Source organism: Cryptomeria japonica, chromosome 8 (genome assembly GCF_030272615.1).
Source record: "Cryptomeria japonica chromosome 8, Sugi_1.0, whole genome shotgun sequence".
Lineage (NCBI taxonomy): Eukaryota > Viridiplantae > Streptophyta > Pinopsida > Cupressales > Cupressaceae > Cryptomeria > Cryptomeria japonica.
This window is the reverse complement of record NC_081412.1, coordinates 196,936,923-197,009,011: the sequence shown is the minus strand read 5'-3', so window position 1 is coordinate 197,009,011 and position 72,089 is coordinate 196,936,923.

The following is a 72,089-nucleotide window of genomic DNA, read 5'->3' as shown; positions in this document are numbered from 1 at the left end:
TAAGCTTTTTTGCCTGTCTTACAGTGGGTGGCATAAATTGGTAACATGTCTTTTACCATTGAGAATGATTTGAGTCTGGCGCATCCAGTCGACACGTTTTGAACCATCCGAGGCTTTCTGTGCCGCGTTTGTAGCTTTTGGCTTTGAATGCTTGCCCACCATTCCAAACAGCATCATCAGCCCCGGCCTTTTTTCTACTTTACAACAAGCACGTGCTTCTTCTTCTATTCCCACTTTGGAATCACCTTTCTTGCTTTTTAAGTCTACCCGGCACATTTTTTAGGGTTTGACTATTCAAAAATAAAAAGGAAAGTTCAAGGATAGTTTTTGCGGTTTGATATGGCAGTATGAGTCTAAATCGGTATCTTTTTATTTGAAAGTTAAAGATTGAAGGGTATTTTATCAGAAGATCATTTGGGATATGATCTTATATTCTTCTTCTATTTCCATTTTATAATCGTCTTTCTTGCTTTTTAAATCTAGCCGACACAATCTTTAGGGTTTGATTATTCAAAATAAAAAAAAGAAAGTTTATGGATAGTTTTTGTGGTTTGATATTGGAGTATGAGTCTAAATAGTCTCTTTTGAATTGAATGTTAAAGATTGACGGGCATTCATTTAATCAACAATCACTTGAGAGATGATCCTATGTTCTTCTTCTATTTCCATTTCACAATCATCTTTCTTGCGATCACTTGGGACATGATCCTGTATTCTTCTTCTATTTCCATTTTAGATTCATCTTTCTTGCTTTTTAAGTCTAGCCAACAAAATTATCTCTTTTCAAGATTTTTAGAGATATTAAATGGTTTGATTATTCAAAAATGAAATAGAAAGTTCAAGGTTCATGTGATTGTTTTATAGTTTGATATGTGAGGGAGTATGAGTCTAAATCAATAGCATTTAAGTTGAGAGTTAAAGATTGAAGGGTCAAGATCAATAATGATATGATCCTATATTCCTCTTTTATTCTCACTTTGGAATCATATTTCTTTCTTTTTAAGCCTAACCGACACGATTTTTCTCTTTTCTAGATTTCTATTAATATTAAATGGTTTGATTATTCAACAATAAAAAAAATGTTAAGTTTTGTTGTGATTGTTTTTATATTTTAATAGGGGAGAAATATGAGTCTAAATCAATATTTTTTCAGTTGAGAGTTAAATATCAAAGGGTATCCATTCTGCCAAATTGCTGGGACATTATCCCATATTCTTATTTTATTCTTACTTTGGAATCATCTTTCTTTCTTTTTAAGTTTGGTCAGCACAAGTTTTTATTTTCAAATTCTAGTAACATTACATGGTTTGATTATTCGAAAATGCAAAAGAAGTCTGATAGGAAATCTCATACTACTTCTTGGTTTGTTTACTTGATACTGTAATGACAGTTTGATGATGTATAGTTTTTTTCTCTCTATATTTTAAATTTTTCTTTTAAAAATGCAAAAGAAAGTTTAAGGTTTGTCATGATTGCTATTATAGTTTAATAGGGAAGGGAGTATGAGTCTAAATTGATATTTTTACATTTGAGGGTTAAAGGTTAAAAGGTATTCATTCTACCAAAATAGCTTAGGACATGATCTTATATTTTTCTTTTATTCTCACTTTGGAATCATCTTTCTTACATTCTATGTCTAACCGGCACAAATATCCCATTTTCAAATTTTTAGTAATATTAAATGGTTTGATTATTCAAAAATGAAAAAGAAAGTTTAAAGTTTGTCATGATTAGTTTTACAATTTAATAGGGGAGGGAATATGAGTCTAAATTGATATTTTTTTAGTTCACAGCTAAATGTTGAAGGGTATGTATTATGTCAAGATTGCTTAGGAAGTGATCTCATATTGTTCTTCTATTCACACTTTGGAATCATCTTTCTTGATTTTCAAGTTTAACCAACACAATTTTTATCTTTTGACATTTCTAGTAATATTAAATGGTTTGATTATTAAAAAATAATTCCTTTTTTTTAAGGTTTGTCATAATTGCTTTTATAGTTTTATATATGAGAGTATGATTCTAGAAACCGATATCTTTTCAATTCAGAGTTAAAGATTGAAGGGCATCCATTTTGTCAAAGTTCAAATGGGACAAAATCTTATGTTGATCCTAGATTTTTCTTTTTATGTTGGTTATATGTCTTAATATTGGAGTATGAGTCTAAATCGATAACTTTTCAATTGAGAGTTAAGATTGAAGGGTATTCATTTTTCCAAGGCCATTTAGGACATGGTCCCATATTCTTGTTTTATTCCCACTTTGGAATGATAATTATTTCCTTATATATCTAATCAACACAACTTTCTCTTTTCAAAATTATATTAATATTAAATTATTTGATTTTTCAAAAATGAAAAAGAAAGTTTAAGGACTGTCATGCCCGTCTTAGAATTTAATATGGGACTATGAGTCCATATCGATATATTTTCATTTGATAGTTAAAGATTAAAGGATATCCATTTTGTCAAGATCACTTTGGACATGGTCATGTATGTTTCCTATTATTTTGGTTTTATAGTTTAATATAAGATTACGAGTCTAAATGGATATCTTTTCAAGATTGAAGGGTGTTCATTTTGTCTAGATCATGTAGAACATGATCTAATATTTATTATTTTATGTTAGTTTTATAATTTAATATGGAAGTATGAGTTTTAACCAATATCTTTTCATTTGAGAGTTAAAGATTGAAGGGTATCAAGTCTACCAAAATAACATAGGATGTATTTTTCCTTTATGTTGAAGTATTTAATATCAATCCCATAGAATTGTTTAGCTACCCAATACAAGAGTACAAGCCTTGAGGTTTCCTATGAAATTCAAATGATCTCATATTTTACTTTTCTATTGGAGAATTTTATATCAATCCCATAGAATTGTTTAACTACCCAATACACGAGCATGAGTATTAGGATTTTATGTGAAATTTAGATTCTTTAACAATTTAATATCAGCTTGTGAATGTTTAAGTTCATACCTCTTCAATTAAGAGTTAAAAGATTGAAATGTATTCATTTTGGAGAAGATCATTTGAGACATGATTTCATATTTTAGTCTCATCTCTTATGGTGTTAAGGACTTGCACTCAAAAGGAATGACCCCTAACATGCTCAATAAAAAAAATCAACTTCACTAGTAGACTCAATAATAATTTTTAGGATGACCAAATATTATCATATTGAGGGCTCAATAATCTTTAGGATGACCAAATATTATAATTTATATGTATTTGTCTTTCATTTTTTTTGGTCATCCTAAAAATTATAATTACCAAATTTGTGCATCCTATAGTTTTCCATTTGTTTTGGGTTCACTTTGACTGGGTTATCCTTCATGTAATATTTATTATATAAGTACATTATTTTTTAATAACATTTGACAAATAATTTGAACCCGTATTATTCTATTTTTACATATTCTCAAAGATTTGTCTTGATTCCCAGTTTATTTATCTATTATATTAGACCAAATTTGTAGGAACATAATTGAACCAATTTAGTTCTATAAGTTTAGAGATGATTCCTGAACTTGTACATTCAAACTTATATTTTGGGCTCAAAGCCAACTCCCTCTTACTAACTATTTTGTATTGCCCTGAAGGCATATTTTTTTTAATTGTGTGTTAGTGTTGCATTTGAAAAGTAAATTTAATCTATTTAAATCTATTAATAATTAGAGTATCATAGTATCATCATATAGAATCAACACTACATCGTTATATTAGATTAGCATTCAATAAACATCACTACATGATTTGTTATTCTCTTCAATCTCTTTCACCAAATATTTAAATTATAATAGAGGCATTACCAAAGGAGAATAATATAATCTTAGGAACATCCTAAATAGTGTCTATCAACACAATAACTCTTTAGATGTTGGTCCTAGACATCACCACAAATGCTTTTCTAATGTCAAAACTAGTAGAGCCTAGATATGTGTGTTCAAATGCACAAACCTAAAGAAAAATTCTATAATCATGAAAGTAAATTAAAATTATGGATACAAATTGTTGAGAAAAATAATGTTAATTTATTTTTTTTTTTTTTTATTATTTATTTTATTATATTTTTTTAATTCTAATTCATTAATAATTAGAATTACTTATTTTCTACTATTGAATAATTATTTATCACTATACTTTATTGAGAAAATGATTTTTTATCACTCTACTTTATTGAGAAAATTTGAAGTATTTTACATAATTATATCATATTATTTATGCATTTTCAAATTATGTATTTAATTCTTAATCTAATAAAACTTAGAGATATGGTTATGAAATTAAAAAATTAATTGACTGAGTTAAAGTTATATTCTATTGAAATTCTAAGAAAATTTAAATTTCAAATTTGTTTTATTTATATTAATATTATTATTAATTTGAAAAAAAGTTAGTGTTATCAATTCTAGATTTATTTTAAAATTTAATTTTAAAAAATTATAAATTTAAATAAGTGTACTAAAATTAAATATCAATATGATATCTTTTTTGAAGTTATAATTTTTAATTTCATTTCATATTAATTTTTTTATAAGATATAATTTAAACATTTTAAATTTAACTACATTCAACAAGTTATGTTTAAAATATGTTTAATTTATATTAAATTAAAATATATTAAACTTTATAAACACTTTTAAAGTTAACTTTTTCTTAAAAAGTAGATTAAAGGTTTTCAATGGGCTCCAATTTTAACCACTTTGGAAGATAAAATATAAAACATATTGGTAGAATAAACATAAGATTTTATTATTAAAAGCAAAAACAATTTAAAATAATTTAATAAAGCTTTGACTAATTTTTATTTTTTGTTTTAAATTAAATTTTCAGACAATCTTTAAACCCTTTTAAATCATACAAAGATTTTCAAGAAAAAATTACTATAAAACTATCCAATGAATCAATGAATATACAAATTTTATTTAATTAAATTCAAAATTTTAATATTATTACAATAACTATTTATGTTAAAATAGCACTTTCAAATATATATTTAATTTAAATTAAATGCATATCTTATTAAATAATTATAAAATTCTTTTAATAATCCTAAACATTATTATATCTAATAAATTCTTAATTTTTTCTATATCTTATAATTCTCATATTACTTTAAATTGATACTATCAGTATGAAGCCTTAAGAACCTACAAAGAATAGCCATGAGAGAAACCAAAGGAAATGTGAGAATTAAAAGACATGGAATTCCTTATTACTAAATATAAGTAGTAGATATTTTGCAGGTACTTCATTTTTCATGAATACTCTTGGAAGAGAAGACACTGTACTGTAATACTTTGAATTTTATATTTTATTTCTAATAACTATAGTAAAAGAAAATTTCTTCAATATTATTCATAAATATTATATCCATACCAGCATCTGTGGTACAATCATTTATTAGAACAATATGGAGAAGCATATAGTTAGTTTGGTGCAGTTTAGGGTTAGTATTCAATTGACAGTCTTGCAGACACTTGACAGACAAATGGTCTGAGATGATTTATCCTTACAGCTGCAAGTCTATTTTATGGGTTGTCTAAACAGCTGCCTACCAACTGTGCAAAAGTTGTTAGGTTAGATTGAAGATGATATTATGCATGTGTTATTGATTTAAACCCATACAATTTTAAAGGCCTTGTTTTTCTATTTGGTTTCATATGTTTAAAGTTTTAGGTAGTGTTTTCTGGAGTCGCCTTCATCTTTAATTATTAGGTTAGGAATTAGATATATTCTTGTCATCAATCAAAATAAGACTGATACAAATCTTTATCATGAAAGTGACCATGATGTGTAATCAAAGATATCTATCTTTAAAATTATTCTACATAATTTAATTTAGAAACATTATCACAATAAATTTTTTGGTATCATATAATCGTGTCTATTCTGGTTTCAAAATGAGTCGTGCGTTTTACACCGTCAATTTTGAAATAAACGACTGCGATTGCCTAACACGTCACTATCACACTGTACAAAAGATCTGCTTTGGAACCAGAATAGCCGCAGCCTAATCCTTTAGATAAACTCATTATTTCATCTTCAAACAGTACCAGGGCAGTTCTTCACTATTATTAACAGTATAACTAAAATGAACAGACAAATTTTCTCTGTGAACTATCTGAACTTTGAAATTGGAATATCATAGCTGTGATGTTCTACTTTCTGCTTTACAACAGCATATATGTTACAGTTTGAGATTCCCATTATATTTACTGTACGTTCTTTTAATTCTTTGGTAGATATATAAAGAATATAAAGTCCCCCAAAACAAAAGAACTTTTAAAAAATCGATTATTCAATTTACAGCTGCCAAAACCCCTCAAAAAAAAAAAATTATGGTATAATATATAGAGGGTTAGATAGAATTGTGTGTCAGAGTTACGTTCTGTTTGTTTAATAGTATTGAGTCATTATTTTTTACTGTTGAAATGTATTATTGGTGGTTCGCTATACTTCAAGCTTTGTCTGTCTTATTCTATTTGAGTTTGGTATTGATGGTTATTTTTAAATAAGATTTTTAATAGGGAAAGATAAATTTTGTTTATTTTAAATTGGATAATTATTTATTTATTGTTTTTTTTATGCAGATGAGATGTAAAATTGTTATTGATTATTTGGTCATTCAAATGTATTTATTATTAAGTAAAGTGGATAGTATAGGCTTTTCAATGGAATTAATCAAATAAATTTAAATGTTCAAAATCTACAATACAAAATGTCTCTTGTCTTATCAATCAAAAAAATAATTTGTTATCTTAGAATAGATTTATATTATTGTTTTGAATATGTGATCTTTTCTTCTTTTTAAATTATGGAAATATTTGAGAAACATATTCTGTTGGCAGTTCTCTCATTTTCCAAGCTCTGTATCTTTTTTTTCCATTCTTTTGAATTTCATATAGATGGGCATTTTGAAATATGATTTTCAATAGTGAAAAAATAAATTGTCTAATTAAAATTGGACAATTATTTATTTACTATTTTTTGTATAGATGAGGTGTTAAATTGTTATTGATTATTATTATTATTTTCAGACTCGCCGGCGCGACATGTCCTTTGGTACCATGTGGGTTTGCCTATCGAGCTAAGCCCCCAACCCTTGTTATTGATTATTTGATTATAAAGTGGATTTAATTTTAACTAAAGTGGATAGTAGAGACTTTTCAAGAGACTAGCCAAACAAAATTTAAATGTTAAAAATCTACAATACAAAATGTCTCTTATCATAAAATAGATTTATATTATTAATGTTTGATCACATGACATTTTTTTTTTCTTTTTAAATTATGTGAATCTTTGAGAAACTTATTTTGTATCATATGTCATTATTATAGGTGTGTAGAAATAGTCAATAGATGTGATTTTATTTGTTGTAAACAATGATCTAGAACTAATTAAAATTATTGAAGATATAAATAAACATATAGATATGTATTAAAAAGCACAATTTCAACTAGAAAGTAATTAAGAGGCTTTTTGGTATTTGATGAAGTTTTGACTTGGCTCTTGTAGCTGATTCATTGGTATGCTATGACAAGAAATTAAAATCTAGAATATGGGTATACAATATACATTACTACAATGTAACAAAATTTTTATTATAATATTATTGTTCTTGATAGGAAAATATCGTGTAGCCTCCTTTGAAGCAAGATCACACCATGTGACCTAGTGACCCATAATCCATTTGATTTATATTCTTAGTTATTTATCAATTACATCTTTTTTTAATACCTCACCACTCAACTTTGAAGAAACTACTACAAAAATCAAATAGCAACAAGGAAATAATAAATAAAATTGAACATACGCAACATCAAACTTAAAGTATAATACTTTTCCTTTGGAGACAACCTAGGACTGGTGAAAAGCTCTAGGAACTTTCAAGGTATGACTTTAGCACCCCATCACTAATTTTTTTTAATATAATGATTATAATTCCACAATAGTGATCTTTCAAGAATTTTACTAAAGAGAAGAAAATGAAAGAATGTAAATAACATAAGGACAAAGCTAAAACGCAATATCTTTTTCTAGTGCATCTCCCTGATTCATCCTTAATGAGAGGATGTGATACATAATTTTGGATTTGTTCATGTCCTTGATGCCTCCCATTTCATTCTTAACATTTATATCCTCTTTGATAATAGTGGACTCATTATGATTACTATGTTGATTCAAAGCTCTAGTTTGAATATTGAAGTTAGGACTATTTTGAGCTTTGTGATTATTTCACTATCTAGGACATGTGGCTCATGATTATCTCTTATGATGATTTATCTTGTGCTAGATAATTTATATTGATAGATGAGACACTATGGCGTTATGTGGTTGACAATATATTTAGGAATATTATGATGAGGGATTTAGGATTGGTGATTTATATGCGTTCATTATCCATGTGAGGTTTATATTTGCTTATGATGATATGATGGTACCTTGTTAGTACTAACCCCACTTTAGGATCACGTTGGATGAGATGATGATATGACTGTTGTCATTGCTTACTATTGTATTTGTGATAGAGACAATGTCATATCACTCATTACGAGCATGATATGATGTTGTGATTCTCTTCACTTGTTTGATTATTTATTATATATGCTATTGTATATGTTGTCTTGAAGCTATTGGTGGATGCAAGATTGCATGTACTAGACATCGACTCCACCTGGTCTCATAGGTTTGACTGTGTCTTTATTCCAAAGGTAATTTGATCAGAGTTGACATGAGTTCCTTCTACACACTCTAGGCTTAAGTTGATACCCTTGTCAGTTAATGTCTTGGTGTGTAACATCATGTTAGTGTCATGTGGTGTGTCGTTCAACCCTATGTCGGGTTGCCTTGTGAAGTTGTGATTATTTATTAATTAATATCTAATTGATTCATATAGTTTATTAATATTAAAATAAATTTAATTTATGGTTTTGATATTTAGTTATTATTGTGTGTTTAATTGTTGAGGATTAATATTTGTTTGGGCATTGTATTATTGAGATTTTGATTTATTGGATAATTTATTATTTGTTTATTCATTTACTATTTATTTATTGTTGATTTAATATTATTGTGTTTTGTGGCTTTACGTTTATTTGGGAATTTATATTTAATTATGCTCATGGTTTATTTAATTGATGGTTATTCTTATTATTATTTCCTTTTACCCATTTAATTTATTATTTACTTTACCTACCCTCTTTATTATTGGCTATGCGGTTTAGAGATTGGAATAATATTATTTTATTACTATTTTACCTCAATTTTGGGCATGGTAGGTATGCTTTATTATATTTCTGATTATTTTTTATTGGCTAGGAGATTGTATAGTTTTTGGATTAAATTTTTATAAATTTGGTTTCCTGAGCATATTCGAGGTTGGCTTACTAGAAAATATTTCATTGTTTGAGCAATTTGGGTTTTCCATTCGAAGCTTATTTGGGATTTGGATTTGGAATTGGAGCTTGAATTTGGATTGTGTTTCATAAAATTTCTTAGGCCATTTCTTCTATTACCAAGTTGGAGGTTTTATCAAGTTCTCTGCATTTTCATTTTGAAAAGATTGCATGTGAAAAGATTGTTTGCAGGAAGGAATTTTGGGCTTTTTGTATAGTTAGATAAATATAAAAATATGTATATGAGACCTTAGGTTATTTATAGTTTATATAGTTTGATTTATTATGGGAAGCTGGATTTGATTTGTGCTTGTTATGAATGCCTTTTGTATTTACTCCTGTGATTGTTGTGAGTTCTATATACGGGTTATTGTTGCTTGAAATTTCCTGAGTTTTCTTTTTGGTAGTGATGCTCTGTGCGTTTTGGTTTATATTGTTATTTATTTGTTGGGAAGTCTTGTTGCTTTTGGTTTTTGTAATGGTTCTTTGCATCTATCTTCTTGTAAAGAGGAAAATTTGATTTGGCCATTTGCAACATAGAAGGAGAAATCACCAAAACAATTTTCTCTTTGGAAGGGAGGAATTCATTTACATTCAAAAGAGGGGAGGAATCCACTAGATTCAATCACAAATTAGATAAGGACGAAATACTAAGTGGATTGATTAATTATGATGTGTTTTTCCCTCTTTTGTAAGTTGAAATGTTGATTTAGGGTAAAGTGCTGAAATTGAAGACAAAAATGAGAAAATAAAGAGCTATAGGTTTGAAATTTTATCGTGCACCTTAATCTAAGTAATATGAGTTGTTTCAGATCTGCCTTGTGAAAATGCCTTGAAAACGAAGGGACCATGGTGCTACCTCTTGGTCCTCTGAATTTTTCGTGCGTCGAAAAGGGTTTTTCTAGCTCTACAAATAAATCTCAATCTGAGAAGAATAATTGTGCACCTATTTCCTGCACACATAAAGAAGGGGGAAAAGGTAGGGAATAAGGGTTTTCCTAAGTCAAACCTCGGTGGAGGAATCAACCTTGAATGAAATATTGCAAATGCTTGAAATAAGTAATGGAAAGGTATATCTTCAGATTTGTAATAAATGATGGTGATTCTCTGCTTCTTGAATGTAATCACATATATTGTATGAAATGGCATGAACATGAAAAAGCCCTAATACACACACATGCTTGTAAATGAATAATGTAAAGTTACTCCATAATGGATAGATGAAGAATATGCAGCCTTCAATACCTCTAGAGATATTTGATGATGAATGCTTCAATGCTTCAATGCTTGATTGATTGAATGTAGTCTCCTTGCCTTTTCACCTTATAATCATATTTTTTCTCTTATGCCAAATGCGAGGGGAAGACCTTCTTATATACTTGCCTATCATTAAATAATATTAACTTTCTGACATAGGCCGACATGGAGCAAGGTTTCTCACTCAAATTTGAGATGGGGCCAAGGGTCCAAATTAGGCCCCAATTAGGGAGGACCATGGCATAGCGCCATGGTCCTAGTGAGGACCAAGGCACCATGCCCTGGTCCTACCCCAAATTGGGCTAGGGTTAAGAGGTTAGAGCAAGGTAAAAGATGAAAATATGATGTTTATTGCATAGTGGAGGCACAAATAGGTCTCTATAAAACATGATGATGAGAATTCTAAAGAGAGGGCCTCAAATGCAGTCAAAATTAAAAAGGGTGCAATTTTAGGATGTTACATTTAGCCCCCACTTTAGCGGGAGTATGAGATTACACAAATACTCACAATAAAGTAGATAAAGAGAGATGAAGAAAATGAGGAATGTGGAGAAAAATTATAAGGAGTATAAGATATCACTAATCTCGAGGAACCAAGCCCCCAATCTTAGGATCTTAACTCACTCAAACATATGCAAGGGCACACAAAAAACAAGAAAAACAAAGACAAAAGGACAAACAAATGCAAAAGACACACAACAAAAGCTAAAAACTCAAACAAGACCTCAAGTCAACTAACCGAAGAGACCTTGATATCAAAATGTCTCAACAAATAATATTATTCTTGAAAAATGTCATCTCATGAAGACAAGCGATCACATAAAAGAGAAAAGAAATAATCATCCATGAACTATTAATAGAAAAGCTACAAGTTCATGAGAAGAAGAAGAGAGAGCATGAATACACACTGGATGTGTTTGTCTAGGTGATCCATAAGAAGAATGATGAGAAAGGGAATGGAATACTCACCCCTATGTGTTTTTATCTAGGTGATCCATGATGAGAAAGGACATGGACTACTTTCCCCTAGATGTTTTTATCTAGGTGGTCCATGATGAGAAAGGACATGGACTACTTGCCCCTAGATGTTTTTATCTAGGTGATACATGATGAGAAAGGACATGGACTACTCACCCCTAGATGTTTTTATCTAGGTGATCCATGTTGGGGAGGAGAGTAGGAATATTATAGCCCTATCCTGATAGTTCCACTCATTCTCATGTGTGTGTGCAAATGATGTCTGGTTTCAAGTTTATAGCACCCCCTTTAAGAGTTTGTTTCCTTTGGTTTCAAGTATTCCTCAACCTATTTAAGACATGTAATGTAGATGAAAATGCCAAGGAGTGATTGTGTGTGCAAATGCTAAGGGGCGAATGACATATACATGCTTGGTTTCGAGGAAATCCTGTGTAAGAGATTTTCTCTAGTTTCTGTTATGTGTAACTCTATCTAAGACATATATCAAATTATGTTGCATCTAGTTTTGAGTGTGAAGCATCTCACTCCAATATTTTTTTACTCTGGTTCCAAGAATGAACGCCCCGTTTAAGACATGCAAGAGTGATATGCAAAAATATATTACAATATGGTACAAAGCGAGTGATATGGGTGCCCCCCTTTAAGATGTTAACATAGCCCTTTGTTTATGTCTTGAGGAAGCTAGAAACAAGGATACCTTACCTTCAACACCAAGGAGATATCCTTTAGGCCAAAATATCACAAATCCAAGCTAGAGATGGAGTACTCTTCAAGAAAGGATAAGATAGTTGAAAAGATATTTTTCAACAAGTGTAAAGGAGATCCTTGGAGGAGAAGAGATATTTGCTCAAAAGACATCTACCTCCAAGAGGAGCTATCTTGAACAAACATAGCATCTTCTACCAAAAGAAGGAAAGGAGAAAAAAATGCATACCTTCCTCCAATTGCTAGGTGAAAGAGATTCTTGATGAAGGATGACACACTTTTGACCCAATGTAAGAGGTAAGTTTATGATAGATGTATATTTCCAAGTGAAGAACAGGTTGTAGCCAAGGACTTAAACCTCTCGTATAAGAGAGAATCCTTGAGCGAACAATAGCTTTACACAAGGAATGACAACAAAACATGAACAAACACCACTCAACAAAGGAAAAGTATATCCTTAGAAATGAGAGAGAGAGAGAGAGAGAGAAAGAAATCATTGCCCCCCAAGTGTAAGGGCAATGAAAAGAATAACACAAAATTCTAAGGAGAGATTAGGTATAAGAAAATGCACAATAAAGTCACATGAATAAATATCCAATGCAAGAAAAGACATTAGTATATGTAAAATTCAACTCAAAGGAAGAGGTTATCTTTAAAGAGAGAGAGAGAGAGAGAGAGAGAGAGAGAGAGAGAGAGAGAGAGAGAGAGAGAGAGAGAGAGAGAGAGAGAGAGAGAGAGAGAGAGAGAGATCACATATTCACCTAAAGAGGGATTAATCATAAGAGACATACCATTGCAAGAAAGGATATCAACACATGAAGAATGCAATCCCTAAAGGAAATAGTGATATATTAGATTGAAAGAGAGAGAGGGAAAAAGCTATCCTTGCCCCCCAAGAAAGAGAACAAGGAGAAGAAATACACATCTTCTAAATAGAGATTATTCATAAGAGATGTGATGTTTCAAACAAGGAATAGATCCTTAACCAAGGAACAATCATGTGCTCACATGAAGGATAACCCTATGCAAGAAAGGACATCACGTTGTGAATAATACAACATAAAAGAAGAGTTAATATCTTCAAAGAGAAAGGGTGAGATAGAAGAGGGATCAAAAAACCTCTGTAAGGAGAGATCATTTATAAAAGATGTACCGTTTCAAGAAAGGAATAGGTCCTAACTAAGGAAAAAACATGTGCTCACATGAAGGATATCTGCATGCAAGAAACAACATCAATTTATGAATAATGCAATCCATAAAAAAAAAAATGGTGAAAAGCTAAGAGATTGGATAGAGATAAAAGAGGAGCATGTTGCTACCCCAATATGTTTGAAGTTTAAAAAGAACCGCCTCTATTGACAAAGAGACTTCAGTTAATTAACTACTTATTTCATAGGGTGAGGAGCAACATGAGGGTGAAAGGAGTGCTAAGGCACTACCTTTTCACCTAGAAAGAGAGCAAGATCTGTTGAAAGACATATACGAGCATGATCTTATTGTTCTTGAACAAATTCCTTAAATGATTTACACTTTCCAAGAGAATGAGAACCACCATGATGAAAAAGACAATATTCATTTCCTTCTTTATGTTTATTGCTAAACTTAACAAAAGGAAAAATAAGATTCTTGTCATACTACAATTTCCAAAAGATTCTAGTAGCCAATTATTCTTGATCATTAATGAGTGTAGGCTTATTGTTTTGATATTGAGGACAAGAGTTGTTATTAGAAGAGGATTGTCTTAAATGATTTTAATAGTTCCATTATCAACTAATTTTTGTATGCCTTCTTGGAAATCCAGACAATCACTAGCATCATGATCACGAGTTTGATGAAATGAACAAAAAGGAATATTTGAAGAAGAAGCCCTTTTAGCTTCTTGATGCATCCTTTTTCTTTCTAAATGATATTTGAAGTCTTGAATCCTAGGAGGTCATCCATAGGAGATTTATTATTGTTTCCTAGGCATTGTGCGGTAATTTGTCTAGGAGGGTTAATAGGGACTCAAATTCCTTGTTCAAATTTTTGAAGTCCTTGTCCTCTAAAACCTTGTTTTGATATTATGTTGAAGCCACTCCTATATCTTGAATCGTTTAATTGAGAGGCTGAGGAAACATTATAATAAATTTATTTCAAGTTTGTAGTGTAAGGATGTTTAGAAGGAATGAAAGGATTAGTAGATGAAGAAGGAATATGTTGTACAAGAGGATTTTCCTTTCTTTCATCATGCATATCCTCTTTGGTAAATTGGGAAGGAAGATTCTTATCATCTAAAGCCTCATATTTAATTAATGTTATATGGGGAGAGAGATCATGAACGAAATGCATGACATCATCTTCTCTACAAATGTTTTGATGTTTAAGATAGGCTCTAGGAGAATAAGGAGGATCCAGAGAGATAGAAACACCAATATTTTGACGTTGCCCCCCTTGCGCAAGGGTATGTGTATGAAACGAAGATGGGGCCATGTTTCTCTTCAATGATTTCTCATTAGAGAGACCATTTATAGGAATATTAGCTCTTTCTTCATTCACATTAGATACCCTAGGAGAGGTACATGTATTAGGTTTCTTATTGTCATCTCTAGGATTAGGATATACAAAAACTTTTAGGTGATCTAAGTATAAAATGCATTTACCCAAAAAGATCACCATAATACAACATACATGATAAATGAAATCTCTGAGATCTAATTTATGAAAAGGAATCAACTAGGAAATCCAAAAAATACAATATGTCCAAGTGCTATGAATGAAAAGAAGTAACATGAAGTGGAATAAGCCATTATCCAACACATGATTATAATAAATGTACGTAAAAAGCAATGTAATCATATGTGAAATAGAAAATAGATCAAATCCATTAATTGCCATGATGAATATTGAAATTCAAGTCCAAGAAAATGAATCGAAATAAATTAGGATTTTATAAATAAAACCACTTAATTTATGTAAATTGATGAGATTCAAATTTGATTGATTTTTTTTTTGAGATTTAAATTTTGAAAAATGTGGTATGAAAATTTGAAAGTTGAGATTTGGAAATTGGAACTTGAATAATGCAAAATTTTAGAAAACTAATTATTCTATGTTTGAAAAATTATGCAACCTCCTAGAAAATATAAATTTATAATTAGGGCTTTGAAAATAACCTCTTAATTTAAATTTGAAATTACCCACTAGAAGATTTGAATTTACCCAATAAAAATTTAAATTTAAAATTAGGGCTTTGTTTTTTATTAAGGTAAAAACAAGTTTTGAAGGAGCCTTGAAACCCTTTACAAGTGGAACTTAGCAGATAAAGCAAAAAGAGACAAAAAGGGACAAACCAACGAAAAGCCAGCAAAAGACCATAGAGAACCGGCCAAAGCCCCACAAAGCAAGCAAAACCAGCATGACCCAAGAGAAGAAACTAATTGATTTTTTTTAGGGCATTAGCCAACGTGATGCTAATGCCATGCAGTTCTTTGATGTTTTCCCTAAGATTAGGGATATCCTTAGGAGAAGCAGCCATAGCTTTCTTGACACTTGCCCTGGTCCTCTTAGCAACACCAGCTGGAGTAGCTTCATCACTGCCAATCTGGATAGTATCTTCATCCATGTCAAGGTCCACCACCGGTTTAGGAGAACTAGAATTATCAAAGGCCTTATCAATATCCTCCAAGTTTTTAGTGACTGCTAACAGGATATTCGAGATAATGCCTAGTAAATTTTTCATCTCCACACTCCCTTCTTCTAGGGATTTAACCTTCTCCTCCATATCCTGCTTCCATTTTATCTGATACCTGTTGTCATCCTTCCTCTTCTCGTCCGCCTTTTTCCCATTTTTTCCCAAGTTCTTCCCAAGTTCATAGGTCCATCTGTCATAATCTAGTCTCGCCTCATTGAGTTTTCTAAGGTTATCCAGGAATAACCCTCTACTCACACTTTCCTTATCCTCACTTAAACTATCCTTAGTCATATCCTTCTCAGGATCCTTGTTCTCCTCCCTCTCATAATTCACATTTTTTCCTCATTATCTTTGTACTCCGCATCCTCCATAGGGTGGCTATTGTCCATGCTAGGGTAATCACTGTGGATAGGGCTTTCATTGTCAAACTCATTATCACCACCTTCTTCCTCAATACCCACCTCCTCATCTTTCGAGCTATCTTCACCATCAGAATCATCTATATCCATTCCACTACCTTCTTTTCCCATTTCCTCTGTTTCGATCTTTTCTTCATGGGTTTCTGTCCCAGAGGCACTCTTACTTTGTTTGCTAGAAGACACCTTCTCCTTGCTGGAATCGCCTCCCTCCATCTTTCTCTTCCCCAAAGAGGCAGATAAACTCTTATTTTCTAGAATGGCGAGGGTTTTACAGTGCTCATAAATGAGCAGCAAAAACCCGCAATGGAGAACCGGATTAGAGGGGTTCTTACTATGTTTATTGAGGGACCTTGAAAGGGACCTAAAAAGGTAGTAGGGCAGGGAGACCCTTTTGTCATGTCTGAAATGGTTTAAAAGAACAAAGTGGTAAGTGTGGGCCCTGGAAAATCGGCCCTCAATAGTGATATATTCCATTATGGCGTTCAAAACCCAGCCCCAGATTTTCTTGATATTAGATGCTTCATAGTAACCCCTTGTGGCTTTGCCAATTCTGGCCCTCTCTTTTTCCTTACGCGGGAACAAATTAATCACGTTATTGGAGACTTTGAGGTCTCTAAAAAAATTAAGCCTAGAATGGGGCATGCCAGTCACAGTAGAAATGAGTCTCGCATCCAATTTGAACTTAACCCCATAGATTTTAAAGGACCCATTACACCAATTTTCAGAAATTTTGGAAATGGCTAGATTCACCCTACCTTTGTCATCATCCACTAGCTTCTCCATAAAGCTTGTGAGGGACCCTTTTTCTAGCTTTGCCCACACTTTCGGCATTGCCTTCCATCTTGACTATTACTTGGTTCCTCACTTCTCAGCTATGTTCCTCTACAAACTCAACACTTCTTTCCTGTAGTTACTCGGGATTTTGAAAATGGTGACCCAGAAAGTATGCGACGTAATATTAAAAATGGTTGGGGTTCTGTCGCTTTGCCATGTAATCATTACCTTTCCATCAAATTGTAAATTATTCATATAACCTATCATGATTATGCGGTGCTTCCCTCCCCGTAAATCTATCCTTTCTAAGGAGCTCTTTAATGTTCATATTAATATCTTCCCCATGCCAAATAATTTGACAATCAGAATTAACTCCTAGGTTCACCAGACAGTCCGCCACCATATTTTTCTCTCTAAAGGCATGTTGAATAATTATTTCTTTAAAACTAGCAATGATTTCCCTAGCTTTCAGGATAATGTTTTCAATTGACCAAGATGGCTCCAACTCCCCCTTCAGACACTTAATAATATTAAGTGAATCTCCCTCGATCCATAATTTATCATGATTAAGATTCTTAGCTATAATTAGGGTATTCGGGGCAGCTGAGGCTTCGACAAAATGACTAGTTTGACTCCCCAAAGGACCAACCACTGCCACTAAGCAACTTCCAGCAAAATTCCCAACAATGCCCCCATATCCAGCTTTACCCGGATTCCCCTTAGAGGCCCCATCAAAGTTAGCCTTAATCTACCCCTGAGGAGGAAAACACCAAACAAGACCTTCTCTGCCCTTCTCCTTACTAGTAGTAGTAGTAGAGAGGTTCCACCTGTCATTGAAATCTTCTTTAGCAGCTAGTCCATTATCAGTGCCATAGATACATTCAAATATGCTCTTGTAAATTTTATCCACCACCATTTCAGGAGTATCACTTTTATCCCTAAAACTCCTATTGTTGTGCTCTTTCCATATATTCTAGATAACATTCGGGAAAGTAAGTTTCCAAGTCTCCACAATCTTTGGATTAGAACTAGGGCATTGCCATTGCTACCAAGAATCCCCTAGGGAATTTGGAAAAACCCAACTCAAATTCCACCCGCTTAAGATGACTTTCCAAATTTCTTGACTAAATGTACACTGATTAAGAATATGGCATGCAATCTCTTCTTCCCTGCAACAAAGAGAACACCTATTAGGAAAAACAAAGACTCTCTTTTGAAGGGTGTCCAGAGTTAAAACCTTGTTTTGGATGAAAATCCAAAAAAAGATATTAACCTTAGGAACTAACTTCTTGTTCCAGACTTTAGCCCAAATAGGAATTTCTTCAACAGATTCATTATAGATAGCCACAGCTGAGGACACAGAATATTTCCCATATGGGGTTTCCCTCCATATCAATATGTCATCTTTAATGTCTCTAGGAACTTTAGCAGAGAGAGAAATCTGAAGGAACTTAAGCCCCAGACAATGCTGGCTAAAATCAATCCATTTCCCATTTATCCAGTAGTTTCTGACTAGCTCCCCAAACCTTCTTTTGAACTAGTCTTTCCATTCATTAAGGATTGGAACTTCCTCCAAAGGTTTATCCAATATCCACCTATCTTCCCAAAATCTTATTTTCTTACCATCCCCAAGGTTCCAAATTCGACCAGCAGCAGCCCAACTTGTAGCTGATTGGACTGCATTCCATATAGCAGATCCTTCAACAATAAAAGAATCATCTAAAAATTCTTTCTCAGAAGGTTGCATATAAAGATATTTGTTTTTCCATATTAAATTCCATTCTCTTTCCTCCCCTTTCATTCTCCAAATTTGTTTAGCTAATAAAGCCTTATTCATAGAGCTGATATTCCTTAAACCCAACCCCCCTGAGGCCTTAGGGGAATAGATTTTATTCTAGGCAATAAGGAGAATTCCATTTTTGACTTCCACCCCCGACCAAAGAATTTTTTTTTGAATTCTTTCAATTGCTTCCACAAAGTTTCTGGGGATTTTGAACAAACTAAGAGCATAAATAGGCAAGTTTTGGAGAGTGGCTTTGAGTAGAGTAACTTTCCCCGCTTGACTAAGGACTGCCCCTTTCCACCCAGCCAGTTTTGAGTTAAATCTATCAACCAACTTTTTCCAGAAAAAATCCTCAGGCTTAATACATAGAGGAAGCCCCAGATAAGAAGAGGGAAGCTCAAATATTTTGCAGCCAAGAATTCTTTCAGTCCTTAATTGCCTTTGAACGGGGGTATTCGTGAAGAACAAAGAACTCTTATCCCAATTAATTTTTTGACCAGAGGCAGATTCATAAATATTCAACACATTCTTCATATTTTTAGCTTTCATAATGGTAGCTTCCCCCATAGTGATAGAATCATCAACAAACTGTTCATGAGTACAAGTGAAATTGGATGAAGAAGGTTTCAGACCTCTAAGATTGCCTTCTTCCACATTTTTAAATATAAATCTACCCAGACTTTCAGCTAAAATAGTAAACAAGATAGGGGATATGGGGTCCCCCTGTCTAAGACCTCTAGATCTTTTGAAGAAACTTGATGGGGATCCATTGACGATAATAGCAAAAGAGGAAGTTTCCATAAGTTGAGAGCAAAGCTGAATAACTTTTTCACCAAAACCAAATGCTCTCATAATCCTTAGGAGAAACTGCTAGTTCACTCTATCATAAGCTTTAGCCATATCTAACTTCAGAAAGAACCCTTGATTATTAGCAACTTTTAGGGAATGGATATTTTCATGAACAAATATTATGGAGCCCAGAATCTGTCTACCAGGGACAAAACCATTCTGCTGGACAGAGATAATTCTTGGAAGAATTTCTAGCAGCCTGGAAGTCATAACCTTGTATAAAATCTTGTAAACAGAGTTACAGAGTCTAATGGGTCTAAACTTATTGAGAGAATCAGCTCTTGGGATCTTCGGGATTAGGACAATGAAGGTAGCATTCAGTTCTTTAAGAAGCCTTCTAGAGCCAAAGAATTCTTTAACACCTTTGTAGATGTCAGTCTCCACAATATGCCAAAAACATTGGAAGAAAAACATTGGAAACCCGTGCAATGCAGGAGATTTATCTCCCTGAAATGAAAACACTACCTTTTTGATTTCCTGATTAGAGGGGATGCATGATAAGTAGTTATTGTCATCCACAGTCAGGGTAGAATGAATAGCTTGCAACAGGATGTTTTGATTACAGATATCCAAGTTATCCACTTCTCCCAACAGGGTGCCAAAATACTCCAGAGCTTCCTTTCTAATATCATTATCCTCCGTTAAAATCCCTTTATTACAGGATAATCTGGATATCTTGTTAGCTGCCCTATGCTTAAGAGCAGTTAGGTGAAAAAACTGGGTATTTTTATAACCTTCCTTCAAGAATAGGGCTCTAGATCTTTGTCTCCAGAATGTCTCTTCATTAGAAATAATGGTGTGGTATTTAGACAAAAGAAAATTTTCCACCTCCCTAAGTTCATTAGACAACCCAATCTCTTGGATTCTATCCTAGACTTCTTTTATATCAGTTTTAATTTGAATTTTACAATTAAAGATGTCCCCAAAAATCTCTTTATTCAAGATTTTAATTTTAGCCTTTATAATATTGAGCTTTTTAGCTATTCTAAAGAGAGTTGTACCCTCAACCTCATAATTCCACCAATCAGCAACACAAGCTTCCAAGGATGGATGGGATAACCACACTTTTTCAAACCTAAATTGAAGTTTCTCTTAGCCAAAAAAGAGTTGGGAGTAAAAGAGATAGGATAATGGTCTAACCCAATTTTGATAATAGAAGCAAGAGAGTAGCTATACTTGGCTAACCACTCAAGAGAAATTAAAGTTCTATCTAACTTCACTTGAATCGGATCTGCTCCAGTTCTTCTATTAGTCCAGGTATAGTTAATCCCTTGAAGATCCACATACATAAGAGCTTGATCATTAATGAACTCCATAAGGTCTTGTTTCCCATCAAGCTACAAGGGGAGACCTCCCATCTTCTCTTCCTCTTTTAGCGGAGTACTGAAATCTCCCATTATTATCCAGCTTTGATCAGCAAACTTAATTCTGTCATCAGCAAGGCTTCTCCAATATTTAGCTCTCCCAGTTTTGGTATTAGGCACATAGACATTGGTTAATACCCATACAAAGTTATCCTTGATAAGCTCAAGCTGCACAGAGTTCCTATTAAAAGAAGAGATGATTTCCTTACCTTTAAGGGTTTTTTGGTTCCAAAAAATTGCAGTTCCTCCAGAAGCTCCCTCCGACCTAGATCCTATGACACCATTATTTTTAAAAATTCTAATCTTTTCCACTTTATCCTTAGACATCTTGGTTTCCTGAACAAGGACCACATCCAATTTATGATCTCTTATGATGTTTCGTAACACATCCTACTTATGAGGGGCATTTAGCCCTTTGATGTTCCAGGATATTATCTTCATACTTTAACCAGAGATAGGGCTGACTTGATGGAACACTGTGTTCCATTAGCACGGTTCTTTCAGCTTTCCTGTTCCCTTTGATGTTTTAGAGATGGCCTCCCCTGCTTTTTGTTCTGGCTTCCAACATCTGCCTTTTTCTTATTCCTGCTTTGTTAATAACCTCTTAATTTTAAAATTTAAATTTAAAGGTATCCACAAGAAAATTAAATTTAAAATTAGGGCCTTGTAAAAATAACCTCTTAATTTTAAAATTTAAAATTAGATCTAGGATTGAAATTTGGAAATTGAAAAATTGGGAAATGCACAAAATTAATTTCAATTAAAAAATTAGGGCTCTTTTAATTAACCATTTAATATTAAAATTAAAATTTAAAATTTGGATCCAAGATTGTAATTTTCAATGAAATTTGAAGTGTGAAATTCAAAATTTAAACAACCCACAAGGTCAATTTTTAATTTTTTTTTAAATTAAGGTTTTTTAAATTAACCACTTAATAAAAAAAAATTTAATTGTGAAATTTGACTTGTAGATGAAAATTTGAATTTTGAAAATGAAGAAGTACTCAAATCTGAAATAATTAACCCAAATTAAGCAATTCACAAGCTCAATTTCAAATTTAAAAATTAGGGTTTTAGTTGAAATGAACTTCTAAATTTTTAAAATTTGCTAGAAAATCAAACTTGTAAATGAAAACTTGAATTTTAAATTGCATACACTCAAATCTGAAAACAAAAATCAGAATTAATGGTGTAAGGAGTTGGGTTCACCAAAATGTAAAGGGGAAAATTTGATTTAGGCATTTGCAACATAGAAGGACAAATCACCAAATCATTTTTTTCTTTGGAAGGGAGGAATTCCTAAGTTACATTCAAAAGAGGGGAGGAATCCACTAGATTCAATCACAAATTAGATAAGGACTGAATACTAAGTGGATTGATTAATTATAATGTATTTTTCCCTCTTTTGTAAGTTGAAATGCTGATTTAGGGTAAAGCACTGAAATTGAAGACAAAACTGAGAAAATAAAGTGTTGGCAATTGACACTTAATTGGTTGGTTTCACTATGTTGTCATTGATGGCAACATGGTATAGTGTTCTAGCTTCATGTTTTGGTTCTATGGTGTATCATCAGGCACTTCATGGATACTTCACCGACACCGGAAGGACAGAAGGATTTCTTTGGTCACCGGCAATGCAGGCCGACATGGTTTAGTAAAGGTTATCAGTATTGGAGGCCGACATATCTTAGATCCGGCATCGACAATTGATTTTAATGTTTATGTATTTTTGTTATCTAGCCGACATGTAATTTGATATTGTAAATATCTTTGTAAGCCGACATAACGCATGTAAAGTTGTATAGGGTATATATGATAGTTTAATAGATCATTTTTGATACAGAGATAGAAGAGACATATGATAGGAGATTATGGATATGTGAATATAATATGATGTGAAATATATCAAAGAGATCATGTATGTGAGGAAATTCATGTAAGGGTTACAGATCAGAACAAACAAAGCTTAAACTGGAACTGTATACTGGCATAGAAGATGCTATCTATTGCAGTTCAATAGTTATCCAGATTGTAGTTTGGAATTTTATGTAGTCAGTGAGGCTCCTTTTGTGATTGAGCAGTGTGCTCTAGGCTATAAGCCTTCGTGCAAGTGCAGACCCCTCATATTTTGGAATATCTCTTCGTATGGCCAGTGGATTGATATTGTGGGTCACAAATCTCACCATGGTTCTTCCTCTTTGAGGTTTTCTACGTATAAATTTGTGTGTTATGGTTCTCATTTATGTGATTGGCTTATTGGTTGCTTTACTTCTTTCAATTTTGTGTACCAGTATACCGATTGGTGTATGCATGTTTTAATAAGGCTAAAACTTATCATTATGGTATAACAATGATTCACCCACCCCTCTTAGTGTTATTGGTTTCCAACAATTTGTATTAGAACCTTGTGCCTTAGAGGAAGTTTAATAGCTTGAGGAAGATCCTGAAACCGGAATCCATGGATATGGCTTTAGAGAAGCAACTTGAGATGGCACTTGAAGATTATGATGCTGAAAGGTTGAAGAACTTAAAGCTACAAGATGATAAAGAGAAAGATGCACTTAAGGAACAATGTCAGAAATTGAGTCAGGTGAACATGGTTATGAAAAATGAAATGCAAGTTATAAATATGAGGATGTCTAAGGAGATTGAGGACCGAAAGAAGAAGGAATAAAATCTTGTTGTATCCCTGAAGAACAAATTTGAAGAATGTGGTAGGTTGGTTCATGAAAATGATATGTTGAGAACTGATTTGGTAGAATCCTAGAGTAACGAACAAGAGCTTGAGAGAGAAATGATAATTCCAAGAGAAGATTTAACTACTGCAAGTGAGTACAAAGAAAAATTCAAGATCAGCTCAACACAACTTGATGAGTTATTGAAGAGACAAAGGCAGATTGGAGATTCTAGTGGACTTGGATTTGAGCAAGGACGGTGTTTCGGTACAGATAATGAAGATCAAAACCATAAGGCAATTTAATGCTTATAAATTCAATGGTAGATGTTTTGTTTGCAATAGATTTAGTCACATGGCTAGGCAATGTAGAAACAGAGCAAATTAGAACCTTGATTCTACTCCTGGTAAATGTTCTAAATGCAATAAGTTTGGTCATAAGATAGAAGATTGCAGAATGAATGTTAAAAGCTATGCATGTAGAAAATTTGGACATATGGCTAATCAGTGCAGGTCAAGCAATTTCACCAGTTTAAACAAAGCAATTCAAAAGAACAATGTTACATGTTATGCATGTAATGAGGTTGGACATATTGCTAAGTTATGTAGAAGCAGAAATCCACCGATTAGTAATAGGGGATCAAATGAGAAAGGAAAAGAGAAGGTTAGTGAAATCCAACAAGATCATACTCAGAGATAGGTTAGGAAGATTGAAGAACAATCATTAGATTGGAATGTCTCAGTTACTTATCTGGTGGAAGAGGCTGCTCCTGCACCAGTAGGTAGCTCATCCGGTAACTGATGCAGATGCCTTTAGGGTAGGCAAAATTCATGAAGATGTTCCAAATATTAGAGATGATTATCCGGCATGGATATGTTCTGAGTGAGATCTGATATCTTTCACCGGTAGTCATTTATGTCAATGGAAGGTTAGGGTTTTTCTTGAAGGTTAAAAGGTCAAATACACTCCATTTTTAATCACCTTGTGTTTAGAGCAATTTCTGAGCGATTAAGAGCAACTAAGTGCGATCAAATGAAATTCAGAGCAATCAGATTTCTTCTTGAGCGATCTCACCGACATCTGAAAGAATTTATTGGAGGTTTTCATCAAGAGAGATCAAAAGGTATTTATCTTAAACATGGAAGCGAGATCATCTTCTATTCCTATTTTTGTTGCAAACCCGACTATAGTAGAGGTCAAGGACCTCCCTAGGCCAATTTTCAAGTGGTATCCACATGTGTCTACCCTGGAAGATTCGGCTGGAGTATTTTCTCATGTTCTAGAGGGAGTTGTCTATGTAGAGGATGTTAGGGAATATATTCACTATCACATCGAGGACTTTAGAACTTTAGAAATTAAGGGCATGCAAATGAGTGAGCTGATGCGAGAATATGGAAAGATCAAACCGACATTCAAGCATATTGAAGACTTAGGGATTATCGATATTATGGATATTCTATAATTTCAGGATGAGATAATCAGATACGTTCTAAGAAGAGTACATGGGGAATTTATATGGTTAAACAGACCTTACAAAATCACCAAGGAAGCCATCTAGGCAATCACTGGTTAACCATCGGTTGGGCAACATCCAAACAAGAAGGTTTCAAATGATTTCATGAGAAAGATCACTGGCGCAACATCTAACAAAAGATCCATGAAAGTGAGCACTATCATTGACACGGACATCAAATTTGGTAGCATGGTAATCGGGTATAAGGTAACTCAGTCAAACCGACTGAATTCTGTTTCCAGTTCATGCATTCTGGTTGCATACAAAATGATGAGAGAGAATGTGAAATTAGACCTATGTGGTTGGATGCTAGATGAGTTGTTAATAAATCTAGGGAAGATTAAGGGTGAAAAGAAGGTTACATTCTAGTATGGCAACTTGATAGTTTGGTTGATGTTATATTTCATGAATGATATACCCAGTTCTGGTAAGAGGCAATGGGCATTTAACATCCCAATAGGGAGACAATTGAAACAACCAATTGCTGCTGTAGGAAGCCAGAGAGATGATAAGGTATGGGGGTATTTTAAGGCATTGCAAAAATCTTTGAGGTCTAGGTTAAGGGTACCTAAGCATATTGTAGAAAATTATTCTACCGACATATGTTTTATGGTAAAGAAGGATGAGGCACTCAAGGAAGCAGTTAAGCCCTGAAAGATCTAGATTGAAGAAATGGGCTATGAGGTGGATGCATAGATTCTTGATACCTATGCAAAAATGTTGATTTCTGCACCAATAAATGAGGCAGAGAAGTCCCGTGGTACCACACAACAAAAACCTCAAGAGACTGAAACAAAGTTCAACCGGAAGAAAAGAGAGAAGCTGGAAGGACAAGAAAGAAAATTTGTGTAGAAGGTCTCAAAGGACATCAAAGCACTAATTGATATTGTCTCGGAGAAAGGAAGAAAGAGGAAGGATACTGAAGTTCATATTGAGCTTGTTATTGCAGAATCCGAATCTGAGGATGACACACTGTTGGCATTTAAGAGGGTTGTTAGGAAGAAACTAGAGGAAACAAAGGAAGAAGCTAAGAAGAAATCAATTAGGAAGGTTACAATCAAAATACTGGCACAAAAGAAAGCACCTAAAGCTACACCTACAACTGCATCTAGTATTGTAAAGAGGTAGAAGAAGGATGGCACTGATTCTGGTAGGGTTCCACCTAAAAATTGTGCTGATTTAGTAGATGAAATCACTAAAGATGGCATGTTGAAGAATGCTCAATTTTACTATGATCACTTAGAGGAGGATGAACAAAGAGAGGTAGAGGAAGCAGTCCTATTATACTTGGGTATTTATAAGAAAGCCTTAATAGAAATAGAAAATCAAATACCAGCTAAATTATATAACATGTTAGATGCTAGAAGACTGTCAGCTATGCAAGAGGATAAACACATTAAAATTTAAGAACTATTATCTATCTGTGTTACTATTGCTCCTGATAAAATGGAAAAGACACTTGAGGTAGCAGACAAAAAAGTTTTCAATAGAAAACATTGGATAACTAGTCTGATGCTAGGGAGAGTAAATGAAATAATAAAGGAGACTCAAAAATCATGGGTTAAATTTCTTAGAGAAAACAGGGGATTCTTTACTTCACCGAAAACCAAGACAAACATAGTAGATACCCCGGTTGAAGGAAAAGGAAAAGGGATTATAGGTACTTCACCCTCAGTTTTGAAAAACATTAAGATAGTGGAAATTGATCCCCCGATGAATACAAATGTAAAAAAAAATATTGAGATACCGGTTAGTACAGAGAGTGAACCAACTAATATTATACAAGATACTAATATTGAGGATAATAGTCCTCTGGATACAAATGTACAGGTTGAGGTTACTATTCCTACAGAGGAACTGATAGTTACATAGACTACACCAAGTGGTGAAGCCCTCGGTGCAAGTGAAGAGGTTATAAAGGATAAATCTTTAGAAGACAAGGCAAGGGAATCCGATAGGGAACTAGTTATTGGTCCATCACTACTGTCAATTGACACTTCACAAGTAGAAAAGAAAAACATTATAGAGATGAGTCCCACTGAATTGATGATGATGGCAGCACAAAAATTGATGAAGGAGGGATCCACAGATAAAGGGATTATAGATCAATCAATCATTGTTTTGCATAGACTGGTCCCAAAGTGTAAGATTGAAAATGAAGCAAGCCAATCCGGCAAGCTTAAGGTAATCACTGAGAATATTTCAAAGGACTTTCAATCCTTACAACAAATATCAAACTGGTAAGCACTAGAAAGATTTACTCAGGCTAAGAGAGCTGCATTTGATGAGGTAATTGAAACTGAGAAAAAAGAAGATTGAGGAGAAGCTGATCCTAATAGAAAACTCTTTGAAACAATGCACAAATATATATAGGGTATGTTGTAACACTAAAATACTTACAATTAATATGGATAAAAATATAAAAGAGATTCAGGAGAAAATTGCAAGTATAGATAACTCTTTTGACAGACTGATTTCATTGACTACACCAAGTGATGGTCAAATTTTGATTTTGGAGAATGAATTTTTTGTTATTGAGAAGGAAAGAGACAAAATAATTAGAAGAGCAAGAAGTTTGAGAGGCTTGGTGAGTCCCCCGTTGGATTTACTCAGTGTACACAAGAAAGAATGCATCGATATGGTGGGAAAGCCCACACCGGCTGAGGTAAATGAAAAAGAGTCTTTTGCAAATTTATTGAGTGGACTTGTATCTATTTTTGGCACATTCAAAACTAGCTGGGATACTAATCTTGAGTTACTAGAGAAGGCTTATCTAGAAATTTTGAAATTTGTCAAGCTTCGGTAAGACATTTTTGGGGATATTCATTATTCTTTGACATTCCTTTTTGAATTTTTGGATGGCATTGATGTCAAAGGGAAATTAGTATAGATGTGAAAAAGAATAAAAAGATTTGTATACATCAGGGGGAGTTATGGAGTCATCAAATTTTGGAGATATGGAGTATTATGCATATTCAGCTCGAGGGGTGCAAGGCAGGATGAAACTGACTAATGAAACCTTGACCATTTTTCACACGAATGTTGCCATCAATGCCAAAGGGAGATATTGTTGGAAACTGACACTCTATTAGTTGGTTTCACTATGTTTTCATTGACGAAAACATGGTATGTGTTTTGGCTTCATGTTTTGGTTCTATGGTGTACCGGCAGGCACTTCATAGATACTTTACCGACACCGACATCGGCACCTATGGGATAGAAGGATTTCTTTGGTCACCAACAATGCATGCCAACATGGTTTAGTAAAGGTTATCAGTATTGGAGGCCAACATATCTTAGATTTGACATCAATAATTGATTTTAATCACTAATACATTTGGGGTCAAATTCTGATGGAGGTTTCCGATAGACAAGGAGCATTGTGTGAAATTTTTTATTTTTTATTTTAAAATGCCCGTGTTCATCAGAATTCCGATGACCATGGGCATTTTATTAAAAAAAAAAAACACAACGCATTTTCATTTTGAAAGAAAACCGAGGCAAGCGGCAATCGTCTTGCCTCCCTACCCCCCCCATCGGAGCGATCTCTGCACAAGCAAGGTAAGGTTTTTGGCTTGCTTTTGTCCAGGTGAATTTTCTATCAAGGGTTTAGAATGTTTTTGGCCGTAGTAGAGTGATCAATTCTCAATTTTGTTTGGTAAATCATCTTCGATTTGCACGCAAAGGGAACGTTGAATACTTGTATAAGCTATAATGGAGGTTATAGAAACTTGTATGAAGCATCTATTTCTTCCTAAGTTTCTTCATCTCTGTCTGTAGATGATTTTTGTGCTTGTATTGAAGTTTTTGCAGTGAAGCTATCTATATTAAGAACTCCTCTACATATTTCAATCCGTCACAAGTTTCCTTGTGTTCTGTCATTCAGACTTGAGTAACATTTAAAATGGACGTCTTTTGGCTTTGATACTCAGTGGTCCACTTTCCTAGAACATAAAGAACACAAAGGAGTAGAGGTAGTTAAACTGACAACAATCTATCAATAAATGTTGATTTCATCAAGTATGATGTTCGAAGGATAAAGGCCATTAAAGGCATTTTGTCCTTTTAGCTTTGATCGTATCATGAACTTCTACGATCTCCTCATTCTCCTGCATTGGGGTATAATACTCTAGTTTCAGCTTAATTTTGATTAAAGCTATGTCTTGAAGTGCTTATATGCACATCTTTCACAGAGTAAACATGCAACATACACTACATGTAAAGGTCACTCAAAAAGGATGGAGTACCATATCTCATCAAATGCAACTCAATGGGAAAGAGGACTAGATTCCAGAGAGGTGGTAAAGAGTTTTATTGAAATGGCCTAAAGTATTGTCCAAGATGAATCAATTACACCCCTCATAGAAGATGAGGTTACTCAACCATACAAGTCTTAGTGCTCCAAGAGCGAGCATGTCTTCCACACTCATACCAAGTCCATATGAGCACTCCAAATATAATAGTGCACCGTTATCTTGGTTCATTTTAATTTCTCATGTCTTTCTTTAGTTATCACTTAGTTAAGAGATTTCTGCACAAGATATCCTTAGGCCCCTTTGTGCCCTAGCAAATGTAGGAAGCTATTACATACTTCTCTCTAACACCTATGTCCTTACTTCATACTCACAACATCAAGTGTGGCACAAAAAACAAGGCAAGAATTAAAATACATCAAGTGTGGCACAAATTTGGATCAATGATTTTTTCAATAGTCTTAAAAGGCATATTATGAAAAATCATGGAGTCTTCAAATCTTCCATTCTAAAACATTCAAATTCAATTGCAAAATTCAAATTTTCTTAGATTTTTTCCAAACATAAAAACCAAAAATTTTATGCAAACTTTATTAATGAAGGTCAAATTTTCTCAAATTTTGAAATTCGAAAAACAAAGTGTCCCTTTGGTTAAAATGTGAACATCTAATTCAAGCAATAAACTTTGAATTTCAATCATTTTAAAAAAAGTTGTCATGGTGAAGGCACAAAATGTCATTTTTTTTAATTTTAAATAAATTAAATCCTACTCTATTTGCTTCAAATTTCATTCTAAGAAAGAATTCCAATTTTTCCTTAAGGGTGAGCATGGCATCCATTATGCAAAAGGACTCAAATACAAAGATAAAGAATACAATTACCTTCATTTTCAAATTTGAAAAAATGGCTTTCTTATAATTTCCTCAAAATGGATGAAGTTGAATCCACGCACATATCAAGCAATCCTTTGTCATCCTCAATCCAATTCACTCCCAAGCTTTTACAATTGAATTGAATCAAATCTCTCAAAATTTTAAATTTTCAAAAGAATGCTTTTGAAGAGCATTTTTCTTTAAAACCTCTATAGCCAAGTGGAGAAATAACCATGTACCTATAACTACTCAATGCACATGTCAAGAATACCTATTCAATACATATATAGTTGAAGCACATCATAAACACCCAACAAGACCAACATCATAAAATTATAATTCAATGCATCAAGATATCATATAATCAATGAAAACATTTAGTAAAACATAAATAATTTTATGCACATTTATGAACTAAAGCATTCAAATAAACGAGGCATATAAACATAACATAGCCACCTCAAATCATATTGAACACCAACAATCGACATGTTAAGGAACCTCATCTTGAAACATGGGGATGGTCCAAACACACCATTCAAAGCAAGGACAACAACCACAACTAAAACTCACAAAAAACAATGAAGCTAAAACATCGTTCAACACCCAAGACAAAAAACACAAGAACAACATATGCATCCCCTAATACATAGTTGAAGTCTAGTGATGTTGAGATCTACATCTCAACAATAGAAATGGGGTGTTACAATTATAATGTATAATGGTTGATATATATGCTAACATGTGGTACACATCCCCCAAGGTAGTTATATTCTTATGCTTTGTAAGTCATCCCACTAGCAAATTAGATTAAAACTGTGTATCCCACATGTGGGGGAAGTGGTAATGGTAGTGTTAGTTATTTGAGTGTTATATATTGTGGGGCTCAGGAAAGAGAAGGGAAGTTAAAAGTATTTGTGTTTAGGATCTCATGATTTTTATTAAAGTTAAATAGGTTTTAGGTTATAGACTCCTAAAACCCAATTTAATCAAAATATCAATAAAATAGCCACTAACCAATAGCAAAAGATCAAACTAGATGATTTGAAAGGGCCTAGAGTCTTGTCAATGTCATTTCCTTTTTTTCAATACGAACACCCTTAGCTTGACAATGGGATTTTGAAACAACTCTTTGAACAACCATCCAAGACACCATTTTCAAGTTCCTTTGATCAAGGAGACTGGAGGGAATCCTCAACCAAAGTCACTTCATACAATGAGGAAGAATGCCTACCCAAAGATGTTGTATGTTGTATCAATTCCATAGACTAGGTGAGTGCATGACTCCTTGCACACTCTTCTACCATGGTAATAGCTCTTTGATTAAGTCCACTACCCATCCTCAACCATCAAGACAACATCCTCATTAGTGGTGCAAAGGCACCTCATGACCAAGGAAATCATGACAAATACCATGAATTTTTAAAGGAATAATGATGTGACTCATCCATATTTGCAATAAGATAGGTTATTTTGTTGATTTTTGTAATAAACCCCACCTTGTTACCCAATGTCATGGATTTGGCAAGATGATAAGCCACCATAGGCATATGGGCCTGGGGGTATTAAATTAAGTATTTTAGGTGTTTTTAGGTTTCTTAGGATTTTTTAGACATGTTTTAATGACACTAATACCATTGGATTCAATAGGTATCAAATTTGGTTAAAATATGTCAAAATTGTAAAAATTGTCAAAGTTGCTAATAACCATTTTTGGTTCAAAGGTGCAACTTCTTTCCAAATGGTTCCCATAGTTAAAAAATTTGTTGATAACTTATTTTAAGGATATAAATAATGATTCCAACCAGCGTTTGGGGGTTTTTGAGTCGTTTGTAATGATTTGGCATCAAAAAAGCAATAAAATTTTGTGATTTTCCTACAATTTTGCTGCTATAATCATTGTACCATACTGTATGGACTTGATAGAAGCATAAAAATGGTGGGATGTGCTATAGAAGTGAATCACCTTTCAAATGAGATTATTTTGAGGTCTTTATTCATTGTATAAGTGGAGATATCTACCATTTACTAGAAGTTGCTGGGTTAGGACAGCGTTCCCTAGGTTTTGGCATTAAAATGGTGAAAATTTGCTAATCCTTCTTAGTCACTCAATGAACCTGGAGGAGAAGCAAGGTTTAACAATTTAATTTAATATTTTGAAATAATTTTTTAGGTTTGGAGTGGAAATGAGCAAGGGTTTGATGCACTAAGGTGGGCAACTCCATGTGGCCACCTAGTGAAGGCATACAAGAAGGTTCCATATCAGGAGTTTGGGGTGTCACCAAGGTCTAAAACCTGGTAGTTTGTAGTTTTTCCAGGTAATTTAGAGTTTCATACCATTAATTTTCTTGGGTAGCACTTTTGAAGGGTACTGGCTTTGTAAAATAGACCTAACTGGGGCTATTAGGCCTACTAGCCAAGGGTAGGGTTAGGTCCTTTGCATAATTGGTCAGCCTGAACCCTTGGGATATGTGTTATTAATCCATGGTAGGGGTCTAAATACATTTTAATCCTTAGGTTTCCTTTGGTATGATTGGGAGAAAAACAAAAATTCTAGTCTGACAGGGCTACAACGGCTTGTAAGCCTCTAAAACAGCAACTTTGCAAAATTACCTTAAGGGAATCAATCCAAGCCTGGGATAAGGTCTCTCTAACCTTGAAACCTTAAAATCATACCATTTTTAGTCACATTTTCATTGGGAAGAGTTCTAACCATAGTTGGACCAATTTGGCCTAGTGAGTCTCCTACAGCCATTGGGAGCGTTGGGGGGATAGAACCCAGCATAGAAGCAAACAAGTTGGAAGTGATATGGAACCTATATATCCAAGTCTTGAACATCCCATGAAGTCATTTTGAAGTGCTAGGGTCCTTTGTTGGAGGTTTGAGTAGAAGAACCTATTCCACACCTTGCCTGGGGCTCTGCATCAATTAGAGACTTGGAAAAGTCAATGTCAACCAAGATATAGGCAAAAGTAGAGTGGTTGGTATCAAAGGTTGTGGAATCTACCTTCAGAAAATAACCAATAACATTGTTGATATCTTTATAATAGAAAGCATCCCATAAATGAAAGAGAAGGTTAGGCACCCTCGCCAAAGTGACATTATATTGAGAGATTTTCATCAAAAGATTGAAAAAAAGAAACCAGAATTTAAAAGAAAAAAAAAAGTTCATCCCATATAGTGAGCCTACCATTTATCATAAACTCCAAATCTTGTGCCAAGAAACCCAAATTGATTATATCTGAAACCTAAAAAAATTCATTGTCAATCACCTCTATGATTATATATTTGATGAAGGCTTGAGTGTGTCTTCTTGAACTAGCTTATTATCAACTCCTCTATGATTACCTTAGATCTTTGTGGCTAAGAATTGTTCTTGATGAACTTATGCTCTTTATTGATTTCTTTTACTACCATTATATTATCCTGAAAAAGGCTTGTTCAATGTTCCCTTAGCATGCATGTGCTCTCTTTGTATTGATCTAGGACTACTCATTAATGTATCTATGGATCTCCCTTATTCACTATGTTGTGACAGTCATTTGCAGATTTGGGACTATCATCTTTCATAATTTCATGTCTTTAAGATGTGGGTACATTTCTTGACAAGAAAAGCTCAAGAATTTGTGAAGTTCAAAGAGTTTAAACCCCTTGTTGAATGGTCATCTAGTTGTTCTCTAAATGCAAAATGCTCAAGTAAATGAGAAATTCACTCAAAATGGTTTATCCACAACTAAAAGAAAACAACTAACCACTACATATATGCATCAACAAAACAATGTTGTATAGAGACCTAATCATGCCTTCATGGATATGTAGATCAAGTTCCTACATTTTGGACAAAAGCAATTCACACAATAATATATTTGTTGAACACACCCACCACAAATATTTGGTTATGCAATAATATATTTGTTGTTAACTTTATCATGGAGGATCTAGTTATGCTTGTTACAATCAAGGTTTGACCAAACTAATTCTTAAATATACAAATGAAGAGTGTGGTTGGTTGGTGACTAATTATTCTTTTTAACACCATTTACAAGATCATATCTAAATCAAGTGTCTCAAGAATTAAGCTACTACTAAGAAGATAGTTTGCCTAAAGCAAATGGGTTTCTTGGGTGGCTATTTATTGTAGATAACTTAGTTCCTTCATGAGAATCAATCAATTTGGAACATGTCTAACTCACATTTGTGACATGTCACTAATGCAATTCCTTAGTACTTGTTTGAGTACTATCTCCTCTATTTTTTTCTATCCACTTTTGTGTCCTTCTTAGAACAAATAATAGATTAATGAGAAGGTGGAAAAGGTGGATTCACCTAAGAGGGAGTGGATTTTCCCAATAATATGTTAGATTCTCCCAAGGATGGATGGACTATACACTTGAAAGGTAGATGATTAAGGATGATGAAAAGGTGAATTTTCCTTAGAATGATAGGGTTGATTTTCCTAAGAATAAGTAGATTCATGTAAACTAGAGGATACAAATTTGGACAAAATAATGGAAGGAGACTAAAAATAGATAGATTCACCTAAATGGGAGTGTAGTCATCTAAGGATAGGAAAATTCACCATTTGCGTAATAAAGATGGATAAGATAAATGATTTATATGAAATAGTTTCACCTAAGAGAAAGTAGATTCACATAAGTATAGGTGGATTTTCCTAAAGATGAAGGGATAATACTTAACAAAAAGAGGGCTTAGGATGATGACAAGGAGGATTCCTTTAAGGATATGGCATATTCACCTAAGGGATAGTGTATTCTCCCAAGAATATGGAAAAATTATTGATTGGTGGAATGACATACTAGATCAAGGAATGATACAAGGCTAGATTCACCTAAATATAGGGTAAATTCAGTTAAAAGGGTACCCATGAGATTGTGGTACTGAGTACCTATCTATGGATGGTGTATTTGAATGCAAGTATGATGAAACCATGCTTGTGTATGATGAAACAAAGTCTAGATCTCTATTATAGGTCCAACATAATCTCTATTATTTGAGACACCATTTTATTAGCATATCGAATTAGGGTAATTTATGGGTTTAATTATGGATCATGTTGTCTATTTCCATGCACTATTGAACTTATTTGGATGTATTGTGATTATTTTAATTTTGAAGTTATAAATAAATTATGTTTGTACCTTAGAAAGGGTAACTCCAATTGATGTTTGGGCAGTTTATTTGAAAACTTATGGTGATTATTGCCCTATGTTATGTAATGGAGTTATTTTTACACTAAGTAATTAACTAGAAAAATGAATTTGTATTGATGTACAAGTATGATGAAACCATGCTTGTGTGTTTACATGTTTGTGCATCCTATTGAGAACCAACCTCACTGTTGAGGAACTCAATAAATGTGGTGTTAAGTAGAAGAATGGAAAACTCAAGAAGCTATGGTGACATATTGTGGCATTAGTAGGGATTATCTCTATTGACCACACCTTTCAAAGATAGTATCCCCTAGTTCTCCTCATAGAATGGACCATTGGATGGCTCATAGTGGTATCCTATCCTACATTTATCTTGATGGCATTGCCGATAGTTGGTATGTGGTTCTTGGTACGGGTTTCCTCTTACCCTATTATCTTATTTATATCTTTGTTCCAACATGTGGAGATTGATTTTTGTCATGCTATGATGATTTTCATGTTTGCATGTGTTTTGACATTATGCAAATAGATATGATGTCACACCATACTTATGTTTTGATATAGTGTAGGTGATGGTTACATGTTGTTGATGGTAGCAATTTGGGTTCAAAGACACAATTCCAAACACACACACAAATATTTGAAGATGCATTTTATATTATTCCTTCTTAGTGGTGATTAGTGTTGGAAGATTTGCACACATGTAGAGAGGAACTCATGTTAGATACAATAGGTTGTGTTTGATAACATATGAATGTGCCTCATGATGTATACATATAGCTTTGGTGTGTGACATGCATGCACATTTTTCCATAAGACACATTTCTATGTGGCATGTGCCCTATGCATGTCTTCTTTGTGAGGCACATTGCTATGTGCAATGTGGCCCTAGGTGTGTCTTCTCTATGAGGTGTATTGCCATGATATGTTAGGATTTGTAGTGTGCAGGCCACAAATGCATGCATGAGGGACTATTATTATAGTCATGTTTTTTGGGCATGTAGCCTAGGCATGTCTTCTCCATTAGGTACATGGCCATGCCATGTGGGAGTTTTTGTGTTCATGCCACAAATGCACACATGAGGGACTATTATTGGAGTCATGATGAATCTTCACTCTATTTAGCCACAATTTCTAGTCATATAGTTATGTAATGTGCACTTTTAAGGATTGTGAAATTTCCTTCAATTATTGATGATCTCTCATCTTTGTTGCATGGGCCAACAATTTTATTTTATCTTGTTTTAATTAGTTTAATCACTATTGTGAGTTTTCTCTATTGTGTAGTTATTGTGGCTATGTTTGATTTGCTATTGGAATTGAACACATTTATTTGACTTATTGTTGGTACTATTTTTTCTTTCTTTCAATATTTATGATCTTTGGTAGTTTAGTGAAACTCTTGCTATTTTTAAATGTTGCCTTCTTTGTTGTGATGTGATTCCTCACCAAGATCGACATAGATAACCTTGGATGAGTGTATATAAGGAATCAAACATTGGGAAAATTTGAGGATAGGGGTAAGTGTTTGTTGTATGGGTAGCTACGATCCACTTGTACATTCTTAGTGATTATTGATGACTATGTCTTGGAGGCTAATCCCATTAAACAAACAAGGGGGAAGTCATACATAATTGTATGGATCCTCCCTAGTTGCGTGTGGATTCAAGACCATCATTTCATATGGTTCTTGGTTACTTTGTGAGACCATGGCATCCTCTTAGACCATTATGTGAACCTTGTATTGTTATCCCTGCAATGTGGATGAATAAGTGTATGTTAAAATAAATGCTTTGCTTAGAATACTCAAAAATGTCTCTCAGAAAGTCTACAACAGGCAAACTTTTAGTAAGAATTTGTAGACACAATGCTCAGAAATTCACACAATCAGCTACATTAAATACGTTCTCTATTAAGTTCAATGTTTTAAGATGAAAAAGAAGAGTTAAATGGTTTTGGTTCGATTTGCAATTTTTGTGAAGCTTTTGCACTGAAGTTTCCATAGCCTGATTTTTTTGCCTATGAAGAAAGACCATGTCAGATAATATCACCGAAGAACAAAATAAGGAGACAATTGCTAGATTATGGTCTAACTTGAAAAGAAAAGGTGATGGGAAATGTTATTGTCCCTGCAAAATCTGTAAGGGCTTAAATACTAGAAGACTTCTAATCAAAACAGCTAAGAAACATTGTAGGCAGCATGGTCACATTGAAGGGCGACATGATTATCATCCACTAGTAAGTTGTTCATTATATTGTTTTAACAATTTATACACATAAGAAATCACTTGATAATGAGATCATGATCATGGTTTATTTATGTATATCAATTTTATATAGGTGGAGCACCCTGGAGCACATGGTATGGATCAACAAAACCCTGAGAATATGGTTTTCAAAGTGGAGGAACATGGAGGTGTGAATATCAAAGCTGAAGATAATGATCCCATGGAAGATGACGATCATGCACCAGAAAACACAATTGAAGATGATGGTACAAATACATTGATCCATGACACATTTAGTACTGGCATAGCTGATCATGATGATCAGGATGACCTTGATGTTCATGATTTACCTCTTCTTGAGAAGGCATATGAGCCCCTTTACAAAGGCTCGCAAACAACTCTTCTCTCTGTTGTATTGTTGTTGGTGAACTTGAAGGTTATGAATGGTTTATCCAGCATAACAATCTCATGTATGTTAAGGTGTGTCATACATGTCATTACAATTAATAAATGGTGAATCATGTACCATTAATATTCTTTATATTAACACCTCAAACTTTTTTTTTGCTGTAGATTGATAGGTGATTTTTTCTTACCACCATCAAATATTCTACCTCGCTCATACCGAGAATTATCTGCCATTATGAAAGATATTGGAATGGAGTATCAAACAATAGATGCTTGTCCCAATGATCATATTATATATCATAAACAACATGAATTTGGAACAGAATGCCCTGAATGTCATATCAATAGATATCGAACAGATCAAATAACAAAAAAGGTGCCTCGCAAGGTTCTTTGTTATATTCCCATTATTTCATGTATGCAATGATTATTTAGGTGCACTAGCTTGGCACAATTTATGGATTACCATGCATGCAATAGAAGTCGAGATGACATTAATTAAATGCCTGCGGATGGTTCAGCATTTATGGACATAGAGGAAAAGTGGCCACACTTTAAAGAAGAACCTCATAATCTCAAGCTTTCATTGGCAATGGATGGTGTCAATCCATTTGGAGAGTTGAGAACTGTTTACTTGGTGTGGCCTATTTTTGTTATCAACAATAATATTCCTCCATGGATGTCAATAAAGAGGGAGCACATAATGTTGGCAATGATTGTTCCAGGTATTTTATCATTTAATAGTCATCTACATTTAATTATAAATATTGCAGTAAAATGGTCATAATAATTATGTAATGTTTTTGTTCATTCCACTAGGCAAGTACCAAGTTAAAGATATGAATGTATATATTGAGCCTCTTATTGACGAGTTGCTGGAGTTATGGAATGGTGTGACCATGTATGACATCTCTAAACCAATAGAACAAAGACAATTTCAATTCCATGAAATGCTTGTATGGACAATACATGATGCCCCAGGGCTAACACATTTTTGTGGTACATTATAGTGTTCAAGTTGCATATGATAATTATAATTATAAAAATTAACAGATTTAATAGAATTATACATTATCTTGTAGGTCTTCAAACAAAGGGAAAATTTGCATGTCCAGTTTGTGGTCCAAAGATCATTCAAAAAGTTTAGGAAAGCAGGTGTTTGATGAGTATAGGCACTTCCTTCACAAAAATCATAAGTATCGGAATACTGGAAAACATCTTTTCAATGGGAAAGAAGAGACTACATCAAAGCCACGAAGAATGACTCCTTACTTATGGAAGTTGGAATATAATAGAATTAATTGTCAAGGTAATGTCATTCCATCTAATGGTTTATGTTTGGAATTTGAATTTTTCTATCGTGTTTTGTTTACTAATGATGTAATTGATGATACTGAAGGTCGTCAAGGCATGGATGGCCACCTTCCAAAGGGACTAAAAAGTTATCCCAGACAATTCAGTAGGTTGCCTTACTACGAGCAGCTACAAATTGTGCATTTGTTTGATACAATGCATATTGGAAAATATTGGATGGAAGGCGTGACAAAGAAAAAATTGTCAAAATTTGTAGTGACATTGTGGAATCCAATCATGCAATGAAAAATGTCATTCAATCAAATAGCAATGGAGATCAAATTAATATAAGTGCCCTTCCTTGGTTATTAACGGAGCAGCAAAGCAATTCTATGAAACAAGTCATACGAAAAATTCGATTTCCCATAGGATTTGCTGTGAACATAAACAATCTCATATCAAAGAAGAGTGAATTTGGGCCAGGGATGAAAACGCATGATTGGCATACCTTCATTAAGGTAATTCGCGTTCTTGTGTATTTACTATATATTTGTATACTGCGCATGTACTTTTCATTGTATTATGTTAGAAAACAATGAAAAGATCATTTTATAATTGTTGCAGTATGTTCTACCTCTATCTCTCCCAGACCACTTCGACAATAATATCAAGCAAGTCATATATGATCTTGGAAAATACATGAGGTAAGTAGTGATGTTTGTTCAATTTATTGTATAGATACTATATTTGTCATTTGTTTTACTTGTTATGTAATATATTGTATATTATTTTGTAAAGTCTCATTTATATATTTTTGCGTCTTCAATCTCTTTTAGGTGGTTGTCATCTAAAGAAATCCACAAGGAAGATATAAAATATTGGAAGAGAAAAATCCCTCATCTAATGTGTGAAATGCAAAAGTGTCTACCTTCAACTTTTTTCAATGCATAAGAACACTACGTCATACACCAAGTTGAGGAGATCGAATTGTGTGGACCTGTACACACTAGGTCAATGTGGATGATTGAGAGGCACTTGAAATTTTTGAAGGCTTTGGTTCGACAAAGAGAACATCCTGAGGGTTCTATGGTGGAGGGATATATGGTATACCAAACTATGGTGTACATTACTGAATATCTTCCTAAGTTTGCAACAAAAATCCATGTAGATCACATTTGGGATCCCAACCCCATTAATAAATTCGAAGGGGAGCACTTGATGGGGAAAGGTAGATTGAAGAAAGTGAGAGGTAATTATAAGATGTTATTGTAGTAAATTAATTCTTCATCTTCTAAATAATTCAGTTGTAAGTGGTCTATTAATTATTTGTACAGTTGGTCGGGAGTGGGATGCACTACATTTGTATATTGCAAACAATCTTGATTGGATGATGGTGTGGATTGAACGATGTCAACATTCTGGTCGCACATTAACATGGGATGGTGTCACTTCATTGGTTAAAGAAGCTCATCATAATGGAGATTCCAATGTTATACAAAGGGAAATTGATTTAGCATATGGTTTAAGAGATCAATAGGTACATATAATTTTATTAATCACCCATATGTTTATCAACTCATGATGCAATAATTTTAATATGTTAGACATATTGCAGGTCAAACACCACAAGGCTCTGTGCTGCAATGGTCATAAATTTCGCATCAAACAGTTGGATAACACGAAGAAAACTTTTGATTCTGGGATAACTGCATCTTTGAGATGACCAATATTTCATCTAGAAACAACATACATCCTCAAGAGTCTCAAAATCGATACTATGGCATTTTGGATGATATACTTGAGTGTGACTTTAATTCCTTCAAATTAGTTTTGTTCGTCATCAAATGGTATAGGCTACGACTAAATAAAAATGATCCTGATAGAACTGTTATCGAACATGATAATGGATTTACAATGGTTAATACAAGGTCATTTGAACGAGTTGGGGATGAGCCCTATGTTCTTCCAAGTCAATGTGAGCAGGTATTTTACTTGAAGGTTCCACATAAACTGGGTTGGTCATTTGTTGTTACACATGATCCAAGAGGAAGGCCGATAATGTATAATGTGATGGAAGAAGAAGATACCGAAGAAGTAGAAGATGATATAGATGATGATCACGATTGATAGTTACTCGATGATGTTCCTGATGGAAATGTACATGAAGAAGAAGCTGATGATGATGATGTTGTTGCTGCTGATGATGGTGGTGATGGTGATGGTGATGGTGATGGTGTCGGTGTCGGTGATGGTGATGATGATGACGATGATGAACACAATGACGATGACGACGACGATGATGATGATGATGATGATGATGACGACGATGACGATGATGATGATGATGATGATGATGATGATGATGATGATGGTCATGATGATGAGTTGGATGAATAAGAAGATCAATGACATGAATGAAATGTATGAGATGCGATTATTATATTATCTATTTAATATTGATATCTTGATAGAAATTGATTTGACTTATATGGTTACATAAATAATTCATATGTTTTGAATTCTAATGCCATTACTTAATTAATTCATGATGCACCTCTAGCTATGTGATAGATGGTGATTTAAAATACATATTTGATGGATTACATGCTTATGATGATACCTGTGACATTTTTTGAACTTTGTGTTTATTTATGGAATGTGGACTACTTATTGGCTATGTGATGGATGGTGATTTATGATATGTATGTGATGGATTACATGTTTATGGTGATATTGATGCCCTGCAAAATGGACAAGGTTAGTCTAAGAGAAACAACACAAAACACACAAGAAAATCGTTAGTGTTATTCAATCAAAAACTAATCTAAACAGGCATATCAAGAGAGACACTAAAATCATGCTAATATATCTAACTAATGAAACAAAGATAACGAGGCATCTCCAAATGCCTCTTAGCATGTTCTTAGCTCCTTCTCCCTTGTTCCTCTCCTCTCCAAGTTCCAAAATAGTGTAGCTCTCAGTAGCATTTTGCACTATGGATGCTTATGGAGGATTGAGATTTGAGTATTTTGCTTCAAATGTAAAATTAAAAACTAAAATACTAGATGATAATAAAATGATTGATTTTATCCAAAATGACAAGATATTAGTTAATTATGCTAAAATGCTCTCTTAAAATGCGTATAGCTTAAATGCATACAAGTTTTCAGGATTTGGATTATGAAGAAATGGGCTCTATTTATAGAAAAAATGGAGCAATGAATGGTTGAGATTGAGTAATCTCAACAAAGTTCGGGATTGAATGATTTCAAATCCATGTGAGGGCTTTAAACCCAATCCCAGGATGACAAGTGTCAATGTGAGATAGGTTGAGAGGAGAGGGAATAAGCATTAAATGCTTGATATGACCTTGGGAGTTAAAGTCAAGGTTGGTTGAATGAATAAACTCTTTATTCAAAGAATAAAGCTTTTATCCAATGGATAAACTCTTGTGCAAATGTGAAATGGATGAATATGGTCAAAACAATAAATGTTTGGGGCGACAAGTTTGAAATAACTATAAATGGTTATGTAAGAGCCATAAATGGTCATGTAAGAGCCATTAGTGGTCTTGGAAGACTTTGGGGGTTAATTTGTTGAACACACAAAGCATTAAATGTTTTTCAAAGACTTTGGAGTCTTTGAGAAGTGACTCCATTTTGCTTAGGAATGTGACAATAATTAGGGGATGGATTAGGCTAATTAAGGCTAATTAGGAAGGGGTTAGAAGAATCTAAAAGGGGATTAGATTTTGCAAATGGATTTGGTGGGTGAGGGAAAATAGGATTTTATTAAAATAAAAATTCATTTATTTTAATAAATGTGTGCAAGTTGCATTTGTAGGAAAATGCAAGTGGGGGGGATAATGATTTAAATAAATGTTTTATTTAATTTATTTAAAAGAGGAAAAAGGGGATTTAATTAAATAAATAGATTTTATTTATTTAATTGATTGGAATTTGATATAGTGAATTAATTAAAATAAATTGAATAATTTATTTAATTAATAGAAGAATGTTTGGAGATGAATTAACTAAATATTTATTTAATTAACTGATGGCTAGTGGATTTTTAATCAAATAAATAGCGAATATTTATTTAATTAAGTTGGACAGATTTGTGTGACTACATTTGCCCCTCTTTGAGACGGTGCGGTTTATCGCATCGTTTCAAAGAAAGAAAAACTGGTGTGAAGAAAATGCCCCATAAAATGTTAATTTAATGGGTGGTATGCCCCCTCGAAAGATGGGTCAAAAAATTTCAAAACAATTGGGCGATCTCTTGAAAAAGAATGAAAATTGTCAGGGTGGTAGAAGAGAAGAAGTTAGCCATATGGGTGAAAAATAGAAGAAAACGGGGGAAAAATGGAGAAATGGGGGGGCTCGGGAAGTTCACGAGGACCACGGTGGTGAGCGGGGAGAGGTTACGGTGATGGTGAAGGGTATAAATGGGGTGAAAGGGGTGAAAACAGGAGCATTTGTGACCGCGACCAGTTGGAAATCAGAGCTCTAATAGTGACCTTTTGGAGGAGCGATCAGCAGTCAGGATGCCGATATTGATTACCGAGCATAGATTTGAGCGAGTTCGATGGTTCCAGCACCCAAACAACTATGGACCAGCGATACGCAAATTCAAAAATTTAATTTTTATGCATTTTTGATAGGTTTTTAGCTGAGTCCAAGTCAAGTCAAAGCAAGAGCACTGAAACTACGGTTTTGACGCTTTTGCTCCATAAACTAGCGCTACTGCGCCATAATGGCGCTATTGCCTCATTGTTTGAGTGCTTTTATTTTTTTAGTAGCGCTATTGTATGCAAGTTTAAGCGTTGTTGATTAATAAGCGCTATTGAGGGCTTAATTGAGTGCTATTGATTTCAAGTAGTGCTACTATGTAGTTGTTTTAGCACTGTTGTATAGCTTATTGAGCACTTGTGTTAGGGTTGTAGCGCTATTGTTGGGAAACTAGCACTTTTGATGGTAAAATAGCACTTTTGCTTTAGAATAAAGAGATGCCCCAGTTTGGATGAAGAAAATCTCCCGATGCCAATGATGGATGGATGGTGAGGTGAAGTGGGAGTTGTTTTGAACCATAGCAGCCTGATGAGACTTAGGTCATTTGTTAGGATAAATGCCCGTTGAAGTCTAGGTGGCCATGATTGCTTACCTGTTGAAACCTGAAGATACTTGATCAAAGTATCTGTTGATAGTCTAGGTTTAAACTTAAGAAAGTTTGAAAACAAAACAACTGATGGTGATTGATGAATGTCCATGTGCAGGAGGAGCTACGCGTGTTGCAGTTACATGAGCACCATCCTGCGACACAGGGGTTGCTGGATTGATTAACACAAGCGGAGATTGATTGCATTGCCTCAACGGGACTATATGAGGTGATGCACATGCCCGTGATTCGTATGAATCATGGTTTGATCACAGCACTAGCAGAGCGGTGGCACAGCGAGACGTGCACCTTCCATTTGGCACAGGGGGAGATGACAGTGACCTTGGAGGATGTGTGGCACATCCTACGGATTCTGATTCGAGGGGAGCTGGTCACATATGATAGATCCTGGGGGACTCTTGCAGTGCAGAGAATTTTTGATGAGTATTTTTTCATTGATGATGGCTCGATTGCTTGGGAGGAGATACCGACATTATATGAGCCGCTTCCAGCAGTTTTATCAGGTATTGTGGGAGGTCTTCTGTGTCCTGACAGGCAATCACATGGTTTGGCCGTCGGATGGGGACAGGTTATCAAGATGATGATGACCGAGGGGAACCGATTTGCGTGGGGGTCGTGCGTGCTGGTGCGCCTGTACCAGGAGCTCCATGAGGTGGTTTACCGGGGGAGGGGTTCCTTAGCAGTGGGCATGATGCTGTTGCATATTTGGGCTTGGGAGCACTTACCAGTGACTCGACCGGTGAGTCTGAGATTCCGGGCAGTAGACTAGCCATACATGTTCATGTATAGCGATATGATGAGTCAGCGCCACCTGGGGAAGTTAGAGTGGTGGCAGTGGGCATTAGATGATCGGGATGCAGTTATATGGCGGCCATACTTGGAGTGCGAGCCATGGGATGATGATGTAGAGGCACTGTCTTACATTTTTATGACCCGATTTCTCATTGGGAGGACCACATACCATGTGGAGAGACAGGTGCTTGGGAGAGTGCTGAGACAGTTTGGGCGGCAGTAGGGACTGCCCAGTGGATTAGGAGAGTATGCTTGAGTTATTCAAGAGAGGTACGCATGGGGGCCAGTGCTACCATATGATCAGACACTGGTAGAGTTCTAGACACTACAGACGAGACCGTGGGACATACGATCGAGGGTTGTGGATGCAGGTGTTACAGATAAGTACATGCAGTACCAGGTAGCGCACTCAATCTTACGGATCTCTGATCCAGCAGAGTCAATCCCAGCTTTTGAGGATGAGAGGGGATGGAGATGGAGGAGGGCAGGAGGTCGAGGACTGAGGGTAGGTGGAGGAGATGGAGGAGGAGGAGGAGGAGGAGGAGGAGGAGGAGGAGGAGGAGATGGAGGAGGAGGAGGAGGAGGAGGGTTGGGGATGCGGAGTTAGCAGAGAGGGAGAGGTGGACTGCCTCTATAGATATCACAGGGAGGAGTTCAGCTGAGTGGGAGGGGGATGGAGAGGGAGATCCCGATGGATAGGGGGGAGGGGACTACTGGAGAGGGTGGTGCAGGTGAGACAGCTATGGATACCGGGGAGGGAGCTACTGGAGATCTGCGAGATCATATGATAGTACATTTGCAGACTCAGATAGAGGATTTGGAGGCAGAGGTGGCAGCTAGAGATGTGCAGCTATTTGCACAGGAGTCAGAGCTGGCAGTGGTGCTACGGGAGAGGGATAGTGCAATGGAGAGATTGGCGGAGCTACAGGAGAGAGTGCAGGTTGGAGTAGGAGCACAGGGGCCTACAGGGGAGGTGATGAGGGAGATGTGACGAGCACAAGTGGAGATAGAGTACTAGCGGGGTTTATATGAGCAGGTGGTGCCAGTTAGTCAGCGAGCTCTTAGCTATTTGCAGATGTAGCAGGCTAGGTCAGAGCGATCATAGAGGGTGTAGAGTAGTGGGGGTGTGATGGGTCTGCTGCGGAGGGAGAGATCAGGGGATGCAGGAGTGAGTGGTGGTTTGATGAGGCCTCCACAGAGAGATGGATCAAGTGGTGCAGGCATGAGTGGGAGAGCCGGTGGCGATGGTGGTGGTGGTACAGCATTTGGCTAGAGTGGCATTTGAGAGAGCATTTTTTTGCATATATGTATTATATCATTGTCTATTTTTTGGACTGTATCTTGGATGGCTCTTGGTAGCCGATTTTGTAGAATTCATTGTACTCTGATATATGAGATGAGATATATATGAGGAGATCCCATATTTGGATGATATGCAGTTGATTATGTATGGATGTTTATGCAGGATGATGAGTTATGGCTTAGATGGATATGTGTATATTTGATGAGATGTTTCTTATATGCATGTTTTTATGATGATACTGACATATGAATGCAGGTTTATATATGTATGATTTGTTTTGATTTTTGATGTAATTCTTTTATGTATGTAATGCCATGATGATGATGTATGCTTATGATAATTTATGAACAGGATTTTGGTGTTTCCTATTTTGATATAATGATGAGATGTTTTATGTGATGATGTTAATGCAATGGTCGAATGAATGATGTTATGCATCTAGATGTTTTTAGATGAATGTAAGATGGATAAACAAAATGTAAAGTACAAATGTTTATATGATAATGTTTTAAATGAATGCATATGCATAATGGATATAAAATGTTAAGAACCAATGTTTTGTAAACAAATGGATTTATGATTCTAAATGCTTAAATATGATTTAAGTACAAATGATAATGTGATGATACTATAACTAATGTTTTAATAACTACGCCTCAATGTAACTAAAAAGAGGATAAATGAATGCAATGTGAATGAATCCTAAAATGAGCATAATAGGATACTTAGTTAATGGATGAATGAATGCACTTTTTAACTATAAATGAATGTATGCAATAATAAATGATAAAAGATGATAAAATGATGATGGATAATCGATACTATATGAATGCCTAGTAAATGACTTGATATAATCAAAGACAATTTAATCCCACGAATGAATCTAATTATTTATGATTGATGCAATGATGGAAATGTTTAATGAAAATTAATGTCAAAAATGAACTATATGCAATGTTAAGTTAAAAATGACATGAATGTACTTAATCCAAGATGCAACTAAATGCGATGATGATATGACCATGAGGAATGCAAGGTTTTTGAGACTTTGCATGATGCATTGATGATGTATCAGAGTACTCGGTTGTGATTGTATCCAAGACCAGTTTTAATGGTCACTTTTGCATATAAAACCTACATATGAATGAATGAATGGGTGATATGCAATGGAATGCAAGATATAAATAGATGAGATGAAATGACGATCCATAGTGCTCTATTTTCATCATTGAGCTTTAAAATGTTGGAAGAGAATACAAGCATCTTGACATAATGATTCAAGATGACCTGAGTATTCCTTACATGGATTTTAATATAGCAAGTTAATACAAACAACTTGATATAAGGGTCAAGTCGACCAGAGTATTGCTTGCAGAATAGACAAGGATTATCTCCGTTCATGCATGACTTGGATCATCCTCCTTGATCTTAGGCTGATCATATCCTGAGACAAGTGCATATCATACTAAGAGATAAAAACCTTTATCCACTTTGGATGAAGTAGGAGGAACCGAAGGAAGAGCATTGTACGTGCAAACAAATAGTATATAGATAAAGAATAAAGAATAAGGATCCTTGGTAATGGTTCATGCCCATATGGTCGAGGTATATGATGTAGTCAGCAAGCCGTAATGATCTATGACTGCATTTGGCATAAGATCACGTAGCTTGGTGAACTTCCCACGTAGACACCATTAGTACATGCCCCAGAACTTCATCAGAAATAATGTGCAAACGATACAAAACAATGTTGAAAGATCCCAATATAGATAAACGAATGTTTGTACTCACAAATCAACCAAGTATTTGATAGCTTAACATAATTTTCTTGTCAAAGAAAATGTCACTTTTTGTCTTTGTTTTGGTAAGGATGGATGCATCCTTGTTGAAGATAGTTTTTGAATGTTGATGTGGATTGTGTGGTCAATTGGTAAATGGTCATCATGTGAGTATTTTGTCAATGCTTGTTTTGGTATCTACATGGATGAGTATGTTCAATGTGTTGCCATGTTTTTGTGTGATTTTCGATGTTTTTGGATTTTGAATTTGTTTTGAATGTTTTTGGATTTTGAATTGTTTGAATGAAGAACTTAATGAATCATAAGACAATGTAGAATCCACTTCCATCAATAGGTTTAAAGGCATTGCCCCCAGTTTTAGACATGACTATGACAAAGCGGGATGCAAGGTGTATGGAGTACTATCATAATTGTAGATGAATAACAAGCCATGGTTTTGGATGGATGGATGTATGTATGAAGTAGATGTGATCGCAACAAGTCTGAAAGACAATGGAGCTATAGCCTTTACGAGTGGCACCTGTTTGCCAGGTTTTCACCATCGTACTTACCCAAGGTGCCACTAGAGTGGTTGTTCACCATTTGGATGCATGATTTTTCTTTACTTCTTTTTTTGAATGTTTTTTTATTTTCTTCAGGACATTTTTCTGAATGTTTTTGGTATTTTATGGTATGTAGGGGAGCCTGATGCTCTATACACCTTAGGTATAAAACCATTTTAGGTGCATGCTGTTGATTGGATCTGCAAGCGATTCTCCTTCTGATGTAGCCAACTGATATGCCCTGGACCCGAATACAGCAGTGACAACATATGGGCCCAACCAGTTTGATTCAAACTTGCCCCGATATTCTCTGTTTGGTTGGTTGCGAGGATTCTCTTGGAGAACAAGATCACCTACCTCAAATGTACGAGGTCTAACTCGGTGATTGTAGCTTCTGCTCATGCGCTGCTGATAGGCTTTGAGATGGTTGTATGCAGCTTGTCACTTCTCATCAAGTAACTCTAAGTCCTGAAGACGGGATACTCTGTAGGCTTCGTCATCTATCAGATTATGCAAGGAAACCCGTAGTGATGGTATCTCGACCTCAATAGGTAGAATAGCTTCGGCACCATAGACCAATGAGTAGGGAGTTGCACCTGTAGGGGTTCGAATGCTAGTTCGATATGCCCATAGTGCTGGATTCAGTTGAACATATCAATCACGACCGACATCATTGACTGTCTTCTTTAGGATCCTCAATATGTTTTTATTGGATGCTTTGGCCTGACCATTTCCTTGTGGGTAATAGGGGGTGGAAAAGTGATGTTGGATGTGAAATTTCTCACAAAGTTCACGGACATCCTGATTTTTGAAAGGAAGACCGTTATCTATGATGATAGACATGGGCACACCATATCGGCAGATGATGTAGTTGAGTATGAATGAGGCGATCTGCTTGCCGGTGACTTGGATAAGTGGAACAACTTCGATCCACTTTGTGAAATATTCGGTGGCGGTAATAATGAATTTATGGCCATTGGATGAAGATGGATGAATCTTACCCACAAGGTTAAGGCCCCATTGACAAAAAGGCCATGGTGTTGTGATTGGTTGCAGTTCCTGGGCTAGTACATGTATCAGGTCGCCATGAACTTGACATTCTTGCATTTTCTGACAAAGTAGTAGGAATCCTTTTCCATGGATGGCCAATAGTATCCATTGCGTAGGAGTTTCTTGGCTAGTGACGGACCACTCGAGTGAGTCCCACAAATTCCTTCATGGACCTCTTCCAAAGCCTTTGTTATCTCACCTTGTTCCAGACATCAAAGGAGAGTACCATCAAGACTGCGTCGGTATAGGGTTTCAACAATAATGGTATATCGAGCAGTTTGGCTAATGAAGGTTTTACATTGGTTATTTGATTGGTTGGGAGGAAGGGTGTGATCATGAAGATAGGTGTAGAATTCATTGTACCATGGGGATTCAGGACCGACAAGGTGACATATCATTTCAGATTCAGGGATATCATAAGCAGGAATCCAAAGTTGTTCGACCAAGAACTCGTAGTGTGTTGAATTTTGTGGAAGATCTGGTAGAGATGTGATCATAGCCATAGCGTCAGCAGCTCGATTCTGATCTCTTGGTATCTGCTCAAAAGTGATAGTAGTAAATGATGTCTTTAAAGTGTCCACCATTTGCTTATATGGCATGAGTTTATCATCTTTGTTCTGATATTCATCGGTTGCTTGTCGAATGACCAGTTGGGAGTTGCCATATACTTGTAGTTCTTGTAATTTCCATTGTATGGCTAACCTGAGTCCTGTGATTAGGGCCTCATACTCTGCGATGTTGTTGGTGCATGGAAATGTGAGCCTGTAAGACTTTGGGATACTATCACCTTGGGGTGTGATAAATAGAATGCCTACCCCTGAGCCATGCCTAGTGTATGAACCATCAAAGTATAGTTTCCATGGTTGTGTTGTTGTGATCATGAATATCTCTTTGTCTGAAAAATTGGAAATGAGAGGATGATCGCCTATGAGAGGTGCATCAGCCAACTGATCTGCAATAACTTGCCCTTTGATAGCTTTACAGTCTACATACTCGATGTCAAATTCACTTAGAATCATCACCCATTTGGCCAAGTGACCTGTCAATGCTGCTTTGCTGAGTAAATACTTGAGTGGATCAATCTTTGCAATGAGTTGTACCTTATGTGTTAATAGATAGTACCTTAGTTTTGTGGCTGCCAAGATTACTGCTAAGCAAGCTCACTCAATAGGTGTGTAATTGAGTTCATAGCCCACTAGTGTGTGAGAGATGTAGTAAACAGCACACTCTTTTCCTTCTACATTATGTTGTGCCAGTAGTACACCCAATGTTGTACTTGTTGTTGAGATATAGAGTAACAATGGTCTACTTGGATCTGGTGGCATCAGCAATGGTGGATTCATGAGATAGTCTTTAAGCATCTGAAATGCTTGTTGGCATCGGGCATCCCACTGAAAGCATATGTTCTTGTGTAGCAGGTGTGTAAATGGGTGACACTTATCAGCCAGTTGTGTGATGAATCTGTAGATAGATTGGAGCCATCCTTGTAGTGTCCTTAGCTGACTGATATTCTTTGGAGGTGGCATGTCCATGATTGCCTTAACCTTTGCTGGATCGACCTCAATGCCTTTGCCTGCGATAATGTATCCTAGAAGTTTCCTAGAGGTTACTCCAAAGACACATTTCTTTGGGTTGAGTCGAACATGGTATTGTTCCAGTCTATCAAATATTTTATCTAAGACATGGACATGCCCTTCTCTAGTGAGTGACTTTGCTAGTAAGTCATCAACATAATCTTCCATCATAGTATGCATCATGTCATGGAAGATGGTGGTCATTGCTCTTTGATAGGTTGCTCCTGCATTCTTTAGACCAAAAGGGATTACATTCCAGCAATATGTGCCCCATGGATAGGTGAAGGCTGTCTTATGTTGATCTTCTGGTGTGATCTTTATCTAATTGTATCCTGAAAAGCCATCCATGAGTGAAAGCATGGCATGTCCTGCTGTCAGATCCACTATGATGTCGATATTTGGAAGGGGGAAGTCATCCTTAGGACATGCCTTATTCAGATCTCTGAAGTCAGTAAAAATGTGGATGCCCCCTTTTGGTTTGCCAACAGGCACAATATTGGAGATCCATTCTGCATAATCAATTGGTCTAATGAAACCAACATCTAGGAGTTTCTTGAGTTCTATTTTGACTAGTACTACAATCTGAGGATGCATCTTACGAAGCTTTTGCTTGACAGGTTTGGCTCCTTCTGCTACGGTAAGGTGATGCATGACTAAATCAGGATCAAGCCCAGGCATGTCTACATATGACCAGGCAAAGTTGATCTGACGCTTCTAGAAGAACTCTATAAACTTAGGCTATTCCTTTGGAGAGAAGAGATGCTAGATGTATGAGATGAGGATTTTCAGGAGTCCCCACATTGTATTCTTTGGTTTCCTCGATGAGAATCGTTGATCATTCCTGTTGTGTACTAGCAAGGAGAATGTCAAACCCTTCATCCTCAGGCGCCTCAGAGAGGTTTTCAGCATTGGATACGCTCTTTATTTTTACTTTTGTCGGGTCAAACAGTGCCATGGTGTGGTTTTCACTGGAAGATCCATGTTTTATTGGTATATTTTTGCAGCTAAAAGGTTTGGCATCTGCCTCGAAGTATGCTATGCTATTAAGTTCAATGGCGAATCTAGCTTTGTGATCCCTGCTTGGTAGGTTATCCCTTAATTCCAAAAAGTCAATGATGGCCTCATCATTTTGGAAGAAGTCAAGGCATGGGGAATTTGGTTGGTTCCATTTGATGAGTTCAGGGTGGATAATGGGCATTACTTCATCGATTAGGTTAAGTGCGTTAGATGTATTAGTGAGGGTTAAGAGGTTATGGTGAAGGTCATCAATGGTACTCTCCCTATCAGAATCAGGCGTAGGATGAGACGTAGGGTCTGTGGAAGATGTTTCCAGTTCAGGAACCCCAGTGGTCTTTATCTGTGCTTCTCCGTAAATAGAGATGTCTTTGCGTGGTGGAGGTGGTGATGTGTCTTCCTCATCTGAAGTGTTAAGATATATAGAATCAATTTCCCACTCATGTGAGTCAGTCTCTGAGTCACTTTCCAACATCTAATTACTATACCATATTGGGATGTCTTTTGAGTTAAATACTGTAGGCGTGATTGGTTGATGTACCTTTGTAGTGATTGGTGTTGTAGGAAGGTTGATGGGGATCAAGGAATCTGGTACAAGGAGTATAGGTAATATTGACTCAGTGGCTTCTACTGGAACTACTGGTGCCATAGATGCTACTGTAGGTTCTGATACAGTTGCTACTGCTAATGGTGTTGCTGATGGGATTACGGGTTCGTTTGGTGGGATGAGTGGCATTGGTGAGGGTTGTGTTGGGATTTTGAGCCTCGGTGGGGCAGCTGTGATGGTGCTTGATGTTGCTTTGATAATGAAAGGTGTCCTCTTTGCAATAGGTTGACATAATGGTTTGCTGGGTTTTCCTTTGAATTTGAGCTTAGGAAATATCTCATTTTCAAAGCTTAGGCCTGTATTACCTTTGGGCTTTATTTCCGGTAGTAGAGGTTCATGTCATCCTTGTTTGCAATAGCCCAAAGCACTCTGACCCTCATACCCCATTCTTTGCATAATGAGGAGACCTTTGCCATACTAATTTGTAGGAAGTCTAACTTGCAGTATATCAGTGGTGATGGGATCTTTATAGATCTAGTCCGCTAAGTCCTCATCTTGGGTTTCTTCTTCTTGACTCTTTCCAAGGATGAAAGGCATCAAAACACATGCTGGTGTGATTAGTGATTGTTGGAGTACCTATTGTGGTTTACCATGTGTTCTAGGGGAAATGGGATTTTGTCCCACACAAAAGAGTTGACTCAAGTTGTATTCCCCAGGACCTTCCTCTGCTATTTTCATTTTAAGCTTTTCTTGCTTTGGTATAGTGGTGTTCGAACTGGCAAGAGAGGTAGGACTTATATATGATGTGGAGGAAATGGCTTCTCTATTATTAGGAATGGTAATCTCTGGTTGATGGCTGATATTATGGCAATACGCAAAGGGATTTGCATCACCTAGGATTGTGATCTCTACACCATTATGTGGGAGCTTGATACATTGATGGTAGGTAGATGGAATGGCTTGCATGGCATGTATCCAAGGTCTTCCTAACAATAGATTGTATGGCAGAGGAAGGTCCAGAACTTGACAAATGATGTGCTTTACCACGGGGCCTACTCAAATTGGTAGCACCACAGCTCCTTTGGATGAACGCTCTGCATCATCATAGGCTTTGATTGTGATCTTCTTACGAGGATCCACTGATTCTACCGCATATCCCAATGTTGTGACCAACTGTAGTGTACAAATATTCAGGCCTACTCCATTATTGATCAAGACTCGCTTGATCCTATGCTGGTTGATAAATCCTTCGATGTGGAGTGAGGCGTTATGAGGTTGCTGGAAGGAAGAGTTGTCACTTTCGCAAAAAGTGAGACAAGGTGATGACTTTAAACTTCCAACCATGGCTTGAAATTGGTCTGTATTCAGATTTGTAGGGACTGACGCCTCTTGGAGTGCTTGATCCAAGATAGTTTTATGAGAGGGCGATAGGCGCAATAGCTCTAAAATGGATATAAGCACGGGCATTTTATCTAATTGTTCCACAAGATTGTACTGCTTTGGGATGGAGGTGGTGCCTTGTGGAGCTGCCTTTATGGTGACCTTGCCACGTCATGTAACAACATTGCAATTTGAGTTGGGATTTTTGAAGGTTATGATTGCAACTTGTTCATTGGCATCATACAAATGATTTATAGTGTAATTATACGCAGCCTGTGTCTAATCAGTGGTATCAGTGCCTCGCCTAGAAGTGGAAGGACCCCTTTGATCTTGTGATGGAAGTGGATTTTTGAACATTAGATGATCATTATTTGTTGTTTTTGGGGCATGTCCTTCAATTTCAATTTCTCCTCGGTCAATAAGATCCTGAATAAGATCTTTTAATCAGTGACAATTACTTGTCTTGTGTCCTCGTCCTTGGTGGAAATCACAGTGTTCAATATCTCTCCACCATGCCGGTTTGACCTGAGGCTCATAGTTTGATAGTTTAGGTAGAGTGACCAAATTTTGAGAAATGAGTTGTCGCAATACTATTTCAATGGGTTCCCCTAAAGGAGTGTATGTTCATTTCTATTTTTGCTGATGAGGTCTAGGTTCATCATGAGATGTGATGCGACCTTGATTGGAAGGAACATTTGTGTTATTCTAAGGTGGAGGATTTTGTCCTGCAAACCGAACCATAGGTTGTGCATTTTGTATAGTCCTGGCATCCACAACCCCATCATTGACAATATTCTTGTTTTTATTCCAGAAGTTTGGTTTATCACTATTGAAGTGTGGGTGAGGACCATCTTTTGGTTCATTAAAGATTTTGATGAGTCCTTTCTTGATAAGTGCCCTTTCACATTTCAAACCTTTGGTGATCATATCATTAAAAGAGTCTGTGTCTTTGACATCCAGGTGAAATTCCATTTCTTCGTTTAAGTTGGAAATGAATATTTCCACTAGTTCTCATTCAGGTAACTGAAGAGAATGTCTACTAGACATTTGGCGCCATCGTTGCAGGAATATTGAGAATAGTTCACCTGGTTTTTGTTTAGTGTTGCACAGATGAGCCATGGTAATGTCGCGTTCAATGTTATGAGAGTAATGAGCTAGAAACTTTTGGATGAGTTCCTCAAATGTTCTAATGCCACCTGGTAGTCGGGAAAACCATGATGTGGTTGTTCCTCCCAAGCTTTGGGGAAAAAGGCACATTAGGTATGTGTCTTCATATGCCACTTTGAGACAAGCAGAATGAAATTCTCTAACATGATCACGGGGATCTCCCTTTCCTCTATATTTTTCAAATTTGAGTGTTTCGAATCCTCGTGGAAAGGGTGGCATATAAAGATTCCTATCAAAAGGATAGGGACAGATGTCATTGAGTGAGAATTGGTTGGTCTTGACACCACTATGAAGTTGTTGGGTGAGATTCTCGACTTGTTGCCGCAACATCTCCATTTTAGTTGGAGGAGGTGGTGGTGGGTTACCTCGAGGAATGTTATATCTGATGGGATCTCTTCCTCTTTCCTCTTCATGGCAACTTTGTCGTTCGGATGCTTGTCTTAATTCGGCAAGATCAAAGTCAAAGGGGAGTTTTGCTCCTTCTTGAGTGAGTTTTAAGAAGTGAGCATCTGCATTGCTCCTAGTATTTCGTCAAACAATCTGTTAAAGAGAGGGTTATGTTGAGCCCTTTCTATTGTTGCAGGAGTAGGGGTACTTGGGTTTTTGTCATTCACATTTCCTCCAAGTGCTTCTTGAAATTCATTGAGATTTTCTTCTTCTTATTCTTCCATTTCTATTTCTCGTTGCCTTGACTGTGATCGAGTTTGAGCCATTTTTCTTATGAGTCTTTGTTGAAGTTGAGTGAAAATGATGATGAGTTTTTGATGAAATGAGAGATTGATGATTGGTGAATTGTGTTACATGTGGATCTCTAGCACTTTTAAGGTAGATGTAACCGAAATTCCTTCTTTGAATTGCTTGCTTGTTTGATAAGTTTTGATGTGATAAGGTGTAGAGAAATCTGAGATGTGTTACAGATTTAACTACCTAGTAATGAGAGGATTCACTCATGAACTAGTTTTAACCTGCGTAGATGTGTTTCTTAGGATGAGCTTATCCTAGATGTAGAAACAATCTAAAAAGTGATGTGAAGTGTTTTTAATTTCAAGCAATATCTAAAGGAGAACTTTGGGACAAGAACCTCTTAATGTTTTTGAGAGTTTGGAATGAATTGATGATGAAGTGATGATGGATGAATAAGATGATGGATGAAATGTTTTCAACTTCAATAAAAAATTTGTGTCACAAATGGGACAAACTCTCTCTTCTCTTTCGGGTGTTGGTGGTATTTCTCAAGCTGTGTTGTATGTGATACAGACGTTTGGGAAAAAGTTGGGATTAATCTTACCTCCTTGGTTTTTGTGATAACTTAGAGCTCTATATTGCAAAAAAGCTCTGCGGTTCAATGTCTCTGAATCAAATTCGTTTGTTTTGCCTTGAAGGTAGAGGTGCATGTGACACAGAAAAACTCTATGGGAGACAAAGATTTGTCTATTGATATAGAAGAATTTCCTCCTTTTGATCAAAGCCTTTGAGCTTAATGGTCTTCTTTTCAAGTTGATATTCTGATGATGCTTCTTCTTTCGCAAGATGTGAAAAATGGTCATTAAATTTGTCTCTTTGTTGTTTGCACTTTGTTTTTGATGTGTTTGTTTGTTTTGAAAAAATGTTTGGTTGGATGAATACTTTTGTTTTTCTTTTGGGAAGTGATTTTTTTGATTGTTCCTTTGACAAGAAAACAAAGCAAGCACACAGACAGAAGAATGTAGCCTCAAAGGCACAAATGAGTATGGGTCTAGATCAACCCAATCCCTGGACTTGTATATGACCCTTCCTTTAGATGTATTTTAAGGTGTATTTCCAAAGCCTGAAGTCGGCTCAATTTGCACTTGGTCTTTAAAATGAACACACTTCAAACACTTTTTATCCCTAAGGTCAAATGGCCAGTTGTGATAAATTTAGCCCACATCTTGATATTTCTTCGACTTTGGTACTACATGCCTTATGAATCCCACCGTGGTAGGTAAGGATGTGATATACTAAGTCTTGCACGAGCATAACAAATAGATGATCCCTATGATGGGGGAGTCACCACTTTTATCAAGCCATAAGTGACTTTTCAAAAAGCTATGTTTCTACTCAAGGAAATATGTATGGTGAGTATCTTGGGAGCAAAACCATCTATGCTCTTGCACTAAATTATATCGCAAATATCCTCAATCAATAGAATGGGTGGGATACTACTTAAAGGTGTTTATTCATGCTCGATGTTTTTGGACATAAGTTCATTCTGCAGTAACTCACTTAAGAGCCTTGTAACTGGTGGTGGGGCCCATTTGTCCTTTCGGCCAGTTACAATGTAGGAACAGCTATACCCAAGACTACAGCTTTCGCTCTCACTTGATTTCTATAGCGGCTCGAAGGATTTACCACTCGAGGTCATTCCCAAGAGTATCGATCCCTTGGTAGGCCTCTCTTAAAAAGATAAAAATTTTGAGTGTTACTAACAGTTTTCTCTTGCTCCTAGGACCATGAAAGCCAAGGGAGAGGATAGTGTATGTTAGAGGTAGGACCACTCGACCGACTTTTTGCACAAGCGTGCCAAACACGTAAAACACTTGTTCTTTTTAATCTATCATTGCAATGTGATCTAACTATTTGGAGATGTTGCTCCAACAGTCATGGTGTTCTTTTTAACCTTCAAAGGCAATGTGTTTTGTATTCTAGAATTTGAAATCCTGGTCAACGTAATGATAACACGTTTGCTTGAAATAGAATTGCTTGCAAAAATCAAAACAAGTGGATTGTGTATTTTATGTGCACCAAATTTGAAGTGTGGATTTGTAAATTCTTTAGTTTGATGCAAGGAAATCAAATTTGTTTGTTGATTTTAAGCACCAAAAGACAAGTGATCCTAGCTAGAAAGCAATGAAATTTTGTTTGTGTTCAAGTTTTAATGCACCAAAGGAAAATTTGTGATTTTTAATGGTGAGTTTTAACCTACACAAACAACAAATTGTTAGTAAAATTTATGTCCAAGGGGGGCTTCCACAAGCCTAAAATTTTCACTTTTTTTGGTTACAAGGTGATTTTTATGACATTCTGTTACAATAGCGCTAGTCTGTGTTTGAACAGAGGCGCTATTTAACACAAAAGCGCTGAAAGAAGGGGAAAGACAGAAAAGTCAAAAGCGCTGAAAGAGGGTCAATAGCACCAAAACAATGCCAAAAGTGCCAAAACAGTTCTAAAAGTGCTTAAATTGAAAGAATAGCGCTATTGTAAGAACAATAGTGCTAAAATAATAAGTGTCGATAGCGCTAGAACATGTTCAATAGCGCCAAAGCGCAACCTATGTGACATTTTCAACATTCAAACATGTTTGTTTGCTAAAAAGATGATATGTTTGCGTGTTCGATTCATGTCGGGTTCACCAAATGATGCCCTGCAAAATGGACAAGGTTAGTCTAAGAGAAACAACACAAAACACACAAGAAAATCGTTAGTGTTATTCAATCAAAAACTAATCTAAATAGGCATATCAAGAGAGACACTAAAATCATGTTAATATATCTAACTAATGAAACAAAAATAATGAGGCATCTCCAAATGCCTCTTAGCATGTTCTTAGCTCCTTCTCCCTTGTTCCTCTCCTCTCCAAGTTCCAAAATAGTGTAGCTCTCAGCAGCTTTTTGCACTATGGATGCTTATGGAGGATTGAGATTTGAGTATTTTGCTTCAAATGTAAAATGAAAAACTAAAATACTAGATGATAATAAAATGATTGATTTTATCCAAAATGACAAGATATTAGTTAATTATGCTAAAATGCTCTCTTAAAATGCGTATAGCTTAAATGCATACAAGTTTTCAGGATCTCGATTATGAAGAAATGGGCTCTATTTATAGAAAAAATGGAGCAATGAATGGTTGAGATTGAGTAAGATTGAATGATTTCAAATCCATGTGAGGGCTTTCAACCCAATCCCAGGATGACAAGTGTCAATGTGAGATAGGTTGAGAGGAGAGGGAATAAGCATTAAATGCTTGATATGACCTTGGGAGTTAAAGTCAAGGTTGGTTGAATGAATAAACTCTTTATTCGAAGAATAAAGCTTTTATCCAATGGATAAACTCTTGTGCAAATGTAAAATGGATGAATATGGTCAAAACAATAAATGTTTGGGGAGACAAGTTTGAAATAACCATAAATGGTTATGTAAGAGCCATAAATGGTCATGTAAGAGCCATTAGTGGTCTTGGAAGACTTTGGTTGTTAATTTGTTGAACACACAAAGCATTAAATGATTTTCAAAGACTTTGGAGTCTTTGAGAAGTGACTCCATTTTGCTTAGGAATGTGACAATAATTAGGGGATGGATTAGGTTAATTAGGAAGGGGTTAGAAGAATCTAAAAGGGGATTAGATTTTGCAAGTGGATTTGGTGGGTGAGGGAAAATAGGATTTTATTAAAATAAAAATTCATTTATTTTAATAAATGTGTGCAAGTTGCATTTGTAGGAAAATGCAAGTGGGGGGGATAATGATTTAAATAAATGTTTTATTTAATTTATTTAAAAGAGGAAAAAGGGGATTTAATTAAATAAATAGATTTTATTTATTTAATTGATTGGAATTTGATATAGTGAATTAATTAAAATAAATTGAATAATTTATTTAATTAATAGAAGAATGTTTGGAGATGAATTAATTAAATATTTATTTAATTAACTGATGGCTAGTGGATTTTTAATCAAATAAATAGCGAATATTTATTTAATTAAGCTGGACATATTTGTGTGACTACAGATACATATGTGATTCTTATGATGCTCAATTACATATATGATGATACATATGTGATGCTTATGATGCTTATGATACTGCAGTATTTATTGTTTATCAAATTACAAATGTAATCCTTATGATGCTCAATTATTGGTGTAGGAACCTGAACCCCTTTGACGAGGATCCTGCACAGTCTCATGGATCGACAGGTATAAGTCAATACACCTTATAGAAATAATATATTTTTTAAAAATTACAAGAAAAACAAACTTCCTCAGTTTTTCAAACCTCAACATTAGCAGCAAATCTAATACAGTTATCAACACTTGAGGCCCCAGTTGGACTTACTCAAATTTTAATCTCAACATCAACTTTATGGTTGACTTCTTCATCAATATTACCCTCATTTGCAAAATATCTCTCTCATTACCAACTAACTCTCTCATTTGATGGTGCACAGGTATCACCAAATAGGTATTTGTCAGATGTGTCTTCCTCGAGTGAGGGAAATGCAGGAATAGAAGAGGAAAGTGAGACATGTAGTAGATCTCAAATAGGGAGATTAGAAGAAAATTCAATAAGATTAGAAGAAAATTCAATAAACGCACGAAATTTTTTCTTGCTCAAGGGGGGTCATGTTCTTATGATGATGAGACCAAAGGCGACATTGAGGTGCCCTTGAGGTACAAACATCTACTAAAACAATGTGTACCCAAGGAACTTCCTCCAATAAACATTGATTTTTGTGTTAATGAGAGGATATATCGCATAGCACCTTCGTCATTACATGGTTTGGGCCTATTTTTCATGGACAGCATAAAGGTTTGTTACAACAAAGTTGCTGAATTGATGGAGTTTGTTGGACCTTGTTACAATTATAATGATTGGATGCAGATTGTTCGATATAAAAAAAGTATGCGTAGGTATGCACTGTCAGCCAATTATATACAACAAAAAGATAATGATCAAAGTAAACAAGTGGCTATATACATTGATGGAAGGCCAAAAGCAACAGGGAATATTGCAGGTTTTATAAATAGTACACGACTTGGGTCAACTACTAAGCAACCCAATTGCATATTTGAGGCACGTGAGGGAAATTGTGTGTTTGTATGTGTGATAAAATCAATAAGTGCAGGGGAAGAGTTGCTAATCAATTACAATTTGAATCTTATAGATACAAACAAAGTTACTATCATGGGGGTGGTACGTACTATATATATACCATTTAAGCCAACTTCCAATTAATGAATCCAATAAACCATTGTATTATTAAGTTTTTTTGCTAAATCTATTGGTTTCATTTCGCTAATGTTTTTATATTTTTCTTTGTCAAAGGGCCACATGGATCCACCACATAGCATAGATAGGGGTGTAGGTCCCAACACTTCTATGGAGCAGGTAAACCTCATTGTAATTGTACAAATTAGATAGAAGCAAACTGTTACATTATGATCTTTTCTTGAGTGTTTTGAAGTAATTTTGATAGTGTTAATTATATTCTTGTCACAGATGGATGTTCGGGATAAGGGAAAGGAACCTGCAGTACCTCAACACCTCCATAGGGATGTGGGGCACTCGACAGTGTTATGCGCTAATGACATCGCACTTAGCGCAAACCCTATACAATTTGTACAAAAGAATATTAGAAAAATTAGACAAGAGATTGTTGATTTGGCAACCATAAGCCCTCAGACTGATGAGATAATAGAGAGGGTGCAACTATTGTTGCAGACAATGGAAAACTTGCAAGTAAGTAGTAATGAAAGCTTTAATCATAACAAAAGTTCAATAATGGTTTATATTTTTTTCTCTTTTATGTCATTAACTAAAATATGTGTGTGTTGTTTTTACAAAAATTTATAGGGCCTCATCATCTTGGTGGCGATGATCAGGGTATTGCGGGTAGTTCAGGTGATGACCATGTTCTATATATTAAAACCACTCCTTTGGATTTGTGAACTTGTTTTTTTAATGTTTTACATATTTTTGGTGGTGAGCGACGAAGAATTGATTCCCTTGAAGATACAGAAGGTTCTAGGTACTTTAAAATTATTATTATATAGTCTAATTGTAATTTACTTACTGAGCACTCATTTTGGACTAATGATCCCATGTTTTTTTTGCAGTAAATGATATTTTTTATAAAAATCTTAATGACATTACATTGCAGATATTTGGGCCCACCATACGTAAAAGGTGGAACATCATACATGAACTAACCTTTATCCACTATTTTGATTTCATATCATTGCTAGAATAGTTTTCCTTTTATCCATTTCTTGAACTATATCAAAGGTAGCTTCAGTTTCTTTCTAAATCTAACAGGTTTGTTTTTGCTTTAAAGGTGGAATGACCAAGAAAAAAAGTTAAAAGATGAACTCACAAACTGTATGGTAGGGTTATTTGGAAATGACACATTCGACAAGACTAAGCTCTTGGAAAAAGCTGGCACATATCTAAAGTATGTGAGGGACCAATACAAGACACATTTAGAGAAGAACGTAAAGTATGAGTGTCCCCCCATGATTCCAGAGAGGGAGTGGAAGGACCTGATTTTGGATGCAAAGGAGAGAATTGAAAGGAAAAAAGGAAATACACCACTAGACACCAGAAGAAGGTATGTGATACTATTAAGAATGTAAATATGTACTAATTATTCATTATATTTATATAATCTAACATATTTCAAACTTTTCATAGATTGAGTGACACGTCAAAGGCAACCAAGGCAAGACAAGAAAAGCATGGGCAACACAAACTCAGCTCTGGTGGTTATATGAAACTTGCCACACGAATTGTAAGAATCAGTAAATTAAGTATCACATCAAAATATTTATAAATTGTAAAGAATTTTTTTTTATCAAACAATACAAGCAAAATTCACAATACTAAGCAAAAATGTAGGGCTCTGAATTCAATAGAGCACCCACAGAAGATGACAAGAGAATTGGCTACCAGCAAGGCTATATAGCCGTGGCTGAATGGCTATGAGAATTGAGTGGGCAAACATGAGATTCTGATGCATCTGTCACAATGGTAAATAAGATAAATGAAAATTATTTCAAATTGAATACTTAACCAATAATCTATTTGATGTTAAGTTTCAACATAAAGTGACTATATTTTTTTTAAATAAGCAAGCAATGATAACACTGCACGTGACATTGGAATGCAACATGATAATCATGGAACAAAACCTATACATGAAGGTCTGGATGTGCATCCTAGTAGTGGAGGTATTCATTTGCTATTCATTTTTTTTTATGTAATTAGTAATACAATTAAACATCTTAAATTGAAAATTAGTGTAGTAATTAATGTAACCTTTATTGTTAATATTTTAGAGCATGTAGTCGGTGGTGACCAAGTGGAGCATGATCCGGGTAGACAACATCGGGAACGTGATGTTCCCCAATCAGGTAAAGAGGACCGCTGTTATTCCTTTAAACAAATTTAATTGCAATTGGTGTATTGATTAATGTAACGTTTCGTATTTCAACTCCATAGGATCTAGAGGGTGTTTAGCATGTCGAGGTTGAGGCTAGACAAAATGATGTGGAAGATGATGTGGCCCCATCAGGTAAAGAGTGTAACGGTTGTGTTCTTTAAATTAATGAAATACTTGTAACAATAATACAAAAATGTTTTGAATTTAACCCAATTCTTTGTTATTGTAGAGGACCCCCCTTTGGTTCAGCATCCTCATCCTTTGTATAGGACTAGGCATACATCAAGAGCACAAGAAGAGGGCAGAACATCCGAAGATGGGGGAAATGATGAAGAAACCGATGTTCCACTTAGTCTTTTCATAGCTTCAAAGTAAAAACAAAGAAAGAAATGATTGTAATCTACCTTATTTGATAATGACTGATTTTTATGTGTTAATGAATGTAATTATGTGCTAATGAATGTTCATGAATGATATGTGTTGATGATTATTGATGAATGTTGCGTTTTAATGAAAGTTAATGAATTTTATGTGTTAATTAACGTTATGTGATAATGAATGAATGTTATATTTTAATAATGGATGAAAGAATGAATGAAAGAATGAATGAATGAATGCTAGATGTTAACGGGGAATTTAGAGTGATGTTAGGGGGGGGGGGGGAGGGGCCAAATGAGCTTCCACCTTCACGTGGTTGGCCCTATTAAGTAGAGAATATTAAACTATTCTTGAAACAAAGCAAAGCTCAATAAGATAACACACTTTTCAATATTTCATTATGTTGCACAATTAATCTTATTGAATAATGTACATATATTGAATCTTAATTGCAGGGTCCAACAGAGCCAACACGAACAACACCATGGTGCAACTGCAAAAGTTGTGAATATGCCTCATCATGAATAAAGCTGAATTATAGCATTCTCTGTAAAATATCAAATGCTCTATACTTTGGAAGTTTTGAAATTTTTATGATCATAGCGGTCCCCTACCTAAAAGCTTTTTTCCTTGATTTGTTTGTGATATACATTGAGAGATTTTTGTTTTCCTTTTATTTATGCATGTCTTAACCATTCTCCACATGCTTCCCATTCTTATTTAGATTGTTGTATTTTTACATATGTTGAAATTTGTAGTTCCACGTACATGTTTTCTATGTTCTTTGTAACTGTATGAAAAGGTGTAAAATGTGGGTATAGTCCAAAATCCTGATTACCAACAAGCTATTGTTGTTTAATAGTTCCAGTGTTTGTATTAATTGAAATAGTTTAACCCTTTTAACATGTTTCATAGCAAACCTACACTTTGTATGCAATCTTATTTTTATAGTTCAATTACTGAGGTGATGTGATTTATCTTGACAATAGAATGTCGGAATTTAATACCATAATCCATGATGAAAACTACCAAAAATGAAAATTTATCTTAGTTTGCAATTACAAAATGCTTTTGTATAGGCCTCTCAAAGATTAAGTACATCAAATTGAGACTTTATAAATTGAGTGTATGTATTAGCAATCTCCCAAATTGTTCAATGGTCTCTAAAACTTGTCAATTTTTTATTTTTATTTTAACTCAAATATGTATGGTATAGGCATATCATTGGTTGTGTGATTTTTTTTTTCCTTAAATGCTTCTACGACCAAAAGAGACAAGTTTTAGATGAAAATGGGGTCTTATGGGCCTTTTTGACACAATGGTAGGTTCTTTAGACCTGAAAATGCCCCAAAAACTAGACAATTGCCTTAAGTTACAAACAAATCCTTGTTTGTGAGTATGCTTCTTGATCTCCAATTTTGGTGGAATGAAAGATAATATTGAATTTCTCAAGCCTTTTGGATGCTTCCAAACCACCAAAAAAAAGCTACTTTGATCATTGAAATGTTGTAGTGACTTGGATAAAAAAAGAAAACTAAGTCTAAACTTTAGAAGTTAGTTTTTTCTTGTCAAATTGTTTTCAATTTTCAAATCATCCAAGGATGCAAGAGGAGTATATTTTGTTATGACAAGATAAAAAAAAAACTTAGAATCTTTTGAAACCATTGAAACACAGGGACCCCTTCCCCCCCTCCAAAATCCCTATTTTTTCAGGATGCAATACTTAGGGGAAACATCCCCTTGCTGCACCACTTAGGGACATCCTAGGGACTCCAAGGAGTCTTTTGACCATCTTGAGGATTCCTATGAGTCTCCCATGGTCCCCAATTAGAAACTCCAATTCTAAACAAAAATGGTGAAATTATTGTGAAAATCTCATCTGTATTAAAGGTTTGGCAATGCCCCCTAACCTTGATGGGGGCTCTGCCCCAAACCCCCCACAAGGGGCACTACCCATTGACCCCAAAATTCTACCCACCATTCTTATTGTTAATGCAATTGTTTCCATTTTTTTAATGTTGACTAGTTTAAACACTTAGTATGCCAAAGTTTCATCTGCAAGTCTTATACTTATTCTTAGTTTGTTCCCAAAGTTCCAAAACTCTACCACCATTGTTAATGTTCAAATTTCAATACAATCATTGACATATTTTTAATGTTTATTGTAAAATTTACATAGCGTGGCAAAGTTTTATTTATAGTTGTTATACTTATTCTATACACATCCTTTTATAATTAATTTTTTAAGTTGTATATATATTTGCATCCCACCCCGCCGCCCCCTTCGTCATCCCCTTGTCATCCCCAAACTTAAGCCCTTGGTATGTTAAGATATGAAAGCTCACAATAGTTTCATTTGATATGTTAATCGAGGAAAAACCTACAATAAATAGCTTCCAAGATTCCAAACCCATGAGGATCATGAAGAGGTAGAAAACCAAAAAAAGAAATTGCTTATCCAAGTTTCCAAATTTGTGACAAGGAAAAAGTAGAATCTCAATCAAAGAAGGAGAATGTGCAACTCATTATCTTATTCTACCTAAGTAAAAATATTACCTAATTAAACTTTTTAATAGTGGAATATCACACTTAGGATAAAACATATCCAAGGTAAATAAAATATTACATTGATAGGCTTCTTTGGTTGCTCTAAAAGTGGTGCCTTATGAATTATGTTCTTGGATACTAAAGTTTCCAAATTCTAGGCACTCTTGATAGCTTCTCGTAGAGATTGTGATTCTAAGGCTTTAACCAAACCTTTCAATGGTTTATGTTGATGTGTTTTTTATGCACTATGCAACACAAAATAAAATACTAAGTATTCTATCCTCTCTTGAACAAAATCCTCCCAAGTGCTAAACTACGTGATCAAATGGGATGACTCCAAGATTCCAATAGTCAGGTCTTGACTTTATATTGCAGATAGACTCAATGATTGTGATGTGATATCTTCTGGAATCACAAGGGGGACTTATGTTGCTTGGGTCAAGACCTATCCATTCGCATGTTTCATGATTGATTTACACTCCATGATCTAGGTCATCCTTGAGCAACATCTCGACTTAGCCAAATTTTGTTTTTCGTACCCTAATTCTTTAATTTTGACCCCTTACTAGAATTGCCTTAGGTTTTATTGGAATTCTTGCTTCTCTAGCATGGGCACATTTCTAGGGTTCATTCGCACAAATTTCTCTTGATGAGCAACCTAGTATCATGACCATGACTTAAACAAAATTTTAACTTAGTCAAATTATCTCCTCCAAACTTCTATGAGTTCATTGGCTTCATTCTTCATCATTTGGATGTCTTTTGTCATTGGAAGATAATTCTTGACCACCATACCTCAATCTTGACCTATGCTACTGTAAAACCCTAGAACCTAGTCATGTTTACAATTGAGATCTTGGTGACTTGATCACTTAATATAGCTTAATCATGCAGGTCTCATCTAACTCCGACTCCAACACTTAAGCAAATCAACCCTAGCAACCAAGTACTTTGGGAAATATCTTGCAACTTGACAACATGGCTAATGATGGAGGAATGGAAGGTGAGACCTATAGAGGTGAGAGAGAGAGAGGGTGAAAGGAAGAGATAATGACCTGGAGAGGGTAGAGAAAGAGAAGTAGAGAGGGAGAGAAGAAGAGAGGGATGGAGAAAGAGACCTAGAGAGGGGAGAGAGAAGAGAGATAGTAGAGAGGGATAGAGAAGAGAGATAGAAGAGAGATACCAATGTCAATCTTTTTCTATAAATTTTTTTTTCTGAGAACTCGAGCTATCGTCGGAATTCTGACTCCAAAGGGTAAAATTCTGACAGAGGAGTGTCATCGGATGCACATCATCCTCATCGGAACTCTCCTGTAGGCCATCGATGGCCTCCAGGAGAGTTCTGACGAGGATGATGTGCATATGACGACACTCCTATGTTGGAATTTTACCCTTTGGAGTCGGAATTCCGACGATAGCCCGAGATCGCGACCGTATTCTTTCTGGGTATGAGCATCCATGGTGGCCATTGGAAAGGTTAGAGGTGATGTCAGAATTGCGATGACCACAAGGATAGTCGGAACTTCCGACAAAAAGTTTTCGATGACTTTTTTTGTCGGTAGTGCGACGAAATTTCGTCGGCATTCCGACAATTTGCCGTCGAAATTTTGACCCAAATGTACTAGTGAATGTTTATGCATTTATGTTATCTAGCTGACATGTAATTTAATATTGTAAGTATATTTGTAAGCTGACATAAGGCATGTAAAGCTGTATAGGGTATATAGGATAGTTTGATACATCATTTTTGATACAGAGATAGAAGAGACATATGATTGGAGAATATGGATATTTGAATGTAATATGATGTGAAATATATCAGAGAGATCATGTATGTGAGGAAATTAATGCAAGGGTTATTCCGGTAAAGGGTTTAGGGTTTTAGACTAGAACAAACAAAGCTTAAACCAGAACTATATATTGGCATAGGAGATGCTATCTATTACAGTTCAATACTTATCTGGATTGTAGTCTAGAATTTTATGTAGTCAGTGAGGCTCCTTTTGTGATTGAGCAGTGTGCTCTAGGCTGTAAGCCTTCCTACAAGTGCAGGACCTTCATATTTTGTAATATCTCTTCATATGGCCAGTGGATTGATATTGTGGGTTACAAATATCACCATGGTTTTTCCTCTTTAAGGTTTTCCACATATAAATTTGTGTTTTATGGTTCTCATTTATGTGATTGTCTTATTGGTTTCTTTACTTCTTTCAATTTTGTATGTACCAGTATACCGGTTGGTGTATGCATATTTTAATAAGGCTAAAAATTATCGTTCTGGTATAACACTTATTCACCCCCCCTCTAAGTGTTATTGGTTTCCAACATAAAGAGCTATAGATACGGGGTTTTGTTGTGTACCTAGATCTGAGTAATATGAGTTGATTCAGATGTGCCTTGTGAAAATGCTCAAAAAAAGAAAGAATAGTGGTGTTGCCATGCATTGGTCCTACCCCAAATTGGGCCAGGGTTAAGGGGTCTCAACAAGGTAAAAGATTAAAATTTGATGTTTATTACATGGCAGAGACACAAATAGGTCCCAATCAAGCATGAGGATGAGAATGCTAAAGTGAGAGTCCCAAATGTAGTCAAAATTGCAAAGGGTGTAATTTTAGGATGCTACACTTCTATGCCGAAAGTTGTTTTCTATGATATGCCTTGCATTTGATTATTTTACTATTGTATAGTCTTAACTTATATTATTTGTTTTCCACCTATTTGATTGGCTTGGGTGACGTTTCTATGAACTTAATGTATTTTTGGAGTCAATCATATTTCTTATTTATGTTTTTGAGTCTTTTTTGTCTCTACAACAAGTGTGCTATAGTTCTAAATATATGTGCTAGAGTTTATAGTAAATGTGTTGTAATATTTAGCATATGCACTAGTCTGGGCTTTGGATGTGTTATTTCATTGAATGAATGCACTATCTTTCTAATAAAATGCACTATAGGATAATGTATATGCGTTGCAGGACTTTCTGTATGCACTATTGGAGTCTATATATGCGCTAGAGGATTAAATGCATGTGCTTTTTGAGGTAGTATATGCATTGAATTATTGTTTGAATACACTATGCTAATTTGTGTATGCATTGTTTAATCTTGTATATGCGCCTAACTGTTGTCTTTCTATTTTTGGGTCAGTTTTGGCTTGCTAAGTCGATAATCTAGGTTGGGTTTTACTCCAGAGGTAGTTTTTGAGATTCCCTATGTTGTTCAAATTTGTACTTGTGATCAGATGTAGATTATTGGCATTTATAATTGAGCAATATGGTTTTGTCTTTCTTTGATATGGTTATTCATGAGGCTCTTTTTATCTTTTGGTGATTCATGGATTATGGCGTTTGGCCTTTTTCTTTAGATTTGATTAATGGAACCTGTATGGATGTGTAAGTGATAAATGTATGAGCCTCCTTGTATTGTTGATTGTTACCCTAAGGTCTTGGAACATGGTTAGGGAGAGTGGGCTTTCATGAGTTGACCAGGGTCACATGAGAGTAGGCCACCAAGAGATTCCTTGCAAGGATGCTTGTGGGTCAATACTTCTAAGATCTCATTGAAAGTTTTCCTTATTTAATCAAGTGATAACCTTGATAATTAAGTAGATGGGCTGGGTATTTAGGATTCATCTAATCTAGATAATAAATTGGTGTTGGGCCTCAACTCATGCTTAGAGTGCAAGTACATGCTTAGGATGATTGGGAAGGACATGAGGATGCAAAACCATACTCCCTTGATTTTCACATGTAAGCTCAAACAGTTACACATGTCTATAAAGGGTGCCAAATTCCCTTCTTTGTGAGGGTAGCATTTGATGACACTCTTCCCTACATGTGTCCTTGTTCCTTATGCCATGGTTGCTGATTAGCCTTGTGATGTGGATTGGATTATTTGTTTATGATGTTTTCTTTCAATTATGGTGGTTGTATGATTGATTTCCTTTGGTTGTTAGGTGTTAGCCTAGGTTTAGAGTGTGTTCGGGACTTGGTGTCATTCTCCAGAGCATGGGGGGTGGTTCCTCATGGTTCCACATGGTCAGGTGGTTTGATGCCTTCTTCCATTGGGATGTTATTTCCTCTTTGTTAGATGTTTGAATGTGTGGATGTGGATTCTTATCCTTTCAGCATGTTCCTATATTTGTGGATCATATTTCATATATCTTGTAATTAGTAGACATCATTATAATCATATGTAATTTGAAGGATGAAAATTGTGGACAGAGACTATGGATCTTGTAGTAGGAGATGTTGTTGTGACATTGTTAGTTATATTATGTATCTTGGATATTTATTACTCATGTAATTAGAAGTTGAGATTCATGGTTGAATAAAAGATTCTATTTGGATTAGAAATATGTTAATAGGATAAGTTAATAGGAACATTTGGATTTGGTTTTCTAAAACGAACCTATATAATATAAGTAATTGGAATGTAAGCATATATGCATGTGGCTAGTTAAATGGATGTTTTATATGATGATCACTAGAAATATGTGGAAAAGATACTCTGGAGAGACTTGTTTTGTATTCTAGATGATTACTTTTCTTCTAAATAGAGTTGTGGTTCCTTGTTGGAATAGACTAAGTATTTCTATCATGTGTAATGATGATGTGAGGTATGTGTTAGATTTGTATGGAATTGTCTTCTAGGAAAAGAATTAAGTTAATGGAATATACTTCATGTAAATATGATGGCTTAGATTGATGGATATTTTCCCATGATTTAATTGTAACAAATAATAAGTTAAGTTTTATGATGTTTCTTATACTCTTAGTGCCATGTTAAGTTATGGCATTGAGATACCCTAGGGAAGATTGATCCATGTGATGTTGATATTTCCACTTGTGTATTTATGTTCTTATGATCATGTTTGAGTTAATTATGTGAATGTTTAGATGATGTATGTAACATTTGAAATCATGACTAGATGATGTTACAATTATTTGAGCTATATGTGTTGCATTAGTTATCTTTAAAAAATAATTATCTCTACTTCAATGTTAAATGGTTATTTTTCTCTAGGGT